The 60,948-nt window shown below is 44.1% G+C and overlaps 2 protein-coding genes across 2 annotated transcripts; both read left to right on the plus strand.

Moving 5' to 3' along the window:
- Positions 1 to 6,215: 6,215 nt before the first annotated feature.
- gucy1a1 (guanylate cyclase 1 soluble subunit alpha 1) lies at positions 6,216 to 19,772 on the plus strand. The gene is made up of 8 exons (XM_079813652.1): positions 6,216 to 6,668; positions 6,884 to 6,942; positions 7,348 to 7,436; positions 7,521 to 8,236; positions 15,955 to 16,440; positions 17,351 to 17,494; positions 18,136 to 18,290; positions 19,051 to 19,772. The coding sequence occupies exons 1-8, from the start codon at positions 6,366 to 6,368 to the stop codon at positions 19,220 to 19,222; spliced, it is 2,124 nt and encodes a 707-aa protein (XP_079669778.1). The 5' UTR covers positions 6,216 to 6,365; the 3' UTR covers positions 19,223 to 19,772.
- Positions 19,773 to 20,743: 971 nt separating this feature from the next.
- Positions 20,744 to 59,383, plus strand: gucy1b1 (guanylate cyclase 1 soluble subunit beta 1). The gene is made up of 13 exons (XM_079812935.1): positions 20,744 to 20,938; positions 21,300 to 21,373; positions 22,430 to 22,530; positions 22,796 to 22,914; positions 23,667 to 23,864; positions 31,121 to 31,351; positions 31,463 to 31,579; positions 31,803 to 31,936; positions 34,438 to 34,635; positions 47,151 to 47,388; positions 49,825 to 49,965; positions 57,682 to 57,836; positions 58,170 to 59,383. Exons 1-13 carry the CDS (start codon positions 20,936 to 20,938, stop codon positions 58,285 to 58,287), a joined length of 1,827 nt encoding a protein of 608 aa, XP_079669061.1. The 5' UTR covers positions 20,744 to 20,935; the 3' UTR covers positions 58,288 to 59,383.
- Positions 59,384 to 60,948: the final 1,565 nt, after the last annotated feature.

Genomic DNA, 60,948 nt, shown 5'->3' on the forward strand with positions numbered 1-60,948 from the left:
GGTCACAATCGCTGTCTCACGTGTTTGGGCACACAGCACGCTGAGGCGGCGTTTGTGGATAGTTCATGTTCCCACTGCGGGAACATGACTATCTCGGAGCTAAGATCGAGACTCTCCTACCTCCGGGCTGGGGGAGTCCCCTTACCCATCCCACAAACTAGGTCTGCCCCTAACCCGGGCGGACCTGCTTCTTTGGATGGCCAGGGTGATCTGAGGATCACGTTTAGGGCAAACCCGCCGAGTGAATCTCCGCAGGCCCCTATTCCCTCTGCTCCGCAGCCGGTAGAGCCTCCAAGGGAACCCGCTGGACCCTCCCACGGGAGACCAGTGGTGACTTTTGGAGCTCCAGCGGACGAACAGATGTCAATCGCTGCATCGGAGGGGGAGTTTCAGTCCTCGGGGGATGAAGGGTCAGTTGTACTGCCTCCCTCTGGGAGAGTGGCAACGGCTGCCCCGGACCCTGAGATGGCTACTATGCTTGCCCGGGCCGCCGAAAGGGTTGGGCTCGAGTGGAACCCTCCACCGTGTCCCGAACCCTCTAGGTTGGACGATTGGTTCCTCGGGGTGGGTCGCGCTGGTTCTCAGCGTCCCGCCCCGACACCTTTCTTCCCGGAGGTGCATGAGGAGCTCACGAGGTCGTGGACGGCACCTTTTTCTGCCAGAAACCGGCCGAGTGACTCCTCCCCCCTCACTACCCTCGACGGCGGGCCAGCCAAGGGTTACGTGGGGATCCCGCCAGTGGAGCGCGCCGTCGCGATGCAACTGTGTCCGGCGACCGCCTCTAACTGGCGCGGTGACCCACGTCTCCCGTCCCGGGCCTGTAAGTTCTCTTCCGGTCTGAACGGGAAGGCTTACAAGGCCTGCGGACAGGCTGCGTCTGCCTTGCATGGCATGGCGTCGCTTCAGGTCCACCAGGCCCAAGCACTCCTTGACATGCACGAGGGTAGGCCTGACCCAGAGCTCCTCCGGGCGACGAAAGTCACCGCCCGTGCCATCGGTCAGGCGATGTCCACACTTGTGGTCCAGGAGCGTCATCTCTGGTTGAACCTGGCTGACATGAGGGAGACCGATAAATATCGGTTCCTGGACTCCCCCATCTCGTCAGCTTGGTTATTCGGCACATCCTGCCCCGGCGGCCCGCTGCTGCCTCCACCTCCGACTACTCGTCGCCGAGGACGTCCACCCGCCGCTGCCTCCGCCCCCGCCAAGGCGCCGCAGCAGCCTTCCACCAGCCGTCGGCGTGGGGCCGGCCGTGGGAAGGACGTCCAGCCCGCTCAGGCCGCCGCCAAGCCAGGTGGCAAGCGTCGTCGCAAGCGGCCCTGAGACGGGCCACCCAGAGATGGAGGAAACTGCTCTGAGGGAGATGGCTGCAGCACCACTCCTTCCCCCGGAGGAGGGCCGGGGGAAAATCTTTTGTTTGTCTGTTCCAAAACTTCAATAAAAGAGCAGTTTCCAATATCTCTGGGTGCCAAGAGAGCGCGCTTGGCGGTGGTCGACGCTTCCATGCCTCGCCACCCTCAAGTACCTCTCCCTTCGCCAGCAGGGGACGCCGGCTGTCGGGACGCACACAAGCGGCCTCCCCACACTTGCACGTCCCCTCCGCGGATGCAGGTAAGTGTTGCACAGCACACTCAGATCCCGCTCCGGGCCGCTCCCATGCCGTCCGAGCCGGATCCCTGCGTTCCGCCTCGCTGCCCCGCTGCGGGTACGTCTGTGGTGCCGATGATCCCCCTTGCTCGGAGTCTGGGAGCCTGGCTAGCGCTTCCCAGCCCGTCTCGGTGGCTCCTCCGTACCATCAGACTCGGCTATGCGATTCAGTTCGCCCAGCGTCCCCCCAAGTTCAGGGGCGTTCACTTCACGACTGTAGTGGAGGCGAACGCCCCCGTGCTCAGGGCGGAGATCGCTGTCCTACTGGCGAAGGATGCAATAGAGCAGGTCCCTCAAGCCGATATGAGGTCCGGGTTCTACAGCCCGTACTTCATTGTACCCAAGAAAGGCGGCGGGTTACGACCGATTTTGGACCTGCGATTCCTGAACCGGTCCCTTCACAGGCTGCCGTTCACGATGTTAACGCAGAAGCGCATCTTCAGGTGCATCCGTCCCTGAGATTGGTTTGCAGCAATCGACCTGAAGGACACGTACTTTCATGTCTCGATTCTCCCTCGACACCGGCCCTTTCTGCGCTTCGCGTTCGAGGGACGGGCATATCAGTACCGCGTCTTACCCTTCGGCCTGTCCCTGTCGCCCCGCGTCTTTACGAAGGTTGCGGAGGCGGCCAGTGCTCCCATGAGAGAGCATGGCGCTCGCATCCTCAACTACCTCGACGACTGGCTGATCCTTGCCCAGTCGCGGGAGCAGTTGTGCGAACACAGGGACAAGGTGCTCAGTCACCTCAGCCAGTTGGGACTTCGGGTCAACTGGGAGAAGAGCAAACTCTGTCCCACACAGAGGATCTCTTTTCTCGGTATGGAGATAGACTCGGTCGCCATGACAGCGCGCCTCACCGAGGAGCGCGTCCAGTCAGTGTTGAACTGCTTGAATTCGTTCAAAGGCAGGACAGCGGTACCACTGAAACATTTTCAGAGGCTCCTGGGGCATATGGCATCCGCAGCCGCAGTAACGCCGCTCGGATTGCTTCATATGAGACCGCTTCAACGCTGGCTACACGATCGAGTCCCGAGATGGGCGTGGCACAGCGGTTCCCTCCGTGTCCAAGTGACTCCAAGGTGCCGCCAAACCTTCGGCCCGTGGTCGGACCCTTTGTTTCTCCGGGCGGGAGTCCCCCTAGAACAAGTGTCCAGGCACTCCGTTGTCTCCACGGATGCCTCATCCACGGGTTGGGGTGCCACGCACAACAGGCTTGCAGCTTCGGGTCTGTGGACGGGGCCTCAGCTGCAATGGCATATCAATTGCCTCGAGTTGTTAGCAGTTCGTCTTGCACTCAGCCGCTTCAAAGTGCCGCTCAGAGGCAAGCACGTTCTGGTCCGGACGGACAACACTGCGGCCGTAGCTTACATCAACAAACAGGGTGGTCTACGCTCCCGTCGCATGTCGCAACTCGCCCGCCATCTCCTCTTATGGAGTCAGAAGCATCTGAGGTCGCTTCGTGCTGTTCACATTCCGGGCCTGCTCAATCGTGCGGCCGACGAGCTGTCACGTCAGCAGGTACTTCCGGGAGAATGGCGACTCCATCCCCAGGCGGTCCAGCTAATCTGGAGGTGTTTCGGGGCCACACAGGTAGACCTGTTTGCCTCCCCAGAGACGACCCACTGTCAGTGGTTTTATTCCTTGACCCAGGGGAACCTCGGGTCGGATGCCCTGGCCCACAGCTGGCCCCTGGGAAGAACGCAAGTATGCGTTTCCCCCAGTGAGCCTTCTTGCGCAGACACTGTGCAAAGTCAGGGAGGACGAGGAGCAGGTCCTGTTGGTCGCTCCGTATTGGCCCAACCGGACTTGTTTCCCGGAACTAGTGCTCCTTGCGACAGCACCTCCCTGGCCCATTCCTCTGAGGCAGGACCTCCTGACTCAGAGACGGGGCACCCTATGGCACCCGCGTCCAGACCTCTGGAAACTCCATGTCTGGTCCCTGGATGGGACACGGAGGTTCTTGGTGACCTACCGCAAGCGGTAGTTGACACCATCACTTCCGCTAGAGCCCCCTCTACGAGGCGCCTCTATGCGTTGAAGTGGAACCTGTTCGTCGATTGGTGCTCTTCTCGCCGAGAAGACCCCCGAAGATGTTCGATCGCATCTGTGCTTACCTTTCTACAGGATGGGCTGGAGCGAAGGCTGTCTCCCTCCACCCTCAAGGTCTATGTCGCCGCTATCGCCGCTAATCATGAGCTTGTAGATGGAAAATCTCTAGGTAAGCACGATCTGATCGTCAGGTTCCTTAGGGGAGCGAGGAGAATAAATCCACCTCGTCCTCCCTCCATACCCTCTTGGGACTTAACTCTGGTGCTAACTGCACTACAGAGAGAACCTTTTGAGCCTCTGCAGTCAGCTGAGTTGAAAGTTCTGTCGTTAAAGACAATACTCCTGACTGCGTTGGCCTCCATCAAGAGGGTAGGGGACCTGCAGGCATTTTCGGTCGACGAATCGTCCCGTCGCCACAGTTGCTGTACCATCACTGCAGGTTGAGCCATTACGTGTGGCTCCTCAGTGAAAAACAGCGTGCATTCGCTCTCGCTTCCTGTTTATACCCGCGGCGCGGGGCGGGGCGCGAGATGCAAATCTCGCACGCCAATTGTCCATTGGCCGGTTCTAGATAGCTCGAAGCTGATAGGGGCTCCCAGAAGTGATCCCAATTCGTCGGTACGTCCGACGTATGTCTCCGTTCCCTCCTTCAGGGAACGAGGGTTACCATACGTAACCGAGACGTTTTCTCCTTAATTTGAAGATTGAAATGCACTAAATGGGAAAAGAATGCATACTATGCATATCACTGTTCAATATTTTTTAGTTGATTCCTAAATACTAAGAGCAAATGTTTAGTTTACCCAAAAAGTTGGGTAATTTGAAGAAGATAAAATATATTATGTAATGTTAAAATGTTATTGTTGCATGTCCTCAAAGATTCTGTGGCCCACAGAACTTCACAGAAAACTCTGCAGATTTCCACAGAAACTGTAACTCCCCTCATTCAAAATAAATATTCACATATCCCAGTGCCTGTTTGTTTATTAAATAAAGTATTTTGTCTTATTTGATTATGTGTTCAGCTACTGATAAGAACAATAGGGGAGAATGGATGTCATTACTTGTTAAATACTTTTCAACATAACATAACATTGAGATGCAAATGAAAGCCTACATTCTTAGGTATTTTTTTTAAATATATTTACATTTAAATACCAGGTTTGGCTCAAACTTACATTAAATAAATACAGTTAGAAACAACAGCATTATTTACGAATATTGGAATCATTTGATGAGAAATGTTAACTAAGAAATCTCAGACTTGCAGAATTCTTTAAGATTTCTAAGAACAGTATGTGACACTTTTGTGTTCTCTTTTGACCAGACATATCTGAGATTAGGTTCTTTGTCTCAGGAGGAAAAAAAGCATAAATCTAGCAAAAGTAGCATTGTCTTCCCATTTAATTACACAGATGTTTAGAAGCAATTAGATATTAAAGAGATATCATTTTATAAATTAATTTTCCTTGTAAACAATAAAGTATAAATTAAATAAAAGTATTTGAGACATTTTAACATGACCATTATCAGCCATGCAAGGCAACCATGATGTGGTTGTTCTCCTGGTCCCTTCCATCTCAAAATACATTATTTCAAGAACATGTCATTGATTATTGTGTTTTATCAAAATCCAGTGAAGAAACATTTTTTTTGAATACTGAGTTTTCATTGATCTGTATATATGCTATTGATCTGTTTTGCACTATGGATTCTCCTCACCTCTCTCTATGTCTGACTTAATGCAGGACCTTAATGCAATCTTCAAGACCACGGCTACATCGAAAACGAGTCGTTGTCACCAAATAAGAGTGTGAAATATCTGCTCTTATTTTAGAATAAAATAGAATACAAATATTTAGTGGGGGTTTTTGTGGTTAAAGACATATTTGTTAGTTGTTTTTATAGGCTCATTCAACTGGAATCTATGATCTCGTGAACTCGATGATCCTCATTAGCCTGACAATTCCTGGATGTCAGTTAAGTAGGCTAAAAGGGACCCATGGAAGAATGCATTGCCTTGAGACACTTGCATAACATCTCTGCGACTGTAATGAGTAACATGCCAATTTATGTTGGCGAGAAACTGAACAGACATCTGGGTGGGCAAACGCTAAATTGTTCGTTGCTGAGATATATCAAAGTGCGAGATGTTGAGAGCGAATGAACTAAAACATTATTTTGCATAAGAATCCAACGACTAGAGTAGTAGGGTTAGACTATGTGCCATTTAAATATTTGCTAGACGTCGACGGAACCATATAATGAGCTGAGGATCGAGCTAACACTCAGAACGGCAATCCTCTAAAATCACCAGCCAATCCATTGGATGATGCGCATGCCACGGTACACAGCATCTCCAGAAAAACATCACACATCTCCAGACGAGCATAATACATCTTTAAGGAGCTTTGCATGCCAGTGCATCCATTGGCTAGCTGGAGGTCCCACTAGTGCTTGTGATTGGCCATACTTAATGATCCTTGGTTTATCATTTGCCACTGTAATTTACTATGAATATTGTATGCAGGCGGAATTGCTGCTGATAAGTTTGAAATAGCTTGTCCTGGGTAAGACGTGTGCGTGCGGGCAAATTATATTTTCTAGCTGGGCTGAGATTTTTCCATCACCTATTAGGATGCTTCTATCCTGGACTCGGATGGGTATGCATGGTCTCCGTCGGATATTCACAATGTAGATATTTTTGTTGCATGTTGGTGAGGACTATTACGCAAAGAATGTTTTGCGCTAAACTGAAGGATCTTAAGATTTCGGGTGAATGCCCCTTTTCTATGGTCGTGGGAAACGAGGAACCTGCGGACTTTGAGGAAAGCAATGCGGTGAATGTTGTGCCAGTATCCAGAGAGGTGCAGGGCAATATCACAAACATTCTGCCCAGACGCAAAATAAGCCGGAGCAAAGTTAATCTGCATTCACTGGGCGAGAGCATCCGAAAGCTGGTGTGCCCGGAGGTAAATTCATGTTTAATTCACCTGATGATATTTTGCAGCAGATTCTTATACATTGCAATGCAAAATCTGTTTGATTGCTGCGTTGTTTTTGCAAGCGCGCAAAAGGAAATATTGTAATTAAGAGAAATGTGGCAGACAAACAACTGTTAATAATTGCAATATTAAATGCACACACGATATGCTATGTAATATAAAATATTATTTTTTTCTTTTAGATCGAGAAATTACGAAATGCATTGTTCAGAGTTATGAAACAGCAGATAGACATGAGTTGGTAAGATGTTTTTTCTTCATTCTAATATGTTGCATTACATCTGTTAATGTTGACCATTAATTATTATATTGTCCTTTTATACTATTTTCAATTTTGATATTTTGTCGACCATTACTGTTGTAGAGATCGTTTGAGTATTGTTTTCATTCTTATGACAATATGTAATAATTGTATTTCATCAGTGTTTTTCCACATTGTTTTATATTTATATTACATACAATATTTCAGATGATATGGTCTATAATGTTGTCAATGTGAATTATTATATTAATTTTATAATATAATATAATATAATATTATTATATTACCATTTCAGCCTTAAGTTCAAAGGTGTTCTAATTGTGTTCTCCTTGTTCCTTTCTACATATTAATTTATTGGCTAAATGTTTTAATATGTGTCCAAAGCCCTGTAGCATGCAGTTCTGATATATCTCAGGCACTGGACAATGCTGAACAATTATCCGATGTCATGAAAAACTACTCTCTTAAAACAGGTAAGAAGAAGCATTAAAATGTTTATATATTCATTTGTATCAATTAATTTTTTTATTAGTTGTATTTTTCACATTAAATCCAAGGTATCCCCATGGATGCGCTAAAGATTTCCCTGGGTCTGGAGGTGTTTCGGGACTGTTATGAGGAGGATGGTCATATTCTCAGAGTGGTGGGGGGAGCTCTCCATGATTTTCTCAACAGCTTCAACGTTCTCTTAAAGCAAAGCACACCACCCACCCCTGAGGTACAGCGATACATCCACCAAGCCTCCATCCTCTGCCTAGACAAAGATCCAGGACTCCTGATTGTCTATTACTTTAACCCCCTCCCCACCACTGAGCTCTTCTTTTCGGGTATCATCCAGGCAGCAGCGTGTTTTCTCTATTGCACACGGGTGGAGGTCAGAATGGATGTTGGGGGTAAAGACAGTGGTGCGCTACAGGCCAATCATCAGCCCCATCTGCTGTACTCAGTGGTAGTGAGAGATGGCAGGAGCCTCACACCAAGCCCCATGAGGACACACTCGTCTGGAGACATTCCCCTCTCACTGCTCTACTCAACTTTTCCTTTCCACATTCTCCTGGATCAGGAAATGGTCCTGATGCAGATTGGAGATGGTCTGAGGAGGAGGCTCGGGCGATGCAGAGATGGTCAAAGGAGACCTGTTTTCAATGAGCACTTTGCCATTGTGTCACCTGAGATACGAGCCAGCTTCCAGGATATTTTGACCATGCTTAACACCCAGTTTGTGCTACGGGTGAAACATCATGGCGCAAGCTCTGCTGACAGCCCTGGAAAGGTACTTTTTGTTTTCCAATTTCTCCCTCTTGCATCCTATATATCGAAATGCTGATGCTAACAATGGGCCACCAGTTATGTGTGAAACTGCTTACCTGGGAATTTCTAAAACGTCAAGGTTATTGCTTAGCTAAAACAAGCTGAACAGAGTGTGGAAAAACATCTATGTTTGCAACTTTGAATGCAATGTATGCAAGTGTGCATTCACAATGTGAACTTTTAAAGGTCTATGTGTCATTTTATCACACCAACATCAAAGAGAAAGAGGAATCAAAGATTGCTTTGGGTTTCATGTTGATTAGACTATTAACAAGAGCAAAATGATTCAACTAATCAGTGCAAAGTAATTAGGAGGATTTTTACTCATAGGTTTATCTTAGTGCTGGTTTGAAATTTGTTTTTATGATGTGGTTGAGGGAACATTTTTTATTGGCAAATCTCTGTTTCTTAGGTTGCAGATGATCCGTATAATAAGGGCAATGCAATAAAGTCCTGTACAATGATGAAATAAACATGGCGCCAAATGTCAAGACGTGGAAGGCCCCTCAAAGCCACAATTAATGAGATCTACCTGATTACATGAAAAGAATTGCACAGCAACCTAATATCTTTAAGAAACAAGCAGTACACATGATATACATTGATGGTACAGGGACATTATAAGGAGTTTTGCATCCAAATGATTCATATAGGCTAATGTTTAGTCTTATGTGCTTTCCTTTATTAGTTATAATTATCTATATCAGGTAGGGTTCATACAAGCTTTACCCCTTGATAATCTTGTGGATTTTTGATATTTGTCCCCCCTAAGAGCCCTGAATGGCATATTCATTGTATTTACACAGACTAAATATCAGTTATATTATGCTTTGGGTCTTTTCAAAAACTCAATATTCATATACAGTAGTTGCCAAACGTGATGTCCAGCCTTTGAAAATGTTAATTTTCACCCTTTATTTAAATATTATTGAATTTTTTTAAGCATTCTGCTTAATTGTGCTTACAGTTAATTGTGAGTTAATTGTTTTAGTGATAACACAATGTTACATGACAAATTGTGCAGACATCATTTTTGGCTAGGCGGCCATACAAATAAATTATGAACACATGCCAAAACAAGAGAGAACCAATTAAATATTAATAAATGATTATGCTGTAGTCAGTACTTTTCCATTTTTTTTTTCAACCTGTAGCTGTAGTTTGCCTTTTTTTGCCAAATAATTTTGTCAGATAAATACATTCACCAAGTTTAGTGTTTTGTTTTTCCTTCATGTTTAAAATACATTTTTTCAAAATCTAAAATATTTTCCTCATGTTTTGATTGTTTAATTGAACTTGTAGGGTCAAAAAAACAAATATCCCCTCTGACATCCAACATAGTTCCCTTTCGTTCAGTCACTACGACGTACGTTAGTGACTAACGAATGGGGGTTTCGCTTAGAAGCCAATCATCTTCGAGAATTTAACAGCGCCCAATGGCGTGCCAATGCCATGGGCATGCGGAATTTGCATGCGTAACTCCACCCCACCGTGTGGGTATATAAGGAAGTACGCTGGCAACATCGCATTATGTTTCTACTTTGGAGCCAAGAGCATCTCTTCACTCCTACAAGCCTGAATTCTGAAGTCTTCTCTTCAGTCTTCTAGACCAGCGGTTCTCCAGGGTGTTGTTGTGACGGCGCGATCCAGCGATCTCATGCTGCCTGCCTGCTGATCTGTGCAGTGATCTGCAACAGCTGTGTGTGTGTTTCCCTGGGTGCTTCGGCACTCTGCAGAGCTTTCCTCTCACAAAAAGAGCTTGCGCGTGGCACGTCTTTTTCAAGACGGTTCGCCCGTGCACTTCCGGGTGCGATCGATCTCCGTTGCTGTCTATGGGCACATTCACTGCTCGATGTGTTTGGGCTTCAGCACGTTCGGGCAGTGTTTGTGGATGCGTCATGTTCCCACTGCGGGAATGTGACCATCGCGATGTCGCGGTCGAGACTCAGTGATCTCCGTGAGGAGAGAGAGTCCCCTCTGCCACACCCCAATCTACCGTCTCCGAGAGAGGTGGTACTTTGGCTGGTGGCCAGGGTGACCTGAGGGCGGTGCCGTGGTATTAAGAACCCAGACGATCATTCCTCGGGCCACGCCCCCTCTCGCACATTGCTTAAACCCGCGAGTGTTGGACTGAAACAGCGGCCCGTCTCTGACGCCTCGTTCGTTTCGTTCACGCTCCAGATAGCAGTGAGATGTCGATCGCCGCATCCCAAGGTGGGCTGTAGTCCTTTGGGGATGACGATTAGGTTGTGCTCCGCCTCCGGGTGTGTCAGCACTGCCTGATCCGACCTAAAGTTGACAGCCATGTTATCTCGGGCAGCCGCGGGTCTCGCGCTGGTGTGGAACTCCGCCCAGTCGCGAGTGCTCGTGGTTGCGCGATTGGTTTTTGGGGATGGCACCCGACAGCTGTTGGGCCCCGCCCCCAATACCTTTCGCTCCTGAGGTGCATGAGGAGATCACGCGGTCCCGAAAGTCCCCGTGCTTCCCGCGACCGTTTGGTGACCTCCTCCGCCTTCTCTGCCCTTGATGGGGCCACGGCCTAGGGTACACTGGGGTTGAAATCTCTGTTGCGCACTACGGTGTCCACAGAGGGCTTTATGTGGCGTGGTGTGGCTGTCCTAAGCACCCTCCCAAAGCCTGTGGGCTCGTCTACTTCGGTGGCGTGGTCCTGCAGAGCTACGGGCAGGCCGCCGCCCCTTTGCACATGCACAAGGGTGGAGCCGACCCAGGGCTCTTCAATGAGCTGCGTGCCGCAACTGATCCCGCCCCCGGGCGGTGAAGGTGGCCACACGCTCCCTGGGTCGGGCGATGTCCACAGCTGTGGTCCGGGAGAACACCTGGCCTTACCTGGTGATGTGGAGGACGTTGAGCGGGCCCGCCTCCTCAACTCACCCATATCCCAGGCTGGCCTCTTCGGTGGCGCGGCTGAGAACTGCGCCCAACGGTTCTCGGCCGCCCCAGAGCAGACTGAGGCTGTAACACGTACTGCCCCGGCGGCCAGCTGCTGCACCCAGCCGTCGGCTCAGTCAGCTCCCTCCTCCCGCCCGGCCCCAGCAGCAGCCTTCACCTGGGCCGCGCCGTGGAGGTGGTTGAGGATGACGCCCAGTCCGCTCCCCAGCCTGGTTAAACGCCAGGCTGGAGGTGGACAACTCAGAGATGGGTTCCAGTTCTTCCCAGGGGATGGTAGCAGGGCCTCTCCTTCCCCCGGTCCCGCCACTCGCATCCCTCTCTGTCGCCAGCCTCCTGGCAGAGCAGACCCCAGTGGAACGCGCATCCTTCCCTGGTCTCCTCTGTCAGGACGCAGCCGTTAACCGCACCCCCACACCGGGACGCCCAACAGCCTCCCTTGTCCGGGTCGGTAACGCTGCATCGCTGCCCCACTCCGGGTACGTCTGTAGTCCGAATGACCCCGCTGGTGCAGTTCCTGGGAGCCTGGCTTCAGATTCCAGGGCTGTCCCGCTGGGTCGCGAAGAAAATCAGGCGCGGCTACGCGATTCAGTTCACGCAGGCTCCTCCCTGCTTCCGGGGAGTCTGCTTACTATGGTCGGTTCTAATGCCCCTGTCATGCGAGCGGAGGTTGCCACCCTACTGGCGAAGGGTGCGATCGAGCCTGTCCCTCCAGCCGAGATGAAGTCCGGGTTCTACAGCCCCTACTTCATTGTACCCAAAAAGACCGGTGGGTTAAGACCAATCCTGGACCTGCGCATCTTGAACCGTTACCTACACAGGCTTCCGTTCAAGATGTTGACAGTGAAACGCCTTTTCGAATGCGTTTGTCCGGTCGATTGGTTTACAGCGATCGACCTGAAGGACGCCTACTTCCATGTCTCCTACCTCTACACAGACCGTCCCTACGGTTTGCTTTCGAGGGGCGGGCATGTCAGTACGCGGTCCTCCCATTCGGGCTATCTCTGTCCCCTCGCGTCTTTACGAAGATTGTCGAGGCAGCCCCTGCGCCCCTCCGGCAGCACGGGGTTCGCATCCTGATTCCTCGACGACTGGCTCATAATGAGTCACTCTCGAGAGTAGGGTTGCGGACACAGAGATCTGGTTCTCCACCACTTAGCCTGTCTGGGCCTTCGGGTCAACTGGGAGAAGAGCAGACTCTGCCCCGTGCAGAGGATCTCTTTTCTCGGTATGGAGATCGACTCGGTCGCCATGTGCGCGCAGCTTACGAGCGAGCGCGCGCAGTCTCTGCTGACTTGCCTCCGTCAAATCGAGAGCAAGAGTGCGGTTCCACTGAAACATTTTCAGAGGCTCCTGGGGCATATGGCATCTGCAGCCGCGGTAACGCCGCTCGGATTGCTACATATGAGACCGCTTCAGCACTGGCTTCGCGATCGAGTCCCGAGATGGGCATGGCGGTCTGGCACGCTCCGGGTCCAAATAACCCGGGCCTGCTTGCAGACACTCACTCCGTGGTCGAACCTCAGTTTTCTACGCACCGGCGTGTCCTTAGAACGAGTTTCCAGGCATGTTGTTGTATCAACGGATGCCTCCTCCACGGGCTGGGGTGCCATGTGCAATGGACAAGCAGCCGCAGGCTCCTGGACAGGACCCCAGCGCCTTCTGCATGTCAATTGCCTCGAGTTGCTGGCAGTACGGTTCACCCTGCACCGCTTCCGAGCGTTGCTGAGGGGTCAACACGTACTTGTCCGGACAGACAACACGGCCACAGTAGCGTACATAAACCACCAGGGCGGTCTACGCTCCCGCCGTATGTCTCAACTCGCCCGCCATCTCGTTTTATGGAGTCAGAAGCACCTGAGGTCCCTTCGTGCTATCCACATCCCGGGAGACCTGAACCGTGCAGCCGACGAGCTCTCACGGATTCAGCCACTTCCTGGAGAATGGAGACTCCATCCCCAGACGGTCCAGCTGATTTGGGAACAGTTCGGCGACGCACAGGTAGATCTGTTTGCCTCCCAAGACTCTTCCCACTGCAGCCTGTACTATTCCCTGACCGAGGGCACGCTCGGCACGGATGCACTGGCGCACAGCTGGCCCCTGGGCCTACGCTTATTTGCGTTTCCCCCGGTGAGCCTTCTCGCACGGGTATTGTGCAAGATCAGGGAGGACAAGGAGCAGGTCATGTTGGTCGCCCCGTATTGGCACGGCCAGACCTGGTTCTCAGAACTGCTACTCCTTGCGACAGCCCCTCCCTGGCCTATCCCTCTGAGACCGGACCTCCTCTCTCAGAGACGGGGCACCCTATGGCACCCGCGTCCAGCGCTCTGCAAGCTCCACGTGTGGCTTCTGGACGGGACGCGGCAGGTTTGAGTGGCCTGCCACCTACGGTGGCCACCACCATCACTTCCGCTAGGGCAGAGTCTACACGACACCTCTATGCGTTGAAGTGGAACCTCTTCGTCACCTGGTGCTCTTCCCGCCAAGAAGACCCCTGGAATTGCCCGATTGGGTCCGTGCTTGAGTTTCTCCAAGAGGGGCTGGAGCGAAGGCTGTCTCCCTCCACCCTGAAAGTGTATGTGGCTGCAATATCTGCCCATCACGACCTCTTGGGAGACAAAAAGGTAAGTCAGCACGACCTGATCATCAGGTTCCTGAGGGGGGCGAGGAGACTGAATCCTCCTCGCTCTCCTCTCGTTCCCTCTTGGGACCTCTCAGTAGTCCTAAGTGCTCTGCAGAGGCCTCCCTTTGAGCCTTTGCGGTCGGTTGATATTAAGTTCCTGTCGATGAAGACGGCTCTGCTGACCGCATTGGCCTCTCTTAAGAGGGTCGGGGACCTGCAGGCTTTTTCAGTTGACGAAGCGTGCCTTGAGTTCGGGCCGGCTAACTCTCACGTGACCTTGAGACCCCGGCCTGGATATGTGCCCAAGGTTCCTACCACTCCCTTCAGAGATCAGGTAGTGAACCTGCAAGCGCTGCCTTTGGAGGAGGCAGACCCAGCCTTGGCATTGCTCTGTCCAGTACGCGCCCTCCGTGCTTACGTAGACATGACGCAGTGTTTCAGGACCTCGGACCAGCTCTTTGTCTGTTATGGTGGAGAGCGGAAGGGAAGAGCTCTCTCAAAGCAGAGGTTGTCTCACTGGATAGTGGACACCATTGTTTTGGCTTACCAGCAGCAAGGTCGACCATGTCCCCTTGGTGTGAGGGCACACTCCACCCGGAGTGTGGCCTCCTCTTGGGCGCTAGCGCATGGCGCCTCGCTAACAGACATCTGCAGAGCTGCAGGCTGGGCGACACCCAACACATTCGCCAGATTCTACAATCTCCGAGTGGAGCCAGTGTCCGACTATGTACTCGCCCCCCCGAGGGGCCGGTAATGGACCAGGCTCTAGGTGTCTTCGCTTGCTCGCCACTCCACTCCATGGACTGGATACGTGCGATATTCTCCTCAGGTGAGCTCCCCGAGAGCCCTGAGTTCCTCCAGCACTGTCGTCAGGTGCCCCGTGTGCATGGTTCCCTCCGGCGACCCCCACACGAGTATTTCCACCGTAAGCCTCCTCAGTGAGCAGGTGTCTTTCCCTTGGCAAGCCCCTGCCACCCCTAGGGTTAAAAATCCACCTTCGGCTGGTACCCTAGAGTTTCCCATATGCAGCCCACAGCGGGTCATATGTGTACTCTCTAAGTCGTCCCCACGGGTAGGCATCTTTGGCATTCCCTCACTGGGATATGCTTCCCAGTGTACCTTGGTAATCCTGTGATAAGTGGGAGTCCTACGGCCTTAAGTGGCAGGATCTCACACTTACGCAGGGCACTGGACGACAGCTGAGTGGCGCGGTTATATTGGAACCCCCATTCGTTAGTCACTAACGTACGTCGTAGTGACTGAACGAAAGGGAACGTCTCGGTTACGTATGTAACCCTCGTTCCCTGAGGAGGGAACGGAGACGTACGTTCCTCAGCCACGTCAGCTGTGCTGCTGGAACGCGGAGTTCAGATCTTGGCTCCGCAGCAGATACATAATGCGATGTTGCCAGCATACTTCCTTATATACCCACACGGTGGGGCGGAGTTACGCATGCAAATTCCGCATGCCCATGGCATTGGCACGCCATTGGGCGCTGTTAAATTCTCGAAGATGATTGGCTTCTAAGCGAAACCCCCATTCGTTAGTCACTGACGTACGTCTCCGTTCCCTCCTCAGGGAACGAGGGTTACATACGTAACCGAGACGTTTTTTGGACACTACTGTAGGTCAGATCTTTTGGGTATACACTATAAAACTTGAATATTTCCAGACAGTGTACACTATACGATTTTGCTGAAATAAGATAAATACAAATCAGTCAGCAAGAAAATTATTTAAACAGAACTATAAACATAAGCAGATGTTAGGGTCAGGATGTTACAATGTGTAAACTATATGCAAATCAAATGCCTTTGAGCTAGATAAATTACATTATATTCAACCTTATCTGAAGATAACTATTTTTGCAACATTTTTGAAAATTCGTGGTGAATTCGTATTAATTATTACAATTTGTTTTATTCGAAAATATACCTTTTTTTTGTTGAAAAAATAAAGGTCCATCCATAACCACACAGATTGTATGAAATTATATGAATGTGATTGTATGACATTCATACAAATTCACAATTAATATGACCTATGAAGTCTCTTCATATATACTGTATATATATATATATGGTAACATTTACAGCAAACTGGTCCAAAACTCTGAATTAATTCCCATCCTCCCAACCCTCTCATTGTAGCATATGGACCTGAAGGGACAGATGATCTTCATGTCAGAAATGAGCGCTATCCTCTTCCTCGGTTCACCGTGTGTGGATAAGCTGGAGGAGTTGACAGGCCGGGGCCTCTACCTCTCTGACATTCCCATCCACAATGCACTACGCGATGTTGTTCTGGTTGGGGAGCAGACCAAGGCCCAAGATGGACTAAAAAAACGCCTGGGCAAAGCCAAAGCTGCCCTGGAACAGGCACACCAGGCCCTGGAAGAAGAAAAAAGGCGAACGGTAGAGCTGCTCTTCACGATATTCCCAGGGAACGTCGCTCAGCGTTTGTGGCAGGGACTTCCTGTGCAGGCGAAAAAGTTTGATCATGTCACCGTGCTGTTCTCAGATATTGTGGGCTTCACTGCGACCTGCTCACGTTGTACACCCATGCAGGTGGTAAACATGCTCAGTGAGCTCTACACTAGGTTTGATCACCACTGCGGTGAGCTGGATGTGTATAAGGTGAGATAAAGTACCTAGGTCCAAATAAACTAGAACATTTCACTATTGATATATGTTAAATTCTTTTTGGATGAATAGTCGTTTTTGGCATAGTGTATCACAACCTTTTTTGGTCCTTTAGCTTCAAACAAGCAAAAAAGGGGGCTGTTTTTTCTTCTTCTTCTCAGATTGCAAAATATGTTCCTTTAACTTTATCTTGGTGCCTTTGGGATTTTGAGACAATCATTCACCCGAAATCTTTTTCATTTTTCACAATTTGTGACATGCACGCTCATAAACTGCTGGGAGGTTAGCTAATGTAATCTCTAGCAGAATTTCCCATACACATGCAGTAGAGATGAATTTCTTGTAAAAGACAGTGGAGGTAAAGTTTAGCTTAGTGTCAGGCTTTGCTTACATTCTTAGAGACAGCTATATCCTAAAATAGATTCTCCTCTTGTCTTCTCCCAACATATCTCAGCTGGTTCATGATGTGTGTCTCAAACATCTCCATACTGAATGTGCAATAACAGGGAATTAATGTCTCTCAAGCTGTCAAAACTGTACCATTTTGTTAACGTAAAGTTAGTTTGTTATAGCTTGTTTCAAAATAGCTTACTTTCAACACTGAATCTTCTGATTGCATGAACTCCTAATCTGGTGCATGGTTAGGAATGCACTGGTGAGCTTTTAATAATTAAAATGATGATAAAATATATGATCTTATAATAATTACACAATAATATAATATAATGTATCAATTATCACAACGGTTCTGTTAATTGATTTTAGCTAACACATGGATGTCACAAGAGAGGCAATTCAGAATGTTATGGCAGCCATGAACCTTGAATATACCCAGAGCTGTGTTATGAAATATTTAGCACTCTGCTCTCATAACCTTTCATATGTCCTCATTTGTGCGTTCAAGGTGGAAACCATTGGTGATGCGTACTGTGTAGCTGGAGGATTACACAAAGAGTGTCCGACCCATGCTGTCCAGATTGCTCTCATGGCTCTGAAGATGATGGAATTGTCGGATGAGGTCATGACTCCCATGGGGGAGATCATCAAGGTCAGTGTTTCATCAGGTTTTTCCAAATTATGAGTACCGTTATAGCATGAATATGAAATGAGTCAAATGTTTCATATACTTATTTTTGTCTTTTATTCATTTATTTAAATGTCTCTCATTTGTCATGCAAACCTTTACTAGACTGCTGATATTAAACAAAAAATAACGCAACTGTTTGTTTTTTGTTCGTTAGTAAAATAAGAAATTCTCAATTTAACATCGACGTGTGACTCATTTACACAGAGTGCTTGTACATTTTTGTGCAAACACACTCCCACTACAAGGGAAAATAATTTTTGAAAGGTCACATTTAATGAATCCAATTTTAGGCTCAAAAATTGGTACGTTCAAATTATTTATACGGTTAATATATAACCCAGAATAAATTATCAAAATTGGAATTAGAATATGAATACTGCTGCTTTAGATACAAAAATATGATATTTTTATCTTAAAAATGTGACGTTTGATGTGAAGATTGGGATGAATTGGCAAACAATAGACATCAGGAGATTAAAATTGACTCAGAAATAGTAATATTACACATGGTTTGAAATAAAGAATTTAAAAAAAGTTTTGAGAAGAAAGATGTAAAGCAAAACAATTCAAATTTTTTAACGGACTGTATGCTTTATTCTCAGATGCGTATCGGGATCCACTCTGGCTCGGTTTTGGCAGGTGTGGTTGGTGTTAAAATGCCCCGCTACTGCCTTTTTGGCAATAACGTCACATTAGCCAACAAGTTTGAGTCCTGTAGCCTGCCAAGAAAGATTAACGTCAGTCCCACCACATACAGGTATAAACAGAGACAACTTTCCTGCTTGTTTTTTCTCTTGTACATAACTTATGGGCGTCTGTTTGACTAAATGTTTTTATTATTATTATTTGAATCAGCATGTTTCTAATTCTCTTGTAGTTTTCAGTCATACACAAATATTCAACCTTTGAGTGGGAGTTAAATATTTTTACACATAAATGAGCTTAACAGCTAGTTATTTATTGTACAATGAAGTGTCAGCAACTTTACTTGTTTTGGTAACACTTTACAATAAGGTTTGTTAGCTAACATTTGTTAACTACATTAGTTAACATGAACTAATAATGAACTGCACTTATAAAGCATTTATTAATATTTGTTAATGTTAATTTCAACATTTACTAATGCATTATTAAAATCTTGTTAACATTAGTTAATGCACTGTGAACTAGCATGACCAAACCATGAACAGCTGTATTTTTATTAACTAATGTTAACAAAGGTTAACTAATGCTGAACAGAGGTGCCGTTAGTTCATGTTAACGAATGCTTTAACTAATGTTAACTAATACAACCTTATTGTAAAGTGTTATCTTAGTTTTACATAAACGAAGACCAGGAACATTCCACCAAATGGTTCTGTGTTTTTTTATGTTTAAGAAAGAATAACACAGAAGATCGTTTTTATTAAATCATTTCAGGCTGAGCCAAAATTCCACTCTGTTACAGCTGATTTACAGTTTTACTGTGTACCTGCAAGTGGGCTTTAGGACAATTTGTTACTTCTCTCTCATTTTAGATTGTTAAAAGATTGTCCAGAGTTCACTCTCATCCCCCGGAGAAGAGAGGATCTTCCGCCCAACTTCCCTGCTGACATCCCTGGAGTTTGTTACTTCCTCCAGGCTCGCGATCAAAAGACAAGTGCTGCTTCCAGAGGCTGTGCTACAGAGGAAACTCAGCCCACTGGATGAAAACACAAAATCTCTCAGAAAATGAATGGAAACAGTGGGTTAATACTACCTGTCACTCTGTGTATCTTTTTAGTTGAGCCAGAGTATCATCCAACTGTTGAATGTTGCCAAAAAGCTATCAAATAACACTCATTAGAAGGGTTTCACTGAGCACTGTGCTTTTCTTCACAGTGGTGTTAAGTATGAGTCCTGTGTTTTTGATCGGCTGAACATTTTTGTTTTAATAAAGTCATTTGTTTATTTTGACTTCCTAACTGTATACCAAAAAATCTAAAAAGCAGAGAATATCATCCACATTTGTATCTATAATGATTGACTGTCTCTTTAAATGTTATTGAGTCAACATAGTGAATCATTTAGTCTTTAAGGACAACATATAGCTTATCGATTTAATAATCTGAATAGAGCACGTCATTATAGTACACAGAAAAGGCGAAGAAAAGCACACAGTAAAGCATCACCTCAGCAGAGCCCGACCACAATCATACTTAAACTATACATTGTGACTTTTTTTGTATTGTAATAGATCTGTAATAAACATGCTTTACTGAAGGTTTGGTTTGTTGGTGATGTTTCAATGCGACCTGCTCTTTCTATGAAACGAGTGAAAGGGAGACCACATAAAAGATAACAGTGTTGCATTATCCTAAATTATGTGGTCTCTTAACATTGTCTTAACATTTTTGAACAGAACAGGGGTCATGTGGGGTATTGCCTAAAGTCTATGCTTTATTAAAATTAATGTGGTGATATATCAAAAGTACAACACAGAAATGCAGTAGTAGCCTAATCCTGTCTGTGCCTACCATCATTTTTGAATTTCATTTTGATCCTCTACATTCATCACTATTATACACACACATATTAAAAAACTGTTGAAATAAACATAATTTATAAGAATTACAATTGGAGCATTTTATAATGAGGAATCAGAACAGGCCTACTATAAAACCCCAAACAATGATTTGCATTTGCTAGCATTTTGAATTTTAATCCAAGATTGATAAATTAGAGAAAAAGTAGTTCAGTAGTTTGTCCAATCAACCTGAATTCACCCTATATCTTGCAATTTTATATGATGACTATCAACCAGATTATGAAAATTCCAACGTCTTTAAAATATATATATATATATATATATATATATATATATATATATATATATATATATATATATAAAAATTCTTAATACAATTTTTCATTATTTAGATCAATTACAATCTTACGATCTTTCTAAGTAACTCCCGAGAGCGTTGCACTTGATCGATGAATATTAATAAGGTCATGCTGGCGTTGCTTGGTAACCTACCCGGAGCGTACAAGACGTAACCTAATTAATATTTATGTGCCAGGCCTTCAACCACAGTAGGAATCGTTAATTCGCCAGTTTATTAGCGCCCACCCACTAACGTCTACCTCGCAACCAATCAGGTAGGTTTTCAGGACAAACGTCATGCTGCGTAATTAATATTCATAAGACAATCATTCAACGTCGTATAATTCCAGAATCCGGGATCTGGCGAAATGCAAATACGCGAGAACCAGCTGTGTGTACTCTTTGCATCCCCGCGCTCCCGTTGGCTACATCCTCTGTCAATAACAATGAGCTCGTTTCAGAAATGGTGGTTTCAACCGTAACAGCTGTACGGTTTGTCAGTTCTGGTGTTTTGTGATTTAATATATCAGAAAAGGGATTGGCGAATTAATCGAAACATGGTATGTATATAGCAATAATATGAATGCGGCTGTGCATGTCTTATGTTTGTTTTCTATTCACTATTCACGTAAATATTTGCTGTGTAAATTAGCTTACGGTATCATCGGCTGTGTAAAAGGCATTACACAAATATGTAATTCTGTATTATAGGCGAATAATTACCTGTATTAAAATGTAACCTTTGCAGGGAAGCACAGTTTTGATTTACGCACAGAAAGCTCTACATATTTGTATAAATGGCTGAATGTGTAACGTTTAACAATAAGAAAGCAAATAATTCATCTGCAATATATATAGTCACATATAAAGATATTTTATGTTTGAATTTCACAATTGTATATTTTATCTCTTTTTTGACAGTATGGTTTTGTGAACCACGCACTGGAACTTCTGGTGCTGAGAAATTATGGTCCAGATGTGTGGGAGGACATCAAGTGAGTTCAAATAGACTTCCATATTACATCATGGACAACCTTCTTTTTTTTGCTTTTTTTTTATAACACTGAATATTCTATTCACTGAATATTATAAAAATGTGTGTGTACATACTATAATATATGTTCTTACATAGCTATACTTCTAACTTATAGAGGTGTTTGTGTGTGTGAGCAGCAATGTTTGATTTGACAGTGACACTTGCAAAAATTAGATTTGAAAGCTAAAATAAATTTGAAAGCATTTCCGCAATTGCTATTTTATTCTCAGCACTTTTTCTCAATACCTAAAAAGGTGAAAAGTAGTTGTATTTCCAAATAAAATGTATTTTATTAATAGCTCATGATGTTGTGATAGCCCAGCCTTTACTACCAGATGCACTTTTTCATTAATTCAGAGCATGAGAAATCACGCATAACATGTCGTGGGGTGAGGTCACAGGCGTACAACTTTTTCCTCTTGCACAAACAGTTCAGCCTTATTTTAACTTCCTCCATCTCTTTGACATGACTTTTAAGAGCAGTCTTTTCAAGTCACAGCTGTGCTTAATGTAAACATGTTTTAGAGCCTGTTTAGACTCAAGTCGTGAGCTTGAGTCTCACTCAATGTTCTGGCAACATTAAAGTAGTTGGACTCAGTTATTGCAGCACTTTTTCAGCGAGGTTCAGTATTATCACAAGGTTAGCAGCATCTCTCAGTGCAATGTACCAGACGTGATTAATGATGCTTCTAGTTCTATTTTTAGGTTGAGTGTTAAGTGTTTTCCTTTGTTGATTATGTTGCAACATTTTGGCTGAACCTCTCTTTGGTCATTTTTGGTCAATCAATGCTGACCCCCCCCCCCCCCCCCCCCCAGCTAAATTTAGTAATATGGTCAAGCAAATCACAATTTTTGACCTGAAATATTCTACATTTCTATATTCTAGGCATTCTAAATAAACATATTTAGTTTTTTTGTTTGTTTATTTGATAATGTAATAGTGATTGCTTGATATTCTTAATCTTTTATATTATTATTATTATTATTATTATTATTTATTTCTTTATTTTTTCAGGAGAGAGGCTCAGGTTGATGTAGAAGGACAGTTTCTGGTCAGAATTATCTATGAAGATGCCAAAACATATGACCTTGTGGCTGCTGCAAGCAAAGTACTAAGTAAGTTTTTTATTTTATTTAGTTTTTTGTTGTTTTTGAAAGATAGAGGTATTCATTTGGTTAAATTTAAATTACTTAATTACATTATTTTTAAGTGTTATTAAAACAGAAGTGGTTAATTAAAGAGGTTCTCATCATGGTTAATTGGTGTTATACCATATGATGTAGCAAAATTACTTAGTTTAAATGTAAAAAATCTTCTTGATGTTTTCGATGATAATTTTTATTTTCCTTGTTGATTTAAATATGATTTCTTCTCCAATAGAAATGGATGCCGGAGGCATCTTGCAAATGTTTGGGAAAATGTTCTTTGAGTTCTGTCAGGAATCTGGCTATGACACCATTCTCCGAGTGTTGGGCTCTAACGTCCGTGAATTTTTACAAGTAAGAGGCTACTGCTTTTATCACCCAAAATCAGCAGTAGCAATGTCGAGAAAGTCATGCAAGCAACACTGTCTGTTCTCTATTTCACACATTGCATGTACTGTACTTTGTGTGAGGGTGATTTTTAGAATAGTTAAAAGATAATAATAGACTGGGTCAGTTTTGTTAGATTGAACAATGGAAATGGTATGTTTTGTGTCAGAGTTGATACGAATTGACAATAACATCATCAATTTTCTTTTTAAATAATTCCTAATGTCCCATCACTTCCTTTTTGCTAAATATATAAATTATAGATTGTGTTTTTCAAAGAATGTAATTTATTTGGTTTATTTTGTGAGAAATTCTATGCTAAGGCTGTGTCCATAGTAATTGCCAAAATAAAAATGAGAGAAAAGTTTGCCATTACTGTAGCTAATGGTGTTAGGGAGTTACTTAAAAAACAGAGACACCATTTTTTTTTTATATATTTCAATTTTCATTAAACTCATTATTGCAGGTTATCATATATTCTGAACCTTTCTCATTAGTAGTGTTTGAATGTGATGCTGCCAGCCTAATTGAGATTCTCATTGTTGCTGCATTTTTTTAAAAAATTTTTAATTTCAATACTTTAAATATTGAGTAGCATTTAACTTAGTACAGCAAGCTACCATGTTTTCACTCCCTTTTTTTTGCATTCACTTATTCCAGCTAAGCAAAAATCTGCTCTTTGCATCACCACATTAAGATCATCTTTTTCTCTCCTTCAGAATCTGGATGCATTGCATGACCATCTGGGCACCATCTACCCCGGCATGCGCGCGCCCTCCTTCCGCTGCACGGATGCAGAGAAAGGGAACAACCTTATTCTACACTATTACTCTGAGAGAGAGGGCCTTCAGGACATCGTCATAGGGATCATCAAGACGGTTGCACAGCAGATTCATGGAACTGAGATTGAGATGAAGGTTTGCTTGTTCTGTGCCTGTGTATTGATTATACTTTGTTTCTTTAATTGTCTTTAACCTGGCAGATTCAGATTGGTTGCAAAGATGAATGGTAGAAAAGATGCTGTGGTCAGTTCTTACCACTAATAAAAAGACAGGTCTGATTATACATTAAAATTAATTAATTAATTGATAGATAGATAGATAGATGGATGGATGGATGGATGGATGGATGGATGGATGGATGGATGGATGGATGGATGGATGGATGGATGGATGGATGGATGGATGGATGGATGGATAGATAGATAGATAGATAGATAGATAGATAGATAGATAGATAGATAGATAGATAGATAGATAGATAGATAGATAGATAGATAGATAGATAGATAGATAGATTTTGTTGTAAAACAAACAAAAGAAATCTTAAAAATCTTAATTTATATATATAATGACATATTTAAAAACAAAATGGTATTTTTTTACAAAAGCATTAAGGTAAGTTCACAAATCTGCAATGATCAAAACATAACAGGAAGTAGACTAGCGGTAGATTTAGTCTCGTTCTGATGTTTTAATTCTGGCATGTTAAATCATCATTCGACTAACGCGTCTGGATTTTTTCCTCATAACAGCGGAAAGAACTTAAAATACTCCGTGGTCATACAGATAGGAATAAGACATCATTCGAAAGGCTATTCTTTTATCTGTTTAAACTCATAATAACACATCGTTATGCTTTTGTAAAACAAAAGGAAAAGAAACATACAAACAGGATGCTCATTTTGCCTTCTCTGTTTAGTTTCTGAAGCGTGTCGCAAAAATGAACCAAAACTTAGTGTATACGTGCCTCAGTCACAATAAGAATTATATCTATAGAAAGCTTGAAATGTGAAATTTAAATTAACCAATTCAAATTATTTATGTAATCCATATGGAACCAATCTCGCTCTACTTGATGATTTAAAATGTAAAAATATATGAATTATTATTTAATTTGTATTACTTTTTTAAAGGATTCTGATATTATTTAATTAAACTTCATAATTATTCTATAAATGTTACTTTAACAGCTGCACAAAATACCTACTGTGGTTCGTGATTTATTTTCATGAATAAAAAACTTTTTACAAATCGTACCCTGGATAGATAGATAGATAGATAGATAGATAGATAGATAGATAGATAGATAGATAGATAGATAGATAGATAGATAGATAGATAGATAGATAGATAGATAGATAGATAGATAGATAGATAGATAGATAGATAGATAGATAGATAGATAGATAGATAGATAGATAGATAGATAGATTTTGTTGTAAAACTAACAAAATAAATCTTAAAAATCTTAATTTATATTTACAATGACATATATATAAAAACAAAGTGGTATTTTTACAAAAGCATTAAAGTAAGTTTTCAAATCTGCAATGATCAAAACATAACAGGAAGTAGACTAGAGGTAGATTTAGTCTCGTTCTCACTGAGAGACTCAGTGATACATAACATTATGATGAACTCCCTGTGGTTTATCCTTTGTCACCGCGCTTCAGTCTCTGCCTTATTTTTCAAATAAATCCCCCTTACCCAATAAGAGCTAATCATCCCCCAGACGGCAGACTGCTCTTTCCGTCTCTCTCTCTCTCTCTCCATCTGGGCTTAGTGTGAAATGAGGGAGTCCAATCGACAGACCCTCGAAATGCAACACCTGACTTGAAAAAAATGTTAGCCATTGTCGTCATGGTGACGGCAGGGCAAAGAGACAGCGACTTGACGTCAGTGAAATGGGCTCAACTTCAAGCTGAGAGAGAAAAAACAACAGCTTCTCTGCATTCAGCCCAAGCTAATATGATGTCTACAATAAAAAAAAAGCTTTTAGGGCCATTTTCAGTGATATTTCTAAAGGGAAAACAGAGAGACTGCAATGATTGTCTTCATTATGTAAAACATTCCAAAAGTTATTTCTGTATTTGACTCCTACTCAATACACTAAACATTCTCCTTTATTAAACACTCAGACACACTTGAAGCTGTAACTTTCTCTTTGCTTAGTCTAAACGCTATGCAAGGACTGAAGATTTGAACTGATCCTTAGAACTTAAGATGATATTGTTTGGAATCACAAGAGACCATTAGACTCTGCCTTTTTTGTTCTTAAATGAATATTCTGGGTTCAATACAAATTAATCTCAATCAACAACATTTGTGGCATTATGCTGATTACCACAAAAAATAATAATAATAATAATAATTTGGACTCATCCTTTATTTTCTTTAAAAAGGTAAATCAAAGTTACCTTGAAAGCATTATAATGGTTCCAATTTTTTAAGGATTTAAAAGCAAACATAATTTAATGCAATTTAATATGAAGCTTATTTTATAAAGGCATAATTTATTCCTGTTGAAACATGCATATTATTTGAGCTGTAAAGCTGTTTAAATACTTTTGAATCAGCAAGTATTTTAATGTTTACAGATACGCTCTATTCAGCAGTGCCTCACTGTAACCCAGATTTTTTTTAACGTTTTTAAAAGTTTTTTAAAATTTGTTTAGAGATTTGTTAAAGACTTTAGATATACAAAGGCGATACACTCTTATTATAAATGGGAGAAAGTGCAACGTACAATATGGCGGAATAAGTCCCGCCTTCTAACTTAAAGAGCCAATCGCAGATTGGTAAAGTCATTGTGTCACTACTTCTGCTGTTAGAAGCTTTGGTTGCAATAAAAAGTTTGAGGATTTGCCACCTCTCTTCCCTGCTTATGACGAGGTGGTGGAGGTTTGGACTCATGCCGTGGCCAAGTTAAATACTTAGTCTATATTTGTCCTGTCTTTTCAGCCACACAGTTTTCTACTTTATGATCATGTGGCTGAATGAGCATGGGTATGGGATGATGCCTAGGGTTGAAGTGACACTAGCCACTAGACACTAGTTTTGCACAGAATACCAGGCTGACCTGCTTAGGGACCTTAATGAAGGCGAGCGGGTGGGGCCCAGCACCATTAAAGAGCTGCGTTGAGCCATAGATTTGTCTCTATGGGCTACCAAGGAGATGGCCTGTGCCATCGGTCACTCCATGGCATCTTTGGTGGCTACGGAGAGGCACCTATGGCTAAACCTGTCAGGGATTAAAGAAAAAGATAAATCTTTCCTGATGGACGTCCCCAGTCCCCTCCTGGCCTCTTCTGCATCGCAGTCAGCACTGTCATCGAGAGGTTTCAGTGGAGTGCTCCACACCATCTCAAAGCTCCTCCACGGAGCCCTCAGAAAATCTGCTTCCCCCACCGCCATAGAGGTAGCATCAATTGAGGCACAGTAGTTTGCAACGAATTTACTCAGCATCTGCCCCAGTTCATTGTGCCACTGGGAGGCTCGCTGCCTCGAGGAGGGTTCTAAGGGAATGTGTTAGGTTGTTCCCTGCCGGTAATCAGCTTCAAAGCATGAAACGTATTTCTCGGTATGCACTCAAGAGACTGATTCCCTTGGTAGAATTTTGGCAGCGTGGAAACTTCTGCAAAATCTGTCTCAATGGGTCTATGGTAAGCTATAGAAAAGGGGTACAGAATTCAGTTTGGTTCTCATCCTCTGCTATTCAAAAGGGGACTATTTACAGTAGTAGGCCCAGGCTGGCTCAGGTGCTGGAACAGGATTGTTCAGTCTCTCTTGGCAAAGGAGGTGATAGAGCGCATTCCTCCTTCTGAGAGGGACTCCAGGTTTTGCAGCCAGTACTTCAGAATTCCGAAGGATAAGGGGTTGCGTCCCATTTAAGATCTCTATCAATTTAAACATACTCTGAGGATGTACAGGTTCAAGATGCTTACAATTCAGCTCATCGTGACTCAAAGCAGGTCCAAAGACTGGTTTGTCACGATAGATCTAAAGGACACTTACTCCAAAACAGACAAAGAGCTGCTCAGAGCTTCGTAGTTCTGCGTGTGGTCCATGTAAACACATAGGGTACAAAGGGGACACAGCAACGCAAGCGTTTTGCAAGTTCACCACCTGGTAGGCCTCAGGATCACATGAGACGAAGCCAGCCCGTATTCAAGGCATGAATCGTTAATGGAAGTAAGTGCGGTCAAGAGTGCTGTCTTAAGAAACAGGATTCTAAACTCAACTGACTGACAACTGACAGAGAGGACCAAATTACGATCCAAGGAGGGTATAAGGTGTGGCCTAGGAGGATTTAACCCCCTTGCACTTCTCAGGAAGCTGATGACCAGGCCATGCTTATCCAGTGACTTACCATCAACTGCACGTAATGGGACGCAATTGCAGCCTTCAAGGTGGAGGGTCCGCTCTAACCTCTCTTGCAGGAAAGAAAGCACAGAGCTTATCAGGCATCTCCGGGCGGTTTACCACCGGGAAAAAAACAACTCAATGAATAGACTCCATTTCAAAGCATAAACACGCTTAGTAGAGGGGGCTCTAGCTTGAGTGATAGTGTCTACCACCGCTGGTCCTCCATGTAAGTCCTCCGTGTCCTGTCAGAAACCACACATGGTGCCATATGATGCCCCATTCCTGAAAAAGTAGGTCCTTCCTCAGGGGAATCTGCCAAGGAGGGATTGTTGTGAGGAGCATTAGGTCCAGGAACCAGGTCCGGGTGGGCCAGTAAGGCACAACCATCAAGACCTGCTCCTCATCCTTCCTGACCTCCCTGACTTGTCTGTGCAAGTAGGCTCACTGGGGGAAACACACATTTGGGGGAAACACTCATTTGCAGAAAAGAGACCATCTCTTTTCTAATATCTTCATGTTTACTTCTGATGTTCCAAAGCAACTGATACTTGTTGTAATAGGTCTAAAGAGTGAATTTTATCTTCTGCGGGGGCTGATGATTTTTGATTTTGCATTGCCAGAGAAACTAAACTAAACTAAAATCACCAGAGTGTGTTAAATACGCTATATAAATAAACTTGGCGCACATTACCAAGTCCAATAACAAGCATAAACTGTGTTAAATAGAATTTGATGTGCAAGCAAAAAAGTATTCGTCCTGCAGCGTTTTTTCTACTTTACCACAGTAAAGAATGTAATAGGCCTAATTAAAAGAGAACCAAAGGAACGTTTATAATCCCTTGCTAAAATGGGTGAGACGTGAGTGAAGATTTGGGAAAATAAACAAGAGTTATGTCCAGTGGAATAACTAATGCAACATTGTTAAATTTGCTGATAATCGGGTGACCAGATTGCAGAGCAGAATACAAAGCAGAAAAAGCTTAAATTTATGGGTTTACATACCTCTCTCATTTGGCATGAATCCAAATGTTTCCATGGCTAACATTTAATTGCTAACCTATTATTTCTTTTTTAAACAAAGCTTTGTTCAGTCATGTCATAATATTCAGATAAAACAGCATTCACATCCAAAAAGGCGAGGGCAAGGGCGAGGTCAGTTACCGTGCGCAGTTCCAGCATTAACACCAGCTCAACCCTCGTGCAGCTCATTGAGAGCTTTTGCCTGATGGACATGCAGGATGGCCATGGCATGCAGGGCGGAGGCTGCCTGTCCAGTGGCATTGTAAGCCTTATCAGCCAGGTCTGCCGTCGTCTTACATGCCTTGGATGGGAGACGCGGATGATTCCGCCATTATTGTTTAAACAATAATTAATTTTTTTATTGTTTCTCTTTTCTTTTCTTTTTTTCGTCATAACACAGATAAATGAAGCAATTCTTCAGGGCCGGGCAAGGCCAAAACAATAAACAAAACGGCCACTAACTAAACCCAATTTATTACTAACTAAACCCTGTAAAAAAAAAAAAAAAGAAAATAGTCATCTTAACCTAGCTTCCTGGCTAGCTCAACACAGGAGAAAAGATGTACAAAAAAGAAAAGTCACCCAACCCCTACCGCTTCAGTAATCAAGAAAATTATATACAATATTTACAGAGGGATGGCAACACAACTGCCACGGTAAAGGAACGATTATAACGAATATAATTCTAAACAAGTGAAAACAGTATGGGCAAAGTAAAAAGTCAGAATGAGAGTGCTTTACAGAAGTAAATAAGAATTGGTGACAGCCTTAAATAAGAGACACGATTTAGCTGATCAACAACAACAGTCACTCTCTCAATACTAGCTACAACATGCCAGCAACACTCTCCCCTCTGCCACGTCCACATCCCGGGCGTTCTTTCAAAGGATGGTTCCATTCCAGTCCACCAATCACTGGGTACGTCTCCAATACATAAAATTAAGGCTGAGCTACCTGTGACTGAGCGAGAGAGAGAAAAAGAGAGAGACGCGCACATGCACGTCTCTACAGACAGGGAGGGGGAGGAAAAACAACAATACGTCCCAACAATAAATAACACTCAAAAGTCAAAACAAGGATTCTTTCCTTTCGTTTTGACACGTTTTATACAAATAAATTAACTTAGGTAGACACGGGAAAGAGCATCTGCCAACATATTCTCACTAGCCTTGTGGCGTATTTCAAGGTTGAAATTTTGAACCATTAATGCCCACCGCATCAGGCTTTGATTTGAGTTAGACATTCGCAAAAGGAAGACTAGGGGGTTATGGTCAGTGTATACTACCACTGGTACAGAACTTCCACCAATATAAACTTCAAAATGTTGAAGGGCTAGGAGTAATGCGAGGACTTCTTTCTCGATTGTACGGTAGTTGCGTTGTCCTGCTGAAAATTTCCTCGAAAAATTGCTTATTGGATGATCAATTCCTGTTCCCAATTGAATGGACAGGTGAAATTAGGGGCAGGTGCTGTGTTGATTCAGCAATTGCACACTCCACCTGTGAAACGTCCATGTACCCCTTGGCGGCTTCACCATCGAGGGTAGTGAGAGTGGAGAAGGCTGCCAAAAAGGACATGAGCCATCCACAAGTGCTGTCTCAGCATGCTCACGGCCCAGGCATGTGACACAGTGATCATGGCCATCAGATGAAGCCAGGAAACAACAGCCACCAGAAAGTTTATTTTTAGTTAAAGCTTTAGTAACTAAAAGTGACTAAAAAAATTTTTTTTGTCATTTTTATTCGGGTTTTTTTGTTGTCTTTATAGTTTTTATTAAATTTAATTCTTCAATTATTGTAGTACTTCAACTTCAACTAAATGAAAATGAAAAATGCTGCCTTGGCAACAAGCTGAAACAAAATAAGTTTAGATGTTTTTTAGTTAACTATAATAACCATGTATCAGTCCGTACAAGTATTTCCTTTTTGTTACTTTCACATGTTTTATGTTTGGAAATTCATTCTCCAAATGAGACTCTAAATCTGTTATTTGTGGGGGTGTACCAGGTCATTCAGCAGAAGAGTGAAGAATGCGATCACATTAAGTTCTTGATTGAGGAGAAGGACTCAGAGGAGGAGGCGTTTTATGAAGACTTGGATGGTTTTGAGGAGAATGGGACTCAAGAGACACGGATCAGTCCATACACCTTCTGCAAGGCTTTCCCATTCCATTTGATGTTTGACAAGGATCTCATGCTTTCACAGTGTGGAAATGCCATCTTTAGAGTTCTGCCACAGGTTTATCTGCTCAAAAATTATTGTTTATTTTACAAATATAAAAGTGAGATATTTAGAAAGTATATATAAAGTGTGATGGACTAACGTCAATTTATGTGTGTCATCCTCCAGCTGCAGCCTGGCATCTGTAACCTGTCCTCAGTGTTCTCTCTGGTGCGGCCGCACATAGACTTTAGTTTCCATGGCATCCTGTCTCACATCAACACTGTCTTTGTGCTGCGGAGTAAGGTCTGTCTGCCTCAAAACACATTACATACAGTCTGATTAAAAAAACCCACCAACAATCATTAACAAAAATGTGGTTAATATTTTATGACACAAGTGTGTTTATCAGTTTTATAGTACGTCACATACTCATATCCAAATACAAGGATTACAATGCATGTTGTAAGAAATATGAAAATTAAAATTTGTTAAATACATGTTTAGGTTTGTTAATGGTTTCATGTAGGAGGGCCTGCTGAACGTAGAAACTGCTGAGAATGAAGATGAACTCACAGGAACAGAGATCAGCTGTCTCAGACTGAAGGGCCAGATGATTTCACTTCCTGAGACTGAGAACATCCTTTTCCTGTGCTCACCAAGGTAGATGGAAACGACTGAAATATTACCAATAAAGCACATGGTTTTGATATATATATACTATATTGCCAAAAGCATTGGGACACCCCTCCAAATCATTGAATTCAGGTGTTCCAATCACTTCCATGGCCACAGGTGTATAAAATCAAGCACCTAGGCATGAAGACTGCTTCTACAAACATTTGTGAAAGAATGGGTCGCTCTCAGGAGCTCAGTGAATTCAAGCATGTTACCATGATAGGTATCCACCTGTGTAATAAGTTCATTCTTGAAATTTCCTTACTACTAAATATTCTATGGTCAACTTCTAGCAATTGGGAACAGCAACTCGACAGTTGAAGAAGTCGACATCTTTCTGCAGAGTCAATAGATACAGACCTCCAAACTTCGTGTGGCCTTCAGATTATCTGAAGAACAGTGCGTAGAGAGCTTCATGGAATAGGTTTCCATGGCCAAGCAGCTGCATCCAAGCCTTACATCACCAAGGGAAATGCAAAGTGTTGGATGCAGTGGTGTAAAGCATGCCGCCACTGGACTCTAGAGCAGAGGAGACGTGTTCTCTGGAGTGATGAATTACGCTTCTCTGTCTGGCAATACAATGGACAAGTCTGGGTTTGGCAGTTGCCAGGAGAACGGTACTTGCCTGACTGCATTGTGATAAGTGTAATGTTTGGTGGAGGGGGATTTTGGTGTGGGGTTGTTTTTCATTTGTTGGGCTTGGCTCCTTAGTGCCAGTGATAGGAACTCTTAATGCTTCAGCATATCAAGACATTTTGGACAATTTCATGCTCCCAACTTTATGGGAACAGTTTAGAGATGACCCCTTTCTGTTCCAACATGACTGCGCACCAGTGCACAAAGCAAGGTCAATAAAACATGGATGAGTTTGGTGTGGAAGAATTTGACTGGCCTGCACAGAGTCCTGACCTCAACCCGATAGAACACCTTTGTGATGAATTAGAGCGGAGACTGTGAGCCAGGCCTTCTCGTCCAACATTGTGCCTGACCTCACAAATGCATTTCTAGAAGAATGGTCAAAAATTCCCATAAACACACTCCTAAACCTTGTGGAAAGCCTTCCCAGAAGAGTTGAAGCTGTTATAGCTGCCAAGGGTGGGCCAACTCCATATTAAACCCTACGGATTAAGAATGGGATGTCATTAAAATTCATGTGCATGTAAAGGCAGGCATCCCAAAACGTTTGGCAATATAGTGTACATTTATTTGTACACTATAGTATGATAGTGTATACACTATCAAATGGTTGGCAGACAATTACCATCCCATTTTACTTAACTTACATATCACTTGTAAGAAAATGACTAATACTGACTAATACATCAGTCCCAAACTAGATTTTGTATGAGCCACCACAGTTTAAAAGTATACAAAATAACACAAAGTGAAAATAAAGTGGCTTTTTGGGTACGGAAGCTACAGTTTCCATGGTAAATACACAATGCTAACATGTACTGTTAATGAAAGATATGGAAACTGCTCATGATTAATAGAATGAATATCATACCTGCATGCAAATACTTCCCAGCTAACAGATTTTTCCAGTTGCGTAATTTATTGGTACTTTTTGGAAATTTCACGACGTTGCATGCTCATAGTTTCTTTTACGCTTTAATTATAATGTGATATAAAAAGTGATGTACAGCGTGCGCAAGCGTGTGTGCAATTGAAGAATGCACGCTACGAGCACAGTATAACGGCTAACGACTGGAAAGTTAGTTTTTCTGAGGTGAGAGACTTTTTATTTCATATCGAACATAGCGTTAGACTAATGACACTTATATATATATATATAGCCTGACAACATCTCATCTGACCGCAGATACTGAATCAGGACAGTGTGTTTTTTGTCTGACAGAAGCGTCAACAGCTTTCACACACGTCTTTCAAAAAAGTCTAGCATCTGAAAAACAGAATTGTGTTTGTTGTTGTTGTTGTTTCTTTGACTGCACACTCCGTGACCCACTTTTAGATTGCAAGCCCGAGATGAGAAACATTGGCTTAAGCTAATTGCATTAGTTCTGATTTTAAAATCATACTTCTGCTCTCAACATGAAGATAAGAGGGACTGTACACTGTAAAACAGGTCACTTGGTTCAGACACTCTTTCACTGGCAAGCACAACTACTAGAATAATCTGTGTCCCTCCCACTGGTTTAGATTGAATAATCTGCTGGGGTTTTTTTTTATAGAAACTACAATAATCCCCTTGGCATGCACAAAGAGGCTTTGAAAATGTATTATAAAATATGCGGTGGAAATATTTTCTGCTGGCACTGCTATATTGGGTTATACAGTATTTTGATATATATATATATATATATATATATATATATATATATATATATATATATATATATATATATATATATATACTTTTGGGTGGGTTAGGGTTAGGACAGTTTTTTTAGAGAATAACATTTTGTTTCTTGACTTTTTGATAATTTATGTTCTTAATCCAGTGTTTTGTCATTTGTGTATGTCAGTGTTATGAATCTGGATGACCTTACAAGGAGAGGTCTGTACCTGAGTGACATTCCTCTTCATGACGCCACCCGTGACCTTGTGTTACTCGGGGAGCAGTTTCGTGAGGAGTACAAGTTGACCCAGGAGCTGGAGATCCTGACTGATCGTCTGCAGCACACACTCCGAGCCCTGGAGGATGAGAAGAAGAAGACAGACAGGTCAGTCTATGACAGATTTTAATACTTTCATACAGTAGTGGCCAAAAATTATATCCAGTGAGCATAACATCTTAAGGTTATGTATCAAACCTGAGAAGGGAACGAGATCCTGCGTCAGTTGCTCACATCTAGCAGCCGAACCAGGTAATAGATGAAATACAGAGTTCCTCAGGGAGCATGGGGGTAGAATTCCAACAAGCCTAAGGTAGCAGGGTACTGAAGGGCGCATGCAAAGGAAGAATTCCAACAATATCCAGACCAATGAACTGGAGAAGCAACAGAGAATGGATCGCTAACCTTGATACAAACCATTCCACAAAGACCTTGGTGTATCCTGGGGATGGGGATCAACCCATTCACAAGGAGCATAATCCTGCTTCAGGGGTGGCACAGTAAGTAGATCGCCATCTTCACACTTCACAAGCATGTACAAAGTTCCCGTGACAGCATGGTTGCTATTATCGCAGTAAATTCACCAAGGAAGCATCTAAAGATAGATGCCTTTACATCCACACTCTCACCTTTAATTTACAGTTCTGGAGTTGGGCGACAGAGAAAGTTGGAAGACAACGCTCACTTCCAACTCTGCCAACTCACCCATTCCTGCAGGAAGCGTGCTGCATGGATGCATTCACATCTATACTATCTCCTCCTATTCTGGAGGGGGCTACAGATGATAAGTGGGAGGCGTGTGTCGACATAGTCCACTATATTCTTTCAATCTGCCCATTCCTTGCAAACTTCCAAGAAGCGTGCCTATATAGTGATTATGTTTACTCGAACACCTCCAGGCTGAATACGCTGGAGGGGGAATGAAAGTGCTATAAACACACCAGATTAATCTACCAAATCACCTCTTTCTCGCAGCCACCGTCTGCTTAGCTCCCGATAAAAGTCACATCATCTCATTGTGACCCACACCTTCAGATCTTATATCAGAGGAGCAATGCTGAACAACAGCATGGACAAGAAAAGAGAGTGGACCCATACTAGAGCCTAGAGTGCGAGACAAATATGTTTGCTTCATCTCTGCCAAATAATACTCTTTCAGCCCTCATGGACCCCAAGAGAGGGGTATATCTCCTGAAAACTTTAGCAGATCTGGGACCTGAACTGTGAGGTGCAGACACTTGACTATCATTCCTCAAGAAAACAACTCCCTCACCACGACTCAACACAGTGAGTGCATTTAGCTCCCTTAAGAGCCGAACACACTTGCTCTACTTCGATTGGCAAGGACATATCCTTCCAAGAGGATGCAGCTTAAGAGGAGAGATAGCTAACAAGCAACTCTTCAACCCGGGGCATCCTCGCGTATAGCTGCTCACACAGCCCCTCCACACGCGAATAGGCTTCCTCGCAAAGCAGGCTTCCTGAGGCAACATGAGAGCAATGGGTTTAATAAATCTCCGTTTTGGATTGGAAGAATTTGAAAAGCAAGCATCCAAATCCAAAAAATGGGACATGAGGGCAATGGAACTATCATATTTGGAAAAGTCGAAAAAAAAAAAAGAATACTTACGTCAGATTCCTCCCCACGCTCCGCCTACAATCCCCACTTTTGGCTGCATCTGCAGCCATGAGACCTGAACTGTGAGGTGCAGGTGCTTGACTCAAATTGTACATTAATGGTTTTCAAGTGTTTAAGTTTAAAATAATAAATATATTACACCTCTGTTATGAAATGTATTGAAAGAATATACTGTATCATTCAAACAGTTCTCCAGTTTGGTGTTCAGAGCAAAGTTTATAGATTATTTTCTTTAATGGTTTGGAGAAAACGGTCACCTGCACACAAACCTAGACAAATATTAGACCCCTTAAGACCCAAGCCCAGACCAAAACTAGATATCTCAAGGCCCCGATCTAGACCAAGATCCAGATCTAAACCAGTACCTAACACTGAGTTTCAGACCACCTCCCCTGCATCTGATTGCCAAAAGATGCTTAGAGGAAACTCCATCCAGGGTTTGCCAACTGGGGAACTCACCTGGAGAGTGTAGAAATCAAATCAAATCAAATCAAATCACTTTATTGTCACACAGCCATGTACACAAGTGCAACAGCAGGTGAAATTCTTGGTGCAGTTCCGAGCAACATAGTAGTCACGACATGACATTTACAACATTTAGAGCAGCATCAGATTACACTGATACGCCCACAATTACTCACAGCACAGTAAACTCTACAATAAACAATAAATAATTTACACAATGTGAGTGTGGTTCTCACAGCTTTAACCAATATACACATACTTACAATATACATATACTTTAAACAATATACTTCAAACAATATACTTTAAACAATATACACACTAAAACATACATTAAACAATATACATTACGCTATAATAATAATAATAATAATAATAGTATACAATGTACAGTATACATTATTATTCACAGTAGAGATCCAATGTGCAATAGGTGCTATATGATAAATAATAAATTATATAAATGTGTATATAATGTGTGTGTATCGACAGTGGGTTGTGCTGAGTGATATTCTGTCCAGTGTGTGTTATGATCCTGATGGATCAAGAGTTCAGGAGTCTAATTGCTTGTGGGAAGAAGCTGTTCTGGAGTCGGCTGGTGCGTGTTCTGATGCTGCGGTACCGCCTGCCTGATGGCAGCAGTGAGAGCAGCCCATGGCTCGGGTGGCTAGAGTCTCTGATGATCCTCTGAGCTCTCTTCACACACCGCCTGGCGTAAATGTCCTGGAGGGAGGGAAGCTCACCTCCGATGATGCAGCTGGCCGTGCGCACTACCCTTTGCAGGGCTTTGCGGCTGCGGGCGGTACTGTTGCCGTACCAGGTGGTGATGCAGCCAGTCAGCAGGCTCTCTGTAGTGCTGGTGTAGAACCGTGTGAGGATGTGGCGGTTCATTCCAAACCTCCTCAGCCGTCGCAGGAAGAAAAGGCGCTGATGAGCCTTCTTCACAACGGCCTCGGTGTGGACGGACCATGAGAGTTCCTCTGTGATGTGGACACCGAGGAACTTGAAGCTGCTGACTCTCTCCACCGGTGCTCCATCGATGGTGATGGGGCGGTGTTCTCTCTCATTCCTCCTGAAGTCGACCACCAGCTCCTTGGTCTTGCTGACGTTGAGGGAGAGGTTGTGCTCCTGACACCACCGTGTCAGAGTGTGCACCTCCTCTCTGTAGGCCGTTTCATCATTGTCAGTGATGAGACCTACCACCGTCGTATCGTCAGCAAACTTGATGATGGTGTTGGAGCTGTGGGTTGCCACACAGTCATGTGTGTACAAGGAGTACAGGAGTGGGCTGAGAACACAGCCCTGAGGGGCTCCAGTGTTGAGAGTCAGTGGTGAGGAGATGTTACTGCCCATTCTGACCACCTGGCGTCTGTTTGACAGGAAGTCCAGGATCCAGCTGCATAACAGGCTGTTTAAGCCGAGAGCCCGGAGTTTCATGTCAAGTATGGAGGGCACAATGGTGTTGAATGCTGAGCTGTAGTCTACAAACAGCATTCTCACATATGTGTTCCTCTTTTCCAGGTGGGAGAGAGCAGTGTGAATAGTGGATGAAATGGCATCATCAGTGGAGCGGTTTTTGCGGTATGCAAACTGCAGTGGGTCCAGTGAGGGGGGGAGAACAGAGCAGATGTGGTTTCTGACTAGTCTCTCAAAGCATTTGCTGATGATGGGGGTCAGAGCAACAGGACGCCAGTCGTTTAAGCAGGTGGTTTTTGCTTGCTTCGGTACAGGAACAATGGTGGACGTTTTGAAGCATGTGGGGACCACAGACAGGGAGAGGGACAGGTTAAAAATGTCCGTGAAAACTCCAGCCAGTTGGCGCGCGCACGCTCTGATGACGCGGCCCGGAATGCCGTCTGGACCCGCGGCTTTACGGACGTTCACCCGCCGGAAGGATCGGGTTACATCCGCTACAGATACGGAGAGTGCACTAACCTCTGTATCTTCAGCCAAGAGCTCTCTCTCCGCGAGGGCGGTGTTAGTTCCCTCAAAGCGAGCATAGAAGGTGTTTAGCTCGTCCGGGAGAGAGGCAGCGGTGTTCACGGTGGAGTTTGTGTTCCCTTTGTAGTCCGTGATGGTGTTAATTCCCCTCCACATGCTTCTGGAGTCGGTGGTGTTGAACTGTCCTTCAATCTTGTCCCTGTACTGGCGTTTTGCTGCTCTGATGGTTTTCCGGAGGGCATAACTTGCTTGTTTATGCTCCTCCGCATTACCGGAGTTAAAGGCGAAGGTCCGCGCATTGAGTGCCGCGCGAACATCCACATTTAGCCACGGCTTCTGATTGGGGTACAGCCGTATTGTTTTGGTCGGAACAACGTCTTCTACGCACTTCCTGATGAAACACGTTACGCTATCGGCGTAGACCTCGATGTCGTCATCAGAGGCCGACCGGAACATCTCCCAGTCCGCGTGATCAAAACAGTCTTGTAGCATAGAGTCCGATTGGTCCGACCAGCACTGGATGGTTCTGAGGGCGGGTGCTTCCTGTTTCAGTCTCTGCCTGTAAGCGGGCAGAAGGATGATGGAAGCGTGATCCGATTTGCCAAATGGTGGGCGCGGGAGTGATTTGTAACCATCCTTGAAGGGAGAGTAACAATGATCCAGAACTCGGTTCCCTCGTGTGTTGAAGCTAACATGTTGGTGGTATTTGGGTGCGATGCGCTTGAAGTTGGCTTTGTTAAAGTCCCCGGTCACAATAAACGCAGCCTCAGGATGCGCGGTTTCCTGCTCACTCACTGACCTATACAGTTCCTTCAGTGCCCGGTCTGTGTCGGCTTGTGGGGGAATATACACCGCTGTGATGATGACCGCTGTGAATTCCCTCGGTAGCCAGAATGGTCGACACATAACCGTGAGAAATTCCAGATCAGGAGAACAGAAAGACTTGATAGAATGTACGTTCCTCTGATCACACCAGGATCGGTTGATCATAAAACATACACCCCCGCCTTTGCTTTTCCCGGAGAGATCTTTTTCTCTGTCCATCCGATGCACGGAGAACCCCGTGGTTTCGATGGCCGAATCTGGAATCTCAGCGGACATCCAAGTTTCTGTAAGGCAGATAATGCAGCAGTCCCTCGTCTCTCGTTGGAAAGAGATCCGTGCTCTCAGCTCGCAGAGTTTATTGTCCAGAGACTGAACATTTGCCAGTAAAATACTGGGAAGCGGGGGTCGGTTTGCGCGGCGTCTTAATCTGATGAGCACGCCGGCTCTGCTTCCCCTTCTCCGGCGGCGTTTCCGTGGTCGGGCCGCCCAAACAAAAGGATCCGCTGCTGTGTTTGTAAGCAGCGGTTCGTCACTGGAGAATTTAAAGTCCGGTTTTCGGTGTGCGATTGCCGAACCAATGTCCAAAAGTGTCTGTCTGTCGTACGTAGTGAGGCAGACAACATCCAAGACAAAAAACACAAAAACTATAAACAGAACAAAAAACTACAATGTTTCAGCAGAGCTTGCGACGTTGCGGCCATCCTCGGCGCCATCTCGACTCGACAAGCACCACAAGCACTCCTGCTTTGAGTCGAAGGCACTCACTTGTGAAGTGAGACATCAAGCTAGCTTTCCCGCCATTTACGTATTATACTGTTAACATACAGAAAGAAACTGGCTCCACCTGGAGATTATTAAATCTTGCAACGGTATTAGGTGTCGCCCAGCCTGCAGCTATGCAGAAGTCTGGTAAAGAGGCGCCATACGCTAATGACAATGAGGAAGCAACACTCCTTGTAGAGTGGGCTCTAACTCCGAAAGGGGCATGGCATGCCTTGAATTTGGTACACCAAGGCAATGACATCCAGTATCCAGAGGGCCAACCATTTTTTTGGAGACAGCCTTTCTTTTCTGCCATCCTCCAAAGCAGACAAAGAGCTGCTCTGAGCTCATAAAGCTCTGCATGTGGTCCATGTAGATGCGCAGGACATGAACGGGACACAGCAACACAAGGGCTGGGTCTGACTCCTCTAGGAGCAGCACTTGAAAGTTCACCACCTTGTCCCGAAAAGGAGTTATTGGAAGATCCTTCCTCGGGGGAATCTGTCAGGGAAGGGTTGTCGCAATGTCTAAAAGCTGATATGTGACAAAGTGTACAGCAAACAAGCTACATAACACAGAGATACGTTTTTATATGCTGTCGACCCAAAAAAACGAGAGTTTAAGGAGACAAAAGTGGATAAAGGCAGTAAAACGTGACGCTTCAGCAGGAAGAATGGGTTCATTTTGGGATCCTGACACTCAGTATGCGTATGTGTGCAGTAAACATTTTGTCACTGTTAAGTCAAATATCCAAATGGTTTATATACAACCCCAAATCAGAAAAAGTTGGGACAGTATGGAAAACACAAAAAAAAAAAAAAAGTGATTTCTAAATTTACTTTGACTTGTATTTCATTGCAGACAATATGAACACAAAATATTTCATGTTTTGTCTGGTCAACTTCATGTCATTTGTAAATATGCATCCTTTCCTGTCATTCAGACCTGCAACACATTTAAAAAAAAGTTGGGACAGGAGCAATTTAGGGCTAGTAATGAGGTAAAATGGTTAAATAATGATGTGATTTGAAACAGGTGATGTCAACAGGTGATTGTAATTATGATTTGGTACAAAAGTAGCATCCAAGAAAGGTCTAATCCTTTAGGAGCAAAGATGGGCCGAGGATCGCCAGTTTGCCATCAAATACGTGAGAAAATTATTGAAATGTTTAAAAACAATGTTCCTCAAAGAAAGATAGGAAGAGATTTGGATATTTCACATTCAACAGTGCATAACATATTTAGAAGTAAGTAAATTTAGAAATCACTTCTTTTTTTTTATTTGCGTTTTCTATACTGTCCCAACTTTTTCTGATTTGGGGTTGCATTTTATTTCCTGTCGCTGATTACGTTCCCCTGTAGTGGGTGTAGTTCTCAGTGTAATATAGCAGTCGCGCTCTGTCTCAATGGCCTGTATCCACTTTTTTGTCCTTAAACGCTCGTTTTTTGGGTTTTGTTTAGCTTGTTTGCTGTACACTTTGTCACGTATCCGCTTTTAGACATTGTTCTGTTTTTTGTTATAAGTCCGAAATGACAAGGAGGCCGCTTCACGCAATGCAAACTCAATGGAGAGCGTTCGATTGTCCCCCCCCCCCCCGGTGGGCGTGGTCATCAGATTATGACGCGTGTCGCTCTATCTCTATAGTGTTACATTTCTGTCAAAATTCTTCCCTTCCCTTCTTCACTAAAGGAAGACCTTTGAGAGTCTGTGTGGAGTTTTACAGTATTCTATAATTTCCGGATAAATAAAATAAGGCCCATCTCCTCCTCTGCATGCATTACCTTTGTACAGTAATCTGTAAATTACATTACATGTCAATCAGACCATCTCTTCCTGTCTAAATGGGTGGTTACACAAGGCAAGCTGAAAATAGGCTGTAGTCTTGTCCGAGACCATGTGTGAGGACCCAGATCCAGACCAATACACTGAGTAATGCAACAAAGGTCACTTTTAGATCTAATGACTAAGGCCCTACTCCATATGGCACCCTAAGCCCTTACAATCCTGCTTTGAGTCTATAATTTGGTGTTATAATGCCACACAAACTGTCACAAGGCTATAATGATAAGAAAAAAGCATGAAATAAGCATGAAATTTGTTTCCCCCACGTACAGCTTTTTTAAGATGGCTGTCTCTCTTTTCCTGCTTGGAAAATGAGGCTGTACTTGCACTCTCTGTGGGGAGCCAGTCTGCAAGCTCTGTGTTTGTTTATTAAATCTGGTGGAGAACCTTGAACATCACCAGAGACCCTCTCTCTCATCCACACAGACAATAAATACCAGCTGGAGCTACACAAATGCCTGTGTTCTTGTCAGATTTTAAAACATGAGTGTTCCTAAGTAAGGTTTAGAAAATCCTCATTAAATATGGTGTAGGTTGTTTTTTCATTTGTGTTGCAAATTAAATCTGTGTAAGAATTACTATGAGTAGCTGACATGTGGTTATAACTTCTAACTAAGCAAACTTTTTTCAGTTAATTTCAAATGTACAGTACAACATTTAAAATGTGTCAATAGCGTTAGATGCACATGCATTTCTTGGAAACGTCTCGGTTACGTATGGTAACCCTCGTTCCCTGAAGGAGGGAACGGAGACGTACGTCGGACCCGTTCCATGGGGAAGGTAATGGTGCAGCAAGCCGACACTAGAATGGGCACTCCGGTGTTACTGAATATGGGAAGCGAGCACACGGGAAGCTACCGGTGCTACACGCAGGCTATAGAATCTAGCGAACGTGTTAGGTGTCGCCCAGCCCGCAGCTCTAAAATATCTGTCAGCGAGGCGCCACGAGCCAACGCCCAGGAAGAAGCAACACCCCTAGTGGAGTGGGCTCTTAACCCGAGCAGGCACGGCACGTTTTGGGTTTCATACACCTAGACGATGGCATCCACTATCCAGTTGGCCATCCTCTGCTTGGAGACAGCCTTTCCCTTCTGCTGTCCTCCGTAACAGACGAAGAGCTGCTCTGAGGTCCTGAAGCCCGCAGGGCGCGGACCGGACAGAGAAAAGCTAGGGCTGGGTCTGCCTCCTCCGAAGGCAGCGCTTGCAGGCTCTCCACCTGGTCCCGGAAGGGAGTGGTGGGAACCTTGGGCACCTATCCAGGCCGGGGTCTCAGGATTACATGAGAGTTACCAGGCCCGAACTCCAGGCACGATTTGTCGACCGAAAATGCCTGCAGGTCCCCTACCCTCTTGATAGAGGCTAATGCAGTCAGGAGTACTGTCTTTAGAGAAAGGATTTTCAACTCTGCCGACTGCAAAGGCTCAAAGGGCGCTCTCTGTAGTGCGGTTAGCACCAGAGTTAAGTCCCAAGAGGGTATAGAGGGAGGGCGAGGCGGATTTAGTCTCCGTCTTACCATTTACCATGTCATAGTTTGCGGCGATAGCGGCAACATAAACTTTGAGGGTGGAGGGAGACAGCCTTCGCTCCAACCCATCTTGTAGGAAGGAAAGCACTGAACCGATCAAACATCTCCGGGGGTCTTCTCGGCGAGAAGAACGCCAATCGATGAACAGGTTCCACTTCAACGCATAGAGGTTCCTCGTAGAGGGAGCTCTAGCGGAAGTGATGGTGTCTACCACATTCTGTGGCAGGCCACCTAGAACCTCCGCGTCCCGTCCAGGGACCAGACATGGAGTTTCCAGAGGTCCGGAAGCGGCTGCCAAAGGGTGCGCCGTCTCTGAGTCAGGAGGTACTTCCTCAGAGGAATGGGCCAAGGAGGTGCTGTCACGAGGGGCACTAGCTCCGGGAACCAAGTCCGGTTGGGCCAATACAGGGCAACCAACAGGACTTGCTCCTCGTCCTCCCTGACGTTGCACAGTGTCTGTGCAAGAAGGCTCACTGGGGAAAACGCAAATTTGCGTAGGCCCCGGGCCAGCTGTGTGCCAGAGCATCCGAGCCGAGGGTCCCCTCGGTCAGGGAATAAAACAACTGGCAGTGGGTCGTGTCCGGGGCGGCAAACAGGTCTACCTGTGCGGTCCCGAAGCGACTCCAGATCAGCTGGACCACCTGGGGATGGAGTCTCCACTCTCCCGGGAACACTTGCTGTTGTGAGAGCTCATCAGCTGCACGATTAAGCAGGCCCGGAATGTGAATAGCATGAAGCGACCTCAGATGCTTCTGACTCCAGGGGAGGAGGAGATGGTGGGCGAGTTGTGACATGCGACGGGAGCGTAGACCACCCTGTTTTCTTTGACGTACGCAACGGCCGCTGTGCTGTCCGTACGGACCAGAACGTGCTTGCCTCTGAGCGGCTCCTTGAAGTGGCTGAGTGCAAGACAAACTGCTAACAACTCCAGGCAATTGATATGCCATTGCAGTTGAGGCCCCGTCCACAGACCCGAAACTGCAATCCCGTTGTACGTGGCACCCCAGCCGGTGGATGAGGCATCCGTGGAGATAACAGAATGCCTGGACACTTGTTCTAGAGGCACTCTTGCCCATAAAAATGAAGGGTCCGACCACGGGCTGAAGGTTTGGCGGCATCTTGGCGTCACTTGGACACGGAGGGTTCCGCTGTGCCACGCCCATCTCGGGACTCGGCCGAGTAGCCAGCGTTGAAGCGGTCTCATATGAAAGCCATCCCAGCGGCGTTACTGCGGCTGCCATATGCCCCAGGAGCCTCTGAAAATGTTTCAGTGGTACCGCTGTCCTGCGTTTGAACGAGTTCAAGCAGTTCAACACAGACTGGATGCGCTCCTTGGTGAGGGGCGCTGTCAGACCGACCGAGTCCAGCTCCGTACAGAGAAAAGAGATCCTCTGCGTGGGGCAGAGTTTGCTCTTTCAAGATCGGCCATAACCCGCCGCTTTCTTGGGTACAAAATGAAGTATGGGCTGTAGAACCCGGACTTCATATCGGCTGGAGGGACTGGTTCTATCGTGTCCTTCGCCAGTAGGACTGCGATCTCTGCCTGGAGCACAGGGAGTGCTCCTCCCTCCTTCAACGCGGTGAAGTGAACGCCCCTGAGCTTGGGGGAGCGCCAGGCGAACTGAATCGCACAGCCGAGTCTGATGGTATGGGTGAGACGGCACACGGCGCGCTGAACACTCAAGCCCTTATGAAAAAGGAAAGATGTACAACGCGCCGATGTGGTTATGCTCTCATGAGAGAGCATAGACCACCCACGAACACAGTGTCAACATGCTTGCGATGCGATAGAGGAGTAGGGGGCCCACGGAGATGTACTCGTTGGGGGAAGCCTCACTGTAAACCTCAGGTCACCCAGGCTTATCAGCCAAAGTAGCCCCTTTTCTGGTGCACAAGAAAAGAAACTAGATCGGGGTATAAGCGAAGGGACTCAACCCCGCTTGAGGTTTCATAGTCTCGACCACGCATCTGCGGTGCCGAGCGACACGCGCTGGGTTGCCGTGGTAACCCGCGCTGTCACCCAGCAGCTAGATGGCACACGGCGCACTGAACACTCAAACCCTCACGCGGAAGGCGAGACGAACAGCGTGTCACCGTGATCCCGTTCCCCTGAGAGAACACGGATCACCCACGAACGCAGTCTCAACATGTTTATGCGAGAGGGATTGTGGCTGTCAGGACAGGAAACAACCGCATCCAGAAACGCACGGGTGGAATGACGTCTTGAAAAAGACGCAGTGTCACACCCGTGTTGCTCTTTTGTGAGGAAACGCTCTTTCAACAGTGCTGAAGCACCCAGGGGAAGACCGCGGCAGCACACAGGAGATATTGCAGTCCTGTGTCTGCACTCACTGAGACAAACGCCCTCACCAAACCGACAGTTGCTTTGAGAACAGCAGTTTATTATGCTGATGCAGCGGTGATTGTGCCTTTTCGCCAACACAAAGCGTCCCTCTCGTTCTCTGGAGTATCTCTCTTGTAGATAGGCTCTCTTTTAGAAAAGCAGTCTTGCTTCATCAAAGCCGTTTCGGCTCCGAAGTGAATGACAATAGTGCGCTGCTCTCGCTTCCTGTTTATACCCGCAATGCGGGGCGGAGCGCGAGATGCAAATCTCGCACGCCAATGGCCCATTGGCCTGTTCTCTATATCTCGAAGCTGATAGGGGCTCCCTGAAGTGATCCCAATTCGTCTGTGACGTCCGACATACGTCGAACATGACCGACTGAAAGGGAACCGAGATGTTTGAACCGAGCAGCCTTATCTTCACTAGCGGATGTCCTGCACTAAAACTTGTGCAGTTGGTCAATTTAGGACACTGAGTTATGACTGTCCTTTTCTTTAAGGTTTATGTACTGTATATGATTTTAGGACACAGTTTTTATATGCAGATGAAGTAGGTCGCCTCATAGAAAATTGCTGGATTTTTGTTGTACAGTTGGGACCTCATGAAAAATTCAGCTTTGCCATCACAGATATAAATTACATTGCAAATGAAATCAAAATGTTGATTAAAATATTGAAATAAAAACTGTTATTTTAAATTGTAAAAATATTTCATAATATTACTGCTTTTGAGCACACAATTCTTAAATAAATAAATACATATTTATAAAGAGTTTGCAATGTTCATACCTATTTTCTATCATGTTGTATAACAGCGCTCTAAAATGCTTTTTGATTATAGAGGTTAATATTTGTGTTTTCCCATTGGCAGTATGAAATAAGAACAGAACAGATGGATGAATGTCTAAATGTAGAGAGCCAATACACTTAACAGCTCTGTGGATAATTAGCACTCAACCTTCAGGGAAAGTACAGTGTCTAAAAGAATGAAGTGATGCACATAATTCTATGGTCAGTTGAAGTGAATTTCACAAAAGGATTCCTTTTGTATTAGATTAATTCATTTAGGTCTTTTTAACAACTTTTTATTTTTTTTACAAACTGAAGTAAACAACTGTACTTCACAGCCCCTCCTTGCTTTGGATGACTACACAAATTGTAAATTGTTACTATATGACTCAAAATGATCTATTGTTCAGTCAGTGAAATTGAATTGAGTGAACATATGTGCTATTTTTTTGAAGAGTGCACATGAAAATAATAATACCTCTTTGTTTCAGGTTGCTGTATTCGGTTCTGCCTCCGTCTGTAGCCAATGAACTGAGGCATAAGCGGCCCGTGCCTGCTAAACGATACGACAACGTGACAATTCTTTTTAGTGGCATTGTTGGGTTCAATGCGTTCTGCAGCAAACATGCATCAGCAGAGGGAGCCATTAAAATTGTCAACCTGCTCAACGACATCTACACCAGATTTGACATCCTCACTGATTCGCGGAAGAACCCTTATGTGTATAAGGTGAGTGAATTTTAACCTGTAAATTGAATCTGTTCATATGTGTGTTTTTGGTTTAGTGGAAAAGAGAGGAAAATAAAATATTTATGATTACGGAAAATGCTTCAGAATTGATAGAAATAAAAATACCTTTTTAACCAAACTCACAGACATAAACAGAGAAATTTGTGGCCACATCCAGAGATATTCAGCGCACAAAAGACACAACTTTGTATGATTGTGACTGGCCTAAAATATCTTGACAAAAAATGGTCCCAGGTACATGGATACATTTGTGTGAGTGTGCTTGTGAGAAGGCATGTTAGCCACAATGTAAAGTTAAAGCATTATTACTTGCAAGATGAAAAATATTGAAATCAGTGTCACTTTTAGCAAACTTACTGTAATAAAGGTGTCGCTTTCAACAAAAGTAATAAACCTACCAGCTACAAAGTTCAAAGACAAAATTATATGTATGATATGTAGTTTTATATTAAATATTTTAGGTTAGATCAATAAATTAATGACTATATTTAGAGCAGAGTGTGAAGCTTATTTTAGGTCAAGTGCTAAATTGAGTCATCTTATGTGGGTTTATATTTTATTATTATTATTTGTTAAACCTTGCTGTAGGCAACCCAGAGCACGTTCACAATCACATTCCTCTGAATAACCATTACTGGGATAAAAGAGAAGCACATAGAATTTACTAATTTATTCACTAGAGACATATGCAATAGGTAATTAGGGAATATTAATCAAACAACAATACTGATATATTGTTCTTTGTTTAATATTACAGAAACTGTATGGTGAATTATAATTACAGGCCCGCTTCTCTTTTAAATTCCAACAGCAGCAAACCATTTCAGTAACACAATTTTACAGTGTCCCTACTACATACTTACTATAGTAATAACAGTAAATCATGCATAATTATAAGCAAATAACCCTAAACCAAATATGAATTCTAATCCTAATTATATAGTTAGTACATGTTGTTAATTAATATTACTCTTCAGTACGTATTTGTATAATTACACTGTAGGGCACCTTAAAATAAAGTGTAACCATTATCAAACAGTTATTTGACCTTAAGCAACAATCTACACACTATTATTTTTTCTGATATTGTTATATTTCAGTAAATGCAACCTGTAATGGTTTTCAATAATCAACTTTGTTTTGAATACTCTATTCCACACAAGGAAGTGGCTATGGAAGGAAGCCACCACACTCATTCAGTAGAAATAATTGGGATATTCTTTTAGCCTTAATAGTTTTCCTTCTACATGTCCATGTTATGGTAGAAAAACTGAACAGTTGCATGACCCACAAATCCAATTTCAGCTAAAAGTGCAAATTTTTCCCAGATATAATGCATATTTTCTATATTACTGCATTAAAACGTGAGCTATAATGCAAACAAGTTTAGCTAAAAACAGAATATTATGAATTTATCATACCCATAAATTATTTGGATTTGAAAGTCCAGCAAGATTTACCTATTTATTTCTCTTTCAAATCATTTCACAAGCTGGATTAGATGCATCTAGGGGCCATATTTGGCCCTCAGGCTGTATGTTTGACACTCTTGATTTAGACCTTACAATTGTAATGCAAGTCTTTTGAACTTCCAGAGCAACCATTAACAGCCATGGTTTCGTATTTTCTGTAGCTTTATTAATTTTATTAACTTTCTGTGCCTCATAGCTTGTACTTTTCCAACTACACATAATGTACAATGCTCTCTTAAAAACAAGGGCATGAGAACATGTCCTTGATTTACATCCTAGGCGTACAGACAAGAATGCACTTCATGTAGCTTTGCTAACTAAACAAAACGGCTGGGTAGAATTTCAAGGCTGGCTCACCAAAAAAAGCAATATTTACTTAAAGCCAACTGTATCTATGTGGTCCAAAGGTCTCATGAAGGACTGGGCTCTCTCTGAAGATGTGTTTTAGAGTTTGTTGCAGTAGGTTTTTAAATCTGGAGGGGGGGGGGGCAACATTTTCAGTGTGTGTCATCAAGAAAACTTGAATGAATCAAAAGTGTCTTACAACTGGCTAGGCTTGGATGATAGTTTATCCTCCTTTTTTCATTTTATTTTGTTTGGCTTTATTCATATCACAAACTAAGGCTAGTTATTATCATACATTCAAGGCCACAGGATATCTTTAAATGTTTTAATGACTTTTTTTAATTGATTTCTTATCTTGGATATCCATTAATCAATACATGTTGAAAAAAATGTTAAGTAAATATCTATATGCTGTACAAATGTCATTGCTTTAAGTAGGTTAGTGGTAACTGTTAAATGACTTTGGGGTAGAGAACTCAAAAATAGTGTAGCTCATGGAAAGTCCTTTGAGGTTCATCATACCACTGGCACGAGCTATTTCTGGTGGTTTCTGATTTAAATCCATCACTTTCCTAAATATCTTTCTATTCTCTAAAAGGTGGAGACTGTTGGTGATAAGTACATGACCGTGAGTGGTCTTCCAGAGCCCTGCACCCACCATGCAAAATCTATCTGTCACCTGGCCCTGGACATGATGGAGATCGCTGGACAGGTGAAAGTGGACGAGGATCCTGTGCAGGTGATCACTAAGATATTTTCTTGACCCAGTTACAAGTTTAAACAAAAATACAAAAATTGTATGCATTGCATATGAGATTGTTTCAAGGTCTTTCGTTCCATAATCAACAGGGTAACAAAGTATCACTGCACTCTCTGAACGCATTAGCTGAACTATATGGACACAAAATTATTGTTTTCTCAAATCTTTGCCTAAGATTGAATATCAGTTCAAATATATGTAATGAAGAACATTACAGCAATATCACACAACCTTGAGTGTGTGGTGCGGTTGTGTTTCAGTATTGCTTTACTTTTATCAGTACTATTGGAATGCTTGTCCAATTAAATTGAAGGAACAGATATATAGAGAATAGTTACAATGTACTACATACATCAGGGATGGGCAACTTCGGTCCTGGAGGGCCACTGTCCTGCAGAGTTTAGCTCCAACCCTAATCAAATACACCTAAACAAGCTAATCAAGGTCTTCAGGATTACTAGAACACTACAGGAAGGACAGTTTTACCAAGACTGCAGAAGTCGGCATGCTGAGGGTGCTGAGAATTCACATGATGAGATACTGTGTACTGTTTAATATATGAAATTCTATAATATAGAGTATAATAATATAATATAGAGTATTAGGGTCAGAATTATGTTCTAGCCTATTTAGTTTTCTTTGTGTTCTTCGTTCTGCGTTGCCTGAGTTCTGTTTGCTACCTAGTTACTGATTACGTTAATCTGTTGTTCATTTTGTAACCTCATTACTCCCTGTGTGTTTATGCCTTTAGTTTCCTCAGTTCATTGTTCTATGTCGTTTCAGTTTGCTTGGTTGTCTATATATTTTCTGTCTCCTGAGATTTGTGATTAAAGACTGTTCTATTGGATATTCCTATTTGTTGCGTACGTACTACAACCACCACCCATTACAATTAGTTCTGGTTCTCAAATTTGGCCGAGCTGTGTCCCTACAGATTGTCAGCCAATGTATTTTTCATTTACTCTTTCTGATGGATATTGTACAGTGCTATGGCAGTAAGTGGTGACAGGTGTATTATGAATGAGTCATTGAATCATTTACTCAACTCAAACACCAACATCAATATTGCTTTGGCAACAATTGGAACTATTTTATTTGGCCGATTTGGGCTTATCAGAATATGAGATGTCCAGAGATGTGGCCAAAACATATGAAAGGTTGTGGATTCAAAAATTGCTCTACTGTATTTTTTCTTTGAAAACTATTTATCAGTAAATCCATATGTGTAATGGTTGGATTGCATTCTATTCCGTCATTTCACTGTAATGGATAAGGGATCATGGATGAGCGATAGAGAAGTGGGAGCAGTGTGCTGGGGCCATGCCCAGTGCTATCATTCTATGCGAATGCCTATGTCAGCAGTGCTAGGCTCTGCCATGATTAGAGGCATGTATAATATTTAATGTACACAACAAACTTTCATAAGTTTTATAATAACTGCTAAGGAGTAATTAAACTTGGATATAACTTATTGCATTCGCTGTTCCCTTTCAAAAGCTACTCTCAATGCTGCGTACTCATACACATTGGGAAAACATCTTTGGTTGTCTGGTTTGTCAGCATGTGTGGCAAACACACCATAAACTTGGCTTAAATAACCTCTGACGATGACGTCATTGGAATGCACGCTCGAGAAACAGGTGCACCTTCAGATTTATTTGTCTTCAGAGACCGCATTTTGTGTATGTGTGCAATTTACCTCTGTCCACTTTTTAAGGAGTTAGAGTTCTAGTTGTCAGTATGCAGAATTTTGGGAAAGAGAAAAGAGAACATCATGTTGCAAACAATCAGGGTGAGTGCGAGCACTGTAAGTTGTTCTCCTTTAAAGTGCTTCATGCTTGTCTCACCTATTTTCAAGGGCAAGCCCCCACACTAAGATCTTAGGGCTCGCGAGTCGATTTGGCTGAGGAGTGGGAGACGGGTCCTTCCCTTTTTCCTGTTCTCTCTCTTAGATTGGGATGTCCTCGCCCCGTTGCCGAAGCGCATCCCGATGCTTATTCAGATCGGGCAGAGGACGCTGCATCTTTGGTTTCTAATGAGATGGATTTCGCGAGTGCCACATCCGAGCACTCCTCCCGTAATGATAAAGTACAAGAAGAGTTACTTGAGTTGGTGATTCGTGCAGTGGCCAGGTTACAACTGTACTGGCAAGAGGCCCCAAAAAGTTAGAGGATAGATTTCTGTCTAGTGGCCATGGGGAAGGCCTAAGCCATGGTCTCTCCCCTTCTTCAAAGGCCTCCATGACGAGTTAACTTACCATATAGTTGCCCTCGATGTCGACTTACGTGGTTATGTTCATGTGATGATGTTCGTCTGTTATAGGACAACTTAGTTTGAATAAACGAGCAGACACTGATTAGCTACTTGCTATAAGTTTATTTATATACACACAGTAAACAAATCCTTAACAATAAAAAAACCCTTTGATATGAACATGCTTTGTTTTAAATAAATCACACACAGTTAACTAATCCTTTAAAACAATATGCTACTTAAATTCTATAAGAGCTGCATAAAAATGAATAAGTAGCCTAGGCCTAAATTACAAATGATAAAATCTGCATACCTTTATCAAAGAAAAAGAAAAAAGTCGAACAACGACTGTTGTGATAATACCTTAATTAAACTAACGTCTCGGGTTATGACTATAACCCTTGTTCCCCGAGAAGTGCGTCATTGTGACGACACTTTGGGGAACGCCCCTCGCGTAAAGCGCCTGAAGAAACTGTAGAATCAGCCCAATCCGATTGGTGTTGCGTGATGACGTAGTATGTGACGGCATACCCGGAAGATACAAAGAGACATCTGAACGTAACAGAGATAGCGTTCTTTGCGATGAAGCGAGCGCTCTGATGATTGGGTGGACACGAGACGCAGTGTCTCGTTCCCTTCTCGGGGAACAAGGGTTATAGTCATAACCCGAGACGTTCCCCTTCGAGGGAACTCGAACTGCGCCATCGTGACGACACTTTGGGGAACGAGTACCAACTATCCCGCACCAATCATACCCACCCCAGTGTGAAGCTGGAAACCAGGCACAACTAGGGGGCGAGCACTCTCGCGCCAGGCGTCTCAGGGAGATGCAGACTATAAAAACGAATGAAGGTGTGAGGGGGGGCCCACCCCGCCGCCTCGCAGATCTCCTGCATAGAGGCTCCAGAAAGGAGGGCCACAGAGGAGGCCATGCTCCTAGTAGAATGGGCCCTCACGGCTAAAGGTGAAGGCAAGTTGCGCACCTGATAAGCCATGGCTATAGCCTGGACAATCCAACTACTGATCGTCTGTTTGGACGCAGGCAGCCCCTTCTTGGGTGAGCCAAAACACACCAACAACTGGTCTGACCTTCTCCACTGAGCAGACTTCTCCAAATAGATCCTCAATGCCCGCACGGGGCAGAGGAGGTGAAGTCGGCTCTCTTCCGCCGTCACGTGAGGTGGAGGGTGGAATGCCTGGAGAACCACTGACCTTGCCCTGTTAGATGGCACCTTGGGCACGTAGCCCTGGCTGGGATGCAAGATGGCTTTAACCATGCCAGGGGCAAACTCCAGGCAAGTCGGCGTGACCGCCAAGGCCTGGAGGTCCCCCACTCTCCTCAGAGAAGTGATGGCAAGGAGAAAAGCCACCTTGAAGGTCAGTATTCTCGCCTCAGCCGACTCCAGCGGCTCAAAGGGGGCCTCAGCCAACCCCTCGAGCACCACTGCCAGGTCCCAGGTTGGGACCCTGGAATGAGCCGCAGGCCTCATCCTCCGAGCCCCACGGAGGAATCGTACAACCAGATGGTGCCTTCCCAATGTCGCATCACCTAAAGATGCGTGGAAAGCCCCAATGGCAGCCACATACACCTTAAGTGTGGACGGGGAAAGACCGGCGGAGAAGCGGTCTTGAAGGAACTCCAGCACTGAAGCCACCGGGCAGTTAACTGGGTTCACCTCCCGCTCTCTACACCAAGTGGAAAATACATTCCACTTTAGGCTGTTCAACCTCCTGGTGGATGGAGCTCTGGAACTGAGTAGGGTCTCCACAACACCCGCCGACAGGCCCTCTGCTAGGAACTGAGCCCCCTCAGGGGCCAGACCCAGAGATCCCATACCTCTGGCCGGGGGTAGAAAATCGTACCCCTGGCCTGAGACAGCAGGTTCCTCCTCAGAGGGACCTGCCATGGGGGACCGTCCAGCAGGTCGATGATGTCGGAGAACCATACTCGAGTGGGCCACCGGGGTGCTACTAAGAGAAGGCTGACGCCCTCCCGGCGGACACGTTCCAGAACTCCCGGGAGCAGAGCAATCGGGTGAAAAGCGTACAGACGCAGCCTCGGCCACGTCTGTGCCATGGCATCCAGCCCCAGTGGGGCCGGATGAGTGAGGGAGAACCACAGCGGGCAGTGGGACGTCTCTTGAGACGCAAATAGATCCACTTCCACCGGGCCCAACCGCTCGCACATAGCCTCCACCACCTCGGGGTGGAGTCGCCATTCCCCGGGCCTCAGCCCCTGCCTCGACAGGATGTCTGCTCCCTGATTTTGGTCCCCGGGGATGTACATCGCCCTGAGGGATGACAACTTCCCCTGGGACCACAGAAGGACCTGATGCGCCAGTCTGCAAAGAGGGCGCGACCTCAGGCCCCCCTGGTGGTTTAGATACGATACTGCCGACATGTTGTCGGATCGTATCAGGACATGGTGGCCGCGGAGAACGGGCTTATGTGGGCTAGAACGACATCTCGATGTCGAACCGCCATATCGTACGACTGAGCCAAAATCAGCCAGTCGTCGATATAATTGAGTATACGGATGCCCTGGAGTCTCAACGGAGCCAGTGCTGCATCCATACACTTCGTGAAGGTGCGAGGGGAGAGAGCTAGGCCGAAAGGAAGAACCCGATACTGGTACGCTTCGCCCCCGAAAGCGAACCGCAGGAACTTCCTGTGAGCTGGAAGGATGGAGATATGGAAGTATGCGTCCTTCAGATATATCGTGACGAACCAGTCCTCGAACTGGATCTGAGTCACGATGGCTGGAATTGTGAGCATCCTGAACCTGTATCTCCTCAGAGACCGGTTCAGATGCCTGAGATCTAAAATTGGACGCAACCCCCCATCCTTCTTGGGAACTATGAAGTACCGGCTGTAGAACCCGGACTCCCTGTCTGGTGGAGGAATATATTCTATAGCCTCCTTGACCAGCAGAGAGCGTACTTCTTGCTCCATCACCCGCACCTTCTCGGGACCGACCACAGTCCGAACCACCCCGTTGAATTTCGGGGGAGGGAAACCGAACTGCAGTCTGTAACCCCGTTCCACAGTACGCAGGGCCCACGCAGATATACCCGGAAGGCATGACCATGCGCCGAGATAATCTACTAAGGGAACTAGCCTCTCGAGGCCAGCCTCGGGTGTTAATCGAGCCTCTACCCCAACTCCCTGAAGCGGCTGACCGGCAGGGTGCCGTCGGGGAAGAGGTCCGTAGGGCGCACACGGCTGCTGGACTGTCGCAAGTCCTAATGGAGGCGACTGGTTCAGTGCGCGCGCGCAGGGAATCAATGCGGCCCGAAGCGTCTTGGACGGCGGGAGCGCAGCAACGACCTCGAGAGTGGGAACGACCTCGATCGCTCCACCCTGTGGGGGACGACTCTCAGCGGTCCTGCCGAAGCTAGGACCGCTTGGGAGCCTTCTTAGCCTGGATGACGTCCCTCAGGTCGATCTTAGGCTGAGAAGGCTTCCTGCGAGAGCGCCGCCTCCTTTGCCAAGCTCCCTCAGGAGGGGCACGGAAGGCGACACTCTGCCTCTGCACATCGCGGTGCGATGAGCTGGATGAGGGTCCGGGCTGCCCACCCGGGCCTGCTCTAACTGCAGAGCCCGAGCGGCGAGGGAAGAACTTCTGGAAGGCGGCTGACTGCTTCCTCGCCTCCTGAAACCTCTCGACGACAGTATCCACTGCCCCGCCGAAGAGGCCAGAAGGCGAGATCGGAGCATCAAGGAGAAAATGTTTCTCGCTCTCCTTGATTCCCGACAGCGTCAGCCAGAGATGCCTCTCAACGCATACCATTCCAGCCATAGAGCGGCCCACAGCGCGAGCCCTCTCTTTGGTAATGCGGAGAGACAAATCCGTTGCCTTCCTGAGCTCGGTGACGTCATCCGGAGATGGTCCCTCGCCCTCATCCAGCTCTTTGAGGAGGTCGGCTTGGTATGCCTGCAGGACCGCCATGGTGTGCAGACAACCAGCAGCACGACCTGCCGCACCAAAAGCCCTGCCGACTAACTTGGACGTGTCGCGGCAAGGTTTAGTGGGCAGCGACGGAGGCTTCAATGATGCAGCGGCCCCGGGTGAGAGGTGGCCCGCAAGCGCCTCTTCCACCTGTGGCAACGCTGCATACCCCAACTCAGCCGTCCCCAGCACATTAGCAAAGTCGAGTACTGGGGGATTTGCTACACGGGCTGAGAAGGGTTTTTCCCACGATCTACACAACTCGTTATGCAGATCGGGGAAAAAAGGAAGGCCCCGCCGTGGAGGTTGAACCCGACGCCTGAAAAAGCGTTCATCCAGCTTAGATGGTGGCTGGATGTCCACTATTTCTTGTGGCCAATCCAAACTCAGTTTGGCCACAGCGTGGGTTAAAACCTCCACCAGCTCCTCTATAGCGGGCGTGTGGGGTGGCGAAAGCCCCACATCATCCACCTCGATCCTCAAATTGTCTGACTCCTCATAAGTGAAAACTGCCTAAAATGACAGTAACCAACTTTGGGAAAAAATTATATGAAGTGTAATATGATTGTTTAGTTTGTCTCGCTTCCATTAGAATACACAGAGGGGCGGGGGTTATGAACTATACTGGGACCAACCACCTGGAGTGCTGCAGGCTTGCTTCCAATGCACACTGCACATACAGTGTGTTTTGTGAGCTCACAACATAATACACAAATAGATACTGCTTATTGTGTAAATGTAATTTAATGAATAAATAAATCCAGAATGTTTAGACTTGTTTAACATCTCTTGCATATTTTGCGTACCTGGCTGATGGGATCACATAAGCACCCACCCACCTTGCTGTCCTTCATAAAACATAATCCTGTGGGTATACATTTTACCCAGTGTATTAAGGATGTTTTATATTTTCTAAGAATAGCTCTATAATACATTTCTAACTGTTAGACGTGTTTGCAGTAAAGAATAGTCTCGGCGGGGCCTCTTGTTTAACCAGAAGACACAGATTTGTTATTATACGTGCGACTGTTGAAGATGTGCCGCATCTAAATGAGAGAGAATGCTGTATTAGACGGATGGGACAGACACTTTCACACAAAGACACACACACACACACACACACACACACACACACACACACACACACACACACACACACACACACACACACACACACACACACACACACACACACAAGTAAGCACAGTCTGGCAAAGGGAGACATTGTCAGATCATCCTTCCTTTCAGTGTTTAAAAATACACCCACATTAACTTTATTCTGAATATTGCTCTGCTCTGGCACGTACACATGGCAGAGCGTGGCTCGCTCAGGGAATGTTCTATGCATTTGCTGAAGAAAAAAAGGATGATTTCTTCTTTATAAATATGTCAGAATTGTTAAAGACAATATTATTATTAATGCATTAGGTGAATGTGTTTACATATTTTCAAGCTTTACATATTTACCATCTAACTGTTGTGTTTTGGAACAGATCACCATTGGAATCCACACAGGAGAGGTGGTCACAGGGGTAATAGGGCAAAGAATGCCCCGTTACTGTTTGTTTGGAAACACGGTCAACCTTACAAGTCGTACAGAGACGACAGGAGAGAAAGGAAAGATAAATGTGTCTGAATACACATACAGGTGAGAGAACCATGTCAAACCTGAATGACAAAAATCTGTATTTTTATGAAATACACAGTGTACAATTAATATACTTAAAAGGTTATTAAACACGTCGTAAAACATTTGTAATCTGTAATGCTAAAGAGCAGTTTCTACCTGATTCAACTCATTAAAATACATTTTGTTGTTATAAATTAATTTAGGTTTATTCAGTGGTTAAAAATATAAATATTTTTACTTAAATAAGACCTTTTATTTTTTGACAATCAAAATGAGGTTAATATAATATAATTAATATAATATAATATACATGAATAAAGTGAATGTTGTCATTGAATTGTTTTGTCTCAGGTGTTTGCAGTCAGTGGAAAATGCTGATCCTCAGTTTCATTTGGAGTACAGAGGACCTGTATCTATGAAAGGAAAAAAAGAGCCAATGAAAGTGTGGTTTCTCTCACGCAAGACCTAACAGACACACTGTGTGGCCGCAGCGATGCAATTTCTATTGTGTTCTCAGCTAATGTGTTCATTCTAAAATCTATGAAAAGGAACATACTGTACTTTGTTTTCTTCATCAAAATCATTTTATTCTTCCCTTCTCAAAAGGGCCAAATTAAGAATGTTCTTCAGTGACCACTGCTTTTAAAGTGCCAATTATCTCTGATTCACATAAAATGTAAAAAATAGGGTGGGAAAGGGTATTATAGAACAGAGGGTGAACAGACAGAGCTGTACACACTTTACATAGAAATATGGAAACTGCTGTCCATTTGATATTAATGATACTACTTTGAGTGCCAACTATTGAATTTATTTAATTCAGAAAAAGAACATCGGAATAAATACAACTGGAAAATGGTAAAAACATAAAAATAATAATTGCTATGCAACATGCAAACATGCTCATCGAGTGTTTGTTTTCATCATTTTTATTTATAGCAGAGGATATGTCAGTATTTAGATCACTACCAAGTCCAGGATATTTTATTTCATCACTGAGTAAAACAAGTTTTTTTGTCAATGTATTAAGTCCCGTCTGTGTGCTGATATTTAAAGTTGAGCACTACAACATAGAAATACCTAAAGCAAATCTTTTTTTTTTATTGCGCACATTAATTAAGAAATAACTTGTAGATTTTCAGTATCACAGCACTTTTTATTACTGTATCAATGTATTATATTGGAAATACTCTTTCTGAGGATAATGTGCATGCTGTAAATAATAAAATGCCTGCACATTAGAATCATTACTACGCTCATTGCATCAGAGAATTTGCCAAACATTTACATTTAAACAAGCCATTTTATGATTACAATTTAGAATATACTTACACAACACTTCTGTTATTGTGTTACTATGAGTAGTTATTGCGTGAATGAATAGATTCTAAACATGTCTTAAAGTGAATATTTACTATTTAAAAAGTGGATAGATTTCATTGGTGTGAGAGTTTGTATTCATTGAATATCACAGATAGATTTCTTTAAAGGAAACCCTCCCATGTCACAATGCTTTTATGTACACCTCTACTTGCATATTTAAGTCTTGCATTAAAATATTATTTAAAAGATTTGCATTGTCTAATTTGTTTGTTTGTGTTGTATGAAACAAAATAGCATTGTACTGCTAAGGTTCATTGCACTGTTTTCTTTTGCAAAATTAACAATATTCAGTAGTCGTGCCTTGTGCCCAGAGATGTATAAAGTATTAGAGACACATACTTGAGTAAAAGTACAAGTTCCTTATCAAAAAAGTGACTTGAGTAGAAGTTGAAGTGCTCTTTAAGCACCACACTTAAGTAGAAGTACTAAAGTATTCAACATTTTTTGTACTTAAGTATTGCAAGTAGTTTATTTTAAAATGTACTACTCAAGTACTGAAAGTAAAAGTACAAGTATTGTGTTATGTAGTTATTAAAGAAAGTAGTCAAAAGTTTGAACATCATATTGCTTTTATTATTTCAAATGATTAAGCTAAAGGACAATCACAATGTTGGTAGGTAATTTTTCTATATTGTCATATAAATAACCTGAAAATACTGTAGTTCATTAAGATTCAATCTTACTATAACCACTCTTACTAAAAAAAATGGGGTAAGCACACTTATATTCTCATTTCAAGAGGTGTTCTGAGTAAATTATTTGTTTGTAACACTTTACAATATGATTTGTTAACATTACATTAGTTAATGTGTTAGACTAATAACTAACATGAACTAACCATGATCAATACATTTGTTACTGTATTTATTAATCTTTGTTAATCTTAGTTAATAAAAATACAGCTGTTCATTGTTTGTATATGTTACTTCACAGTGCACATTAACTATGTAAACAAATAGAGAGCAATTTGAGCGCAAGATGCTCGTGTTGTTTTAAAGACAGTCAATGCGCGCTCGCGGGGCTCTCGCGCGCTCTCTCTCTCTCGCGCTCTGTCTCTCTCTCTCGCACTCTCGCGCGCGCTCTCTCTCTCTCTCTCTCATGCGCGGTAATGTGGGTTTGGAATGGAATGATTCGTAACATTTTTATAATTGTAACGAGTAACGATGCAGCACATAAAAAAATATCGGAGTAAAAGTATTAAACTCATCGAAAATATGTACTGAAGTAAAAGTGGAAGTAGGAGAAAAAAATAATACTCTAGTAAAGTACAGATACTGCCTTTTAGTACTTAAGTACAGTAGTGAAGTAGTTCTACTTTGTTACTATACATCTCTGCTTGTGCCCATAAACATACTCAAAATCAAATAAACAGTAAAATCTAAATTCTTACACTATTGTTTTTATAAAGTCAGACTCTGACCCTTTATAAGCGGTGTGGTACGAACAGAAACATCAACAACAATATTAATGTCTGGAAGGGGTGTACAGATTGAACAAATTATACAGAAAGTAACGTTGGGAGTGAGCAGGCAAAGATGAGGATCTAAGCGCAAAAGATTACATTTAATAAACAAACACAAACTAACCCAAAACTGGGGAAAACAGTGCACAAGTAAACACAAGAAACACCAATCATCGGCTGCATCCAAAAACTGGAAAATGCTGAAAGACACATTTCAAGGTAGGAAGGCATCAGGGCACGTCCAAATCCAATGTTAGCTTCATTTTCTGCCTCCTGAGAGACCTT

The sequence above is a fragment of the Gobio gobio genome, assembly GCF_949357685.1.
Source record: "Gobio gobio genome assembly, chromosome: 3".
Classification (NCBI taxonomy): domain Eukaryota; kingdom Metazoa; phylum Chordata; class Actinopteri; order Cypriniformes; family Gobionidae; genus Gobio; species Gobio gobio.

Excerpts from the sequence above, each read along its gene's own strand:
- gucy1a1 (XM_079813652.1), top strand. The coding sequence starts at position 6,366 with ATGGTCTCCGTCGGATATTCACAATGTAGATATTTTTGTTGCATGTTG. Across the intron at positions 6,943-7,347 it reads CAGCAGATAGACATGAGTTG|CCCTGTAGCATGCAGTTCTG; the intron begins GTAAGATGTTTT and ends ATGTGTCCAAAG. Across the intron at positions 7,437-7,520 it reads AAACTACTCTCTTAAAACAG|GTATCCCCATGGATGCGCTA; the intron begins GTAAGAAGAAGC and ends ATTAAATCCAAG.
- gucy1b1 (XM_079812935.1), top strand. Across the intron at positions 22,531-22,795 it reads TGCTGCAAGCAAAGTACTAA|AAATGGATGCCGGAGGCATC; the intron begins GTAAGTTTTTTA and ends CTTCTCCAATAG. Across the intron at positions 23,865-31,120 it reads GAACTGAGATTGAGATGAAG|GTCATTCAGCAGAAGAGTGA; the intron begins GTTTGCTTGTTC and ends GGGGTGTACCAG.